Source organism: Phoenix dactylifera, chromosome 1 (genome assembly GCF_051530095.1).
Source record: "Phoenix dactylifera cultivar Ajwa chromosome 1, Ajwa_hap1_PhDact_Kaust_v1.1, whole genome shotgun sequence".
NCBI classification, from domain to species: Eukaryota; Viridiplantae; Streptophyta; class Magnoliopsida; order Arecales; family Arecaceae; genus Phoenix; species Phoenix dactylifera.
In genome coordinates this window covers 18,980,140-19,052,228 of record NC_143190.1, presented here as the reverse complement: position 1 = coordinate 19,052,228, position 72,089 = coordinate 18,980,140, and the positions used below count along the sequence as shown (strand labels likewise).

Genomic DNA, 72,089 nt, shown 5'->3' with positions numbered 1-72,089 from the left:
CATCCAGTCTCCAAGTGGAGATAGCTAGCATGAACTGAAATTTTGGAGTTCGATCGTCAAACCATGCATGAGGTTTCCATATATTTGATATTGGTGGCATTTCCTTACAAACTTACAACATTCCATTTCCATAGTGATCCTCTTAAACTCCAGAGGTTTCATGCATAGGACTACATTGTGTTCCGAGATTGATTTTCTCAATGTGCTCTATGCATGGCGCAGTCTTTTGATTACCCTTATTCTTCAATAAACTACTTAAATTTCAAGTCTTCATCATCACCTTCTTCCTCCATTTTTTCAAAATAAAATTCAATATAGCGAAATCTCTTTTTTCCAACTCCATTCAGGATTTAGGTATGAACAGATGAGGTAAAGATGCTGATGAAGAGGTAAAATCATTTTTGTGTTTTTGGAGATCAAGTTTGCGAACATCCCTTATTTGGAGATCAAGTTTATGAGTGTTCATATGGCCTCCAAAGATGGAAGATGCTAGCATCTCTATCAATGTGTTGTTTCTTCCTTTATTAGTGTCAATATGCATTCTTTGGACCCATCCTAGTAGCTACATGTTCAATGATATGCTTGTATATTGGGGGTAGTGGGTACAAAACCATTATCCTGTAAGTGGTCCTTCATTCTTCACAGCTTGTCTGACTTACTTGTATCTGGTCTTCTAGCATCCTCTGATCCTTGAAGATACGACAATAGGAATAATTATCCAATGCATCTAGTATATCTTTAATTGCATCACTTGTAATTACATGCTTAGAGGAATTGTATTGTTTATGGTACTTCTCGCACACCAAAATCTGATCAAGAGGAACCACTTTCTGTTTACCTTTTGGACCTGCTCTATGCTTATCACCCAATTCTTTTTCTGCTTTAGAGGATGACAACCTAGACTCCATTTGTCATGGTGTGCCTCTTGAATGATCAGTTCCATGTTGCTTTGTCCTTTTGTCCCGGGAACATATCCCTGTTTGTACTATCATTTCTAGCATAAACTTGCGATCATCTGCTCGAGATTAGCCTCTTCATGGTAAATGATGGGGTGTTCGTTATTGCTTCCATCCTCACAATTGATCTGTTTGTGGCAATCACCCTATTAGATCTGTTTGAAATTATTTGAAAATGTATGATTAGGTGTTAGCTTCCAAAGAGGAGAATCTGGACCACCTCTAGGTCTAATTAAGTTCGATAAGCAGTAGAGTTGCTCCAATTCAGCATGTTCTAAAGGTTAGAGGTTGCCTGAGAGGAAGCAAAAGACCAAAAAAGGAGTAGGAATAGATTCAACTGAACAACCACAAAAGGAGCAAGAACTGATATTGCACAGTTTTTTGGCTAGAACTTTGTGGGTAAAAGTTTGTTTTTACTTGCAAGTGATATTAAGATTTTAACTTTCTTTGGAACCTCTGCCTTTCCAAACCTAGGAGAATAGACAAGGTAATCCTCCCATCATATTGAGGAAAGAGAAAAAAAGGATTTAACTGAAAACTTATATCTAGTTGTTAGCTTCCAAAGAGAGGAATCAAGACTGCTTCTAGGTCTAATTAGGTTTGATATGTTACAGAGTTGCTCCCATTCTGCATATTCTAAGGACAGAGGTTGTCTAAGAGGAATATTCCATAAATTCCTTCGATTCTAGCAAGATGCCACCAAACTCACTTGATTTAGAGAAGCTTGGTAGAGTGAGGGGTATAAAGAATATAAAGGAGTAGTCTCCAACAGTGGGTCCTCCTAGAATTTAATAGTGATACCAGTCCTTGGAACAAAGGAAAACAGTGCCAGAAAGGTTGGAGAAATTTACAAATATCTTGCTCATAAGAAAGAGAAGGTATTCAAAACTAGGTGAGAGTGAACCCCAAACGTTTTCATTCTTTATCTACCATTCTCAACCAAAGGTCTTCAGTAGTATTAGCTTGGAAGTTCATGCCCCTTTTTGCAAGCATAGCATCATTGTGTTCTCCAATATTTTTCTCCGAGTTCACCTTTTTCTTTATCTTATACACATTCCGCTAATGAATAGACAAGAAAACAATTAATTTGTGATGTAATCTTCCATAAGAAGGCCCATCTAAGACTATGCATTTAGTGACCCAAGCAAGAAATTTTAAGACAGATATGAAGTAAATAGGTAGATTAGACAAAATAGAGTTGAAAAGTGGAAGCCTAACACTAGCCGACAACAATTTTCATCCAATGCTCCTTTCTGATTTTTCAACCAATAAGAGGAAGGCTTTTAGGTATTTAAAAGGCGGCCACCTTCGCATGCAATTCAATATTGATGCACACTTGTTTATCAGGATGAGTCTGAATACAGGAAGATTAAAGAGTTTTCATGAAATTTGACTTTCAAACTAGATACGAGTTCAAAGTTATAAAAAATGACATTGAGATTCAGATAGAGATGCCATTCACATACCCCTGAAGATTAATATTTCTAATCAAATATTCTATCATGCTCTGCTTCAAATTTTACTAAGAATATCAAAAGCCAGGATGAAGATGAAAGGTAAAAGAGGGTCACCTTGCTAAATTCCATAATTTCTAGGAATCTAAGTCTCTACTTGTCCATTCACAAGGACAAGTACTTCGCTAGAGGTGATAAGAGACTTGATCCATGTATCCAAGTGGCAAGATATCCTCCTTTTTCCATAGCAAGAAAGATAAAATTCAAGTCCCGCTTATCAAAAGCCTTCTCGAAAGTATTTTGCACGCACAAGTTTTTGTATATAGTTATATATGTTCGATATGCACACTTAAGTTTGTGCAAGAAATAAGCATTAAATGGTCATGAAATTTTAGGGGATAGGAATAAAATTCTTATTCCATAGGGGTTAAACATCAAATGGTAGTCAAAACAAGGGCCTGGGTGTCAGTGTGGTAATAGAGACATCATATGTGGCCAATTTGGGAGGCTATTAATCAGGTTGTTTGTTGGAACGATGATAATTAATGCCGTTATGAATTAATAAAACATATGATTTAGTCAAAGTGTTGACAGGGCATTAAGATGGTCATGATAGTAGCTTAGACTTGGCAACAACATGGATAGTAGGATGAATATCTATATGGAAATCTTGATTCTGAAATTATTATAACTGATTTTGAGAACATGTATAACATGTTCTATCATGGACAGCAAGATTGTACAATTTTTAATGGCAAAGAGTCGTTCCTTCAAAAACAAAACGTAAAGAAAGAATATTTTATCCTTTCCATTATCATCTTTTATAGCTCTCTCTCTCTCTCTCTCTCTCTCTCTCTCTCTCTCTGTGTGAACATAACATGAAATTAGGAGCACATATATTCAATTCCAATAGAAATAGGAAGGAATGGAGAAGACAACTTGGTACAATTTCTTTTTCTTTTTTTTGCCTTATTGAATTATTAGTGTTATAGTCCTGTCTACAGTTATATTCAAGACTCATTTATCTGTTTTTCTGTTGCAGACTTTTGTACAATTTGAGTTGCAGGGGATCCACTGGTTCGATTGTCAAAATTTTGTTCAGACAAGGGTTGTCGAGGATTCAGACTCTCACAAGTCCTTCCTATGGTGACCTCTCATTTACATCACCAACAAATAATTGGCTTATTTTGTTGGTTCCATTCCATGTTCTGGCTCTAATTTAGGTGTCTTTGTTTATTTATTCAAAAAAGATCTAAGACTCACTCATCAGTGCCAAACAAAATTAATAATGGCCTTGCATGGTTCTTTCTAGTTGTTTGCATGTGGCAACCTTATTGCATCCACACAGAAATTAACAACCCAACCATATTTTATAAGAAAAGCCACCATGTTAAGAAATATGAAACTTTTCTCATAATAATCAAGCCCATTAAGAAACACGAGTTAAAGAACAAATTAAATCACTTCTACATGATCATATAGTAATAAGAACTCTCCTGCTGGTACTCAAGTTAATTAAACTGCTTTCAAGAAGTATTCTACTAATATACTGTACTACTTCCATAATTGCATCCTAAACTGCGCTCAATAAAACCTGAACTCCCTAACAGAATCTCTTGGGTTCAGTTGAGATCTCCCCTTGGTCTGCCAAGCCAAGCTTCATTGAGATCGAGCATAGGATGGATTGAACCAGGAGTGGAAGGCGACGACGAGTTCCCGGTCAGGAGCTGCACCACCTTCATGAAATCCTGAGGTTTGGCATGAACAATTTTAGGCGAGTGCATGCAGATGATGATTGGAGATTGATGATCAGAAGCTGGAGATCGATGATGAGTGGCGACAGTAATTGGCTTCTTGACCTTGCATGGCTCCATAGCTATATTAAGAGGTGGAGGCCTAGGAGTTTTGTTCTGTACTTCTCTTCTGGAGGAAGGCATGGTTGCTGATTGCTATCTCTTGTGCTGCTTCTCTTGGTTTATGAGAAGGATAAAAAAGAGAGCTCTTGTAGCAGCTTGCTTGTATACAACATGGGGAACATATTTATAGGAGTCATAACAGGGAAAGGGACAAAGAGAATATAGTCAGTGAAATCTCCAAGAAGGAGGCAAGAAGGGTCATGCGTTTTGGACTAAACTTCTTGGATAATGATGGGGCCTGCAGTGGATTTGGACATTTTTTGTTGCAAGTAATTTGAGGTTAGTCTACCTGTCAGTAAGGATAAGCATGCATACACTGTCAGGCGGAAATAATAAAAAGGAGTCAAAGAAGGAGGATAATTTTAGAAATGAAGACACATCAGATGGTGGATTAAAAAAAAATACAGGAAGGTGATAGGATGGTGGAGTTGATAAGGCCATGGTGTTGTTTCCATCTCCCAGGGAGAGTGATCAAGTTGTAACCCAATAGGCAATGATTTCCTTTCTCTTTCTTTAATCTTTATTATAAAGGGAATGACAACAGTCTCAGATCTCAATGCATCAAACATTCAGCAGCAACAAGGTAAGCTTCTCTGTAGGTGCAGGTAGTTCGGAAATAGGATGAAGACAAAACTAGAGCAAATTGTGATCCAAAGCAAACTCATGACTGGCACAAAAATCAGTTCAATATAGACTAAGTTTAACTGATCTTTTGAACTTGAGATTTGTCTAGCTCGTTCATGCTCAGTTTGAATAAATTTGTAAATATATATTTTATCATGTAAAATATATTTGTTGATAGAGTATTCTAAGTATGTTTTATACAAAGAAGAAAATCTTCTACTTGCAAGGATGAAATCAAATATTTTGATATTGACTCAAAGTATGTATGGAAGTTTCAGGAAACCAGGAAATATCATTGGATTCCTTAAATATGAACTAGCTTGCGCTCCATTTTGTTGCTATAATCAATAACCATGAATAGATCAGGGTGCACCATGGGACCCTGCCACAGTTGCTCCCCCCCCCCCCCCCCCCCCCCCCCCCTCTCTCCATCTTTTGTGCTCTCTCTCCCTCTCTCTCCCTCTCTCTCTCTCTCTCCCTCTCTCTCTCTCTCACAGAATGCATCTATACAAGAAATGTATAATGTATCTATTCAAGGCCTGTTTTGGAAATCTAACAGGATTGGGCTAGATTTCTGTTAGATCATGGATTACACGGATTATTTAAATAAAGCTCATATCAATCAAATCCCTCTCTAGCCCAATCTGTAGTATGAAAGAAGATCTATGGAGATTTTTTTTTTAATCCTGCAGTTCAACAGGCCCATAAATAGAATTTAGATTAAGACTATGATGGGCCTTCAGAAAAAAAAAATGGCTGGGCAGCTAACCGGCCCGATTCCTATAGAAAATCAGTCCAATCCCACTGCATTTCCCAAATAGACAACAGTAATAACAAATAGATGAAAGATGTTCATACTTGATCTTTTGGTTAAAATAGTGCTCCTTCCACCTCAGCATAGACCTTTGCATACTGATTCATGGCACCACAGAAAGTGGATTTATTCCACCCTCAGCAACTTCCTAACATGACAGCAAAAGGTGTGAGGGTATCAAGATTTTGTTATTGTAGGGGAAGTTAAGGAAAATGGATCTGTGAAGGAATGCTATCAAATTCTTCATTACATGGTAAAAAGTCCTCCATGATCAAATTGAGGGCCTTCTGTTGGTATCATCCAACGAATTTCTGTTAATATACTAATGATATCCGCTTCCTTGCTAAATTTAAGAACATAAAAATCAATTTCCAAGTTAGAACCAAAATCAATGGATTACCCTATTATCACCAATGGGTGTAGTCTCCGAAGAAATTTCCCAAATAATGTCCATTTCCATCCTTCTCTCAAGCTCAATGAGATCTATAGTTCTTTTCCTTGATCCTTTCTAGTTTAACATGAGTAATAAGGGCATATGGTATATCATAGTGAGGGTGAGGTTTCCTCAACAATGCTTGTGAGGCCCAATAGTCCCACATCTGAAAGACTCGTTCTAGAGTCTGGGCATATGAGGCGGGTATCTTTTAATCCCACGTGGGCACTGGGTGCCTCACGTGCTTCGCGCAGGCAGGGGCGTGATATTTGGTATCAGAGCCGAGGACGGCTCTTATCCGATGGTGGAAAGGGTATGAGGCCCAATAGTCTCACATCGGAAAGACTCGTTCTAAAGCCTAGGCATATGAGGCGGGTGTCTCCTAATCCTGTAGACGCGTTTTGGGAGGAAAACAAAACCGGGGAGGGTGAAGGACGCTTGCGTGAAGTTCCGGAACCGGACAATATCTGGCAGGAGAGTCCCGCGGTCCTCCCTCATGTGGCCCTCACGTGGGCACTGGTGCCTCACGTGCTCCGTAGAAGCGGGGGCGTGACAATGCTTCCATGGCTTCTGGATCTTATGATAAATCTAACCTCTAAATATAGTGCAATAATAGCAGAACAGTAAATACTTCCTTATTTATGACTATAGTTAATATGAGATTTTAAACAAAAAAAAAAATCTATTACTTTGTCTTTGGCCCATAGACATAACTACATTAGGAAACAATTTGATTTTATATATTTCTACTTTGTAAGAAGGTTAGATACAACTACAAACATGACATATTTAGGAGCTAAAAGCATACTGTAAACCACTTTGAGCCAAACCTTTTTGAGCCAAGTAATTCAGGATATCCATTCTGAGAATCTTAAAATAAGGACAAATTTACCTGAATGTAGCAGATCCAAAGCGTGTGTGGGTAACGATAAAACCTATCCCGAACTCGATCAAGATATATATAACTCTTTAAAAATCCTCTCCCTAAGGTGAAAAAAAAGTTTTGTATGCAAAAAAAATTAATTTTTGTACCCACTCCGATCCATCCAATCCATCTGGAGACACTACTCACTCTGTCCTACCCTAAAGCAAGCACAAGGCAAAGTATGGGTAATGGCCCATTCGATGTGTTGCTATCCCTATCCTGAAGCCACTCGTTGTATTACCTTTAACTTCTCGTTGAAACCCATCCCCTCCTTTTTCTCCTTCCTTGAAGTACCCCTCCCAACTCCTGATCCTGTCCACTGGCTTTTACACTAAGCCAACATAGCTCCCTAATCTCCTCATTGTTATCATCCACTGATTGCCTTACCACTTAAAGAGTGGACTCTTAACTAAAGTTTCCTACTCCCAATTCTGCACTTCGAATCAAATGCTCTAAAGTATCACTACTTGGGTCTCACTTAGAGATCTTTCGAATCGAAAGACATGCCAATGTCAAGATTTTGTTATTTTGCTTTTAAAATACTAAACAACAATATTATTGTTGGATGTTAAAATCCCAACCATGAGATTTGGTGTGGAGAAAGCCCCACTGTCCCATTGTAGCCAATTATTGTTAGAATTATTGCTTCAAACATGGAGCACCTAATTTAAACAATCACTTGAGCAATTGTATTAGAGATTGTTTAAGGAATCAAAAAGATTTCCAATCTTTTGAAAAGCCATGGACTTTGCCTATATGCAAATTATAGTTACCAACCTATTTTAAATTTGCCCCAAGGCAAAATAATTGACTTGCCCCATGGTTAGGTGTAATTTGGTAATCTAACTATAGAAATCACTCTACATAGTGACTTATAAAAATAGTGACCTTACATGGTTATGTAGTGTGCACGAAATTGAGCTTGTGCAACCTGTTTCTCAAGTCAACTACCATGATACCCCTGGTACATCACTGTTACCCGCTTCCTTAGAGGTATTTAGAAATTGAATTACAAAGCAAGAGTCTTGGTTTGCTAAGAGAATCTTTTATGATGCACAACATTTTAAGATTGCTGCTTTAATGCATGAGCTCGTTGAATTTTCTTGTTGTTCAATAAGATTTCCTTTCGAGGAAAATTAGAAGGAAATCATTGATAGTCATTCTAGGACTTAAATTAATCTCAAGAGTGAGAACAAAAACGGTGAAGGGTTAAGATTAATTATTTAGGATCACTAAGATATTGATAGAGAACTTCCTTGGTCACCAAAAAATTCGATCTGAGAAGAACTTAGACATCCAACCCATAAATACAAAGGTGAGGAAGACTTTGGCATTGACCATTATCATTGTTAAGTGTTGAACAGTTGCCAGAATTTCCAATGAAGTTGGCTCATCTTAGCTTTCAGTTTTAATTGATCATAAGGTGATCATCTTTTAATTTGTGAGGTTTTAAATGCATGTACTCTCAATTAGTCATGATATGGTCACCCCTTAATTGGTGATCCTTAAACTATAGGATCCCTTAATCAATCATGTTGTATCATCAAAGAGTGTACTTTTTGTTTAATTAATATAACTATGCAGATTATGATTCCCAATTGGAATCCATATAAATTAATCCCTTGCAGATACTTTGCCAAACTATTGAACAGGGACAAAATAGATTCAAACTTAATAATATTTTAAGGTCTAGAAGATGAATAACTAATATGGACTATTGATCTCGGACATTTATCCAGTGACGACCCAACTTTGGTTTTCTTAATCTAGAATCAAATATGCTTTATCTCTAACTCGAAATGAACCTAAATAAGGGTTCAAGACATTAAAAAGACATGGAATGCTCATTATGACCAGTGCCATACAAGATAAGGGTTCCATACAAGGTAAGAATGCATACCATTGTTCCAAGGTTAAAGATGATAGGAAAATTGTAATTTTTTGCAACTTATTTATGTTAAGTTAGCCAACTCAATATAAATTGAGGTTTGATCTAGTTTAGTAGATGAGATGGGTTAGTCTCTTTATTATATCATAACCAAAGAGCAACCGACCAAGCTGAATAAAAATCAATTTTATGATGAACTTGGTTTCAAAACTGACCGTTTGTGATCCAGAAAATTTAAAATATGAAGAACCAAAGAGGCAAAACAATAATTTTGTTCCAAACTTCTCCTAAAGTTACAACAATAACCAATTGAAAGAAGAAAAAAAAAACTTTGTCGAACTTTCAAAATGTAAGAATGTTTTTGTAAATTAATGTCAAACATGTAAGGAAAACCTGTTAAAGTGAGGTGCAAAGCAATATTTAATTGAAGAGTTTAAGAGAATTACACCTTGGACCGCAATAAAATTGTTAAATCTAGAATGGAAATTTATCAACTAAATTAGAATTTGCAAGTGCTTAGCAAAGTGGTTGAGTTGAAATCATGTGAATTTGTCGAGTGACGAGAAAATCACAATGAAGATTGAAATTATAATTTACTTGTAAATTCTGGAAAGCTGTTATAGAAAATAACATGAAATCAATAAATGTACACAAGTTGTAGGGGCAATTTGGTTATTGAACTGCAAAGCTCTAAATAGAGGTTGAGACATTCTAACAAACTCATGTGACATTAAGTTCCTTTGGGAAAGAAATATTTGATAATTCAGTTATAAATGTTAGTGAAATTATAGTGATTGCGAAATGCAAAGTTTGTCAAGCCCTTCAAATTTGAAGGTATTCTTGCTACATACAAATTTTGATTTTGATTGATACCATCTTGTGTCATTATGATCCTAACATATGAAGCGCCTTTCTTAATTCAATTCAAAAATAATTCAATTCAAAAAGATGTTGTTGCCGATTAATAGCTGCTTTTGTGTAACATGAAGAGTATAACTGTAATACTTATTTATGTGTTCAATAATTTTTACAAATCCACATTTTTACCAAAGCATTAAACCTTTCATTGGTTAAATAATGGCTTGGATCATACAATGTCAGACATGAAAATTGCTATGGTCTCGAAATGAATCTAGCAATATGACAAACACACCAAACCACAGGCATATGACTTAAGCCTATTGCATAACTCATTTAAATATCGTATTTTAGAACAAGATGATCGTTAAGCTACTTGGTAAGCATGACTTTGCATGTGAGAATATAATAATTGATTTGTGGCTTTAAGACCACCTATATTTTAGTGGTCATGATTGAACATGCTGTATTTGCATAGAGAAAAATCAAATGAAATGTAGTTTTTTGCCAAGATTTCAAGTTGATAATTCATAAAATTATTTTGCTCCTATTTCCTAAAAGTCTAAGGCAAGCAATCCAAGGGGAATATGCAAAATTTGTTGACAAGAGGGTTTGAACTTACACCATTTTGAAAGGATGCTAGCCAAGCAACCAACACAACAATTGTCTAGCCTTACTTTAAAATAAAACCTTATTTATTATTTTGAAAATATCCAACAATCTCCCACCATTTTCATAATTAGCTAACTTTATTAGATCAACAATAATTCTCGAATCTGATGCATAAACGAAGATATCTTATGATTTTAATCTTTACTTAGTGAGGATAAGTTAAAGCTAGTCATAATGGTATAGTAGACTAGTCTTTAAATGAGTAATTTTGTTTTAACTAGCTGAACATATCATCACACATAATATTTTTGGATCGATGAATACTCATTATAGGCCAATACCTTTATGGCTTTATGTCGGTATCCTTTTTCATGAGTGCTTTAAGAGCCAAGCGCTTAGCTCTAAGAAGTAGCCTTACTTCACACTCAATAGATTTCTATTATAAAGCTATTAAGAGCATTTAGCTCTTCCTTCCCTTTATACATTATGGCACCAAGCACTTTCACCTTGGGATGGTATTAAAATTAGGTTATAGTGATTGCAATCATTCTTATAATGTATTTTGTCTTGTCGAACTCAAGACTTGATTAATCAAGCATTAAGTTGAGGTTCCATCATTGGTGATTTTAAAATACAGGGTTGAATCTCATGCCCTTTGATATTTTAAACACTAAACCCTAGCAAGTTCCTTTGTTAATGAATCTGCCAAAATTTGACTTGATCTTATGAAGGCAATAATGATCACTCTATTTATAATTAATTGTCTTACATAGCTGTATCTTAGTCCAACATGTTTAGACTTTTCAATATATACTTCATTATATGCTCTTGATAGTGTGGCTTTACTATCACAATATATTGTTATAGGTGATAATAATTTAGGCCATATGAAATCCTATATAAGAGATGGCCATTTTACTTCTTTGCTTGCTGAAGCTAGAGCAATAAACTCTGTTGTGATATTAGAGTCTTCTATACATGTTTGTATAATGGATTCCCAAGAAATTGCACCCCCCATCAAATGGAAAAATCTATTCAGATTGACATGCTCCAATTGTTAGGACATTCAGATTGACTCTTACAATAGACATATCTTGGGTATGTAGTAAGGATCCATACGAATGTATATTTACTCACACATCGACTGTGCATTAGATAGATCTTGGATATTTATACAGGATCACGGAATCTAAATAACATTTTCTGGATAGCTTTTTTGGAATGAGATCTTGGATTGTGATTAAAATGGTATTAGAGTGGATCCAACTGATGAACATGTGGACTAGGAAATATTGCAGCACGGGTCCATGGAGGCTGACCACAGGCTAATTATAGTGCTTGTGATTATATTTGAATAGATTTGGATCCTTAGTCTAGTAAAAATATCAGGACTTTAACGGGAGGAGTATGCGAGGATCCATGAAGGCATGTACTTAGTCCCAAATCAGTTATGTACTGAGTAAATTTTGATGAATAAATATGAGAGGGAGGACATTATATTTGATGATGATGTATAGCCTTAAGAAGGCAGCACATTGCGAGTCTAAGTAAATGTCTCACAAATTCAAACATGCGAGATGAATTAAGTTTGAGATGACAGAAAATAGTATATGGCAAAGAGAGAATAGGGCAAACTAGATGTTATTTGATATTTCAAATGGATTGATATTCATATTTGTAAGGATATACATACTAATACAATAATGTTATATTTTTAAAACATTTTTGATTGTCATGGAGTTCTAAATTTGGACTTGGTAAGCATAATGTCTATTAGTCATTGTAGGTCTTATGGTAGATGTTTCATACTCGCTTCGAATTTTACTTTTGCTTCATGAAGCAGATTTGTTTCTATTATTAGAAAAAAAATAGTGACCATCAAATATGTTTCTATGGTCAGAAATCCGAAAAATAGTGGAAACAGATTTTCTGTTTTTAGTTTTTTGTAAAAAAAATGATGGCGATGCCAAACACAACCTTAGCAAAAGGTATCTATATCTTAAGATGCCAAACATAAGATTAGCCTCTATATTTTTTTAAGTACCTAAGACAATATTAGCCTCCTCCAAGTCCCTGTCTAGTTATTTAATATGCACAATTTGATGCAAACATTAAGACTAGTTATAAGAGATTCTAAGATTGTAATTGGTTATGGAATCAATTGGGAAGGGTTTAAGGGCTCCATATTTGGATAAGTTGACACTTATTGAGATAAATGTTAAATTATCTTATGGGAAGAGATTTTGTACCTTTGGCTAGAGAGAATGGTTCATGGGATAAGTTCTGGGAGATAAATAGATTTTGAATATTAAATGGAAAAAATTACACTTATAGATTTTGTGTTTAGGAGAGAAAATAGGGGCAAAAATATAATTGAATTTAATAATTCTCATTCTATACCATGAGATAAACCTATTCGAGAATAATTTTATTCCTCTTAATATAGTGCAATTTGGATGTCTGGAAGGATATCCTTCCAAGTATAGCCAAAAGTTATACATGGTAGACACTTGAATTTTTTGGATAAGAAAATAGCTTTGGATGATAGAGGAATTTTATGTAGAGATTACGCAAGTGGTTGCTGCTTCTGAATTTAACGACTATTATCATATAAAAAATGCAATGGCAACATTATTTGAAATATTGAAGAAATAATTCTCCAAATTATTCTCCAAAAAATAATCAATCTAGCAATATTTAATTATTCTTGAATTGTATAAAAATTTCATAAATTATTTATAAACTATCCACGACTAAATTAAGAAATATTTGTGTTACAAATACGTCAATAGTGTCTTTTTTTTGTTTTTTTTGCTATCATTTACAATTCTTGCATCTCCTCTATCATATTTTTATTTTTTAATATTTAAATTTTTTGCTTATCAAATTCTTTTTAAAGCTTTTACCAATGTTTTAGATTTTTAAATTTCAAATTGTTGTCCCTAAGCAAATTATTTCTGAACGACCAATTTGTGACAAGTATAAAAAGGACAAGGTTTTGGGAGCGGGCCTTCCTATTGTTAGATGTATGCCCTACAAGCCAATCTGGCTGACACATTATTAATTCTGGGACATAATTTTTGTACTTGACTTTATTATTATTGAATAATAAATAGGTATTTTTTTCATTCATATTGTGTATATGTCTATGAATCGTTCAAGAAATTAATAAGATGATGATGCATATTCTTAAGAGTTGAGAATTTGAGCCATGTGTCATTGGTGATTAGTTTCTAAATGCTCCTAATCGATGGATCATCACGAGGACAGTGATCGATCCGATGAGATCAGTGCACAGATCGCTATCCTTATGGATGGACGAGTCTTGAGTCCACAGTGTAGGGACAATGAAGTGATAGTGCATGTGTTTGTTAGAGAATAAAGGTACTGAACGTGACCAAGACAAGAAGTTACTTGGATGTCTATTCACTCGTCAGTGACTTACTTGATGTTGCAGTAGTGTGACTGGTCCTTTGACCTGCGGTGCTTCGGCTATTCATAGTGAAATTGCTGTAATTTGACTGCACGTATACATGGTCCTTAGCCATATGGGTCCTTATGGTGTAGATTGGCTGCAGTAGGTTCACTGTAGGAGTAGGGTATGCACATATAAGGAATCTATCGACCTTGGTAGATAAGGAGTGATCCTATGTGATTAGATTGAGTTCGTAAGACCTCGGCCGGGGCAGTATGTACAGTGGAGGAGTTTTCCACTCTCGAACTTAAGTTGAATAAATTTAGACATATGACAGACGATGGGGTTTGACGAGTTATCTATGACCTCCGTCCTGTAAGGATCAATGATAGAAGGACTGTATCATACGATAACTGCACCTAGAGGTTCATCATTTCATTCTGCTGGGTTGCCACTACATGCTGCTAGGTGTCACTGGTGGATGGTGAGACTCACAGGGACTATCTTGATGATCGATGATCCATGGTGAGTTGAGTTGGAATTGTTCCAACCCATTGAAAGAAGTTTTCAATGATATTGGGATATAAATCGCAATATATATCTCACTACCAGATAAAATATAACCTATGGGGTCACACACATTAGAGGTATTGACTGATCTGATGGTTGAATTGTGATTTGGAATCACAAATAATTTACAATTATCAATTTGATTGATAATTGGTGTAACCCACTAAAAGTTAGTGAGTTGAAGAAGGAATAATTGCAATTGAATTGTAATTTAATTGAATCAATTGGATTTAATTAATTGGACTTAATCAAATTAAACATGAGTCCTACTTGAAGTAGGATTCCTAAAGTCTTAATTAGTTTAGGACTTCAAATTAAATTAAAGTTCTACTTGGGGTAGGATTTCTAAAATCCTAATTAGATTAGGACTAAAATTAAATAAATCATAATTGGATTAGGATTTCTTAAGTCCTAATTAATTTTAATCTAATAAATAAAGATGACTTCTAATTGGATTAGGATTGAAGAGTTCAATTGAGTCATGATTTAATTGGGTCCTAATTGGATTAGGACTTTTATAAATCCAAATTGGTTCATAATTTGGTAGAAATCTAATCAGATTAGATCTCTAATTTGAGGGACCACCTAATCCTCATTAGATGAGGATTAGATGCACACAAGAGGAGGGGCGTATGCCCCCTCCTCTCATGTTTCTTTGGTGCGGCATACGCCATTTAAAAGGGGATAAGGGGGTAACTATACATCAGATTTGCGGTGACCATCAGATTTTTAGGAGCTTCAAGCGAACCTTCTAACAAATCCACGATCATTAGATTTGCGGTGATCATCTACCCGCACAAGGTGAAGATTTGATCTTCCTAATCATGTAAAAAATATTTAATTCTAATTTATCTACTAACGACAGTTTTTAAAATATATTTATGCGATGAATAGGATCTTGCGCATGCCCTTTCTGCTGCGATCTAATTTTTCTACGGCGTGCATGAGATTCCAACACCAGTCACCAACATACATTCCTAATTACGCAAATCGGTAATAGTGATAATGACACGGCACGTGCAGATATGCCATTGCCCATGTCGATGTTGATGCCAACCAGCTGATCCGGTCCCGCCGCGCCCTTATCTTCTCTCTGGTTCCTCCGATTTCTCTCTTTTTGCTGCTTTAAACGACCCACACCTCGCCTTGCCTCCCCCCTCCCGGCGGTTCCACCGTCGTAATAATATAAATCTCGACGTACGCATTCCCCGTGCCCGCCCGCCTTCGGTTCCCTTCGCCGGATCCCAGGGAACGCGACACCCCCCCCCCCTCCCCCCGCCCCCCCCGTACCCCGCGACCCCGAGTCCCCTCGCCCCCTGGCTCCCTAGGTTTCCGGCGGGCCCCCAATGCGTCGGAGCTGAGTCCGAGATCCGGATCGTCGCCGAGATCGAGATCATCGGAAGCGGATGGGGAACACCTGCGTCGGCCCGAGCAGTGCCGGGCGGCACGGATTCTTCCAATCCGTCTCCGCCGCTCTCTGGCGCGCCCGCCCGCCGGAGGGCCCCGAGGCCCTCCCAGCTCCCGCCTCCGACGGCACCGCCACCGCGGCCGCCGATCCGGCCCCGGACAAGCCGCCGGAGCCCGTCAAGATCCCCGACGAGGACCTTAAGAAGCCGCCGCCGCCGGCTCCAGCGCCGTCCCGCACCTCGGAAGAGCTTCCTCCCCAATCCTCGCCCCCCAAGAAGCCCACCCACATCAGGCAGGTCTCCAGCGTCGGCCTCCAGATCGACTCCGTCCTCCAGCGCCGGACCGAGAAGCTCAAGGACCTCTACAGCCTCGGTCGGAAGCTTGGCCAGGGGCAGTTCGGCACCACCTACCTCTGCGTTGAGAAGGCCACCGGAAAGGAGTACGCTTGCAAGTCCATCGCCAAGAGGAAGCTCGTGACCGAGGAGGATGTCGACGACGTGAGGAGGGAGATTCAGATCATGCACCACCTCACCGGCCACCCCAATGTGATCTCGATTGTGGGGGCCTATGAGGACGCTGTGGCCGTGCACCTCGTGATGGAGCTTTGTGCTGGAGGAGAGCTCTTTGATCGGATCATTCAGAGGGGGCACTATTCGGAGAAGGCGGCTGCTGAACTCGCGAGGGTGATCGTTGGTGTCGTGGAGGCATGCCATTCATTAGGGGTCATGCACCGGGATCTCAAGCCCGAGAACTTTCTTTTCGCCAATCAGAAAGAGGAGTCTCCACTTAAGACGATCGACTTTGGGCTGTCCATTTTCTTTAAGCCAGGTATTTTTTTTAGATTAGTCTCACCTTGAAGGACTATATAAATCCTTTGCCGTTTTCTTTCTGCTATAATGGTTTTAATTGAAGTAAAACATCGATTTTGATGTAAAACCTGTGTGTTCATTTTATTGATGTACAATGTCATCTCTACCATTTATCTAAGAACAGTACATGGTTCTGTTGGAATCACAAATCAGCAGAAAACATCAATACATGGTTTAGCTGCTGATTTATATTGTTATTCTGGATGAGTTAAATCTAATGTATTCCATAATGTAGATAGAACATCTGCAGTTATGTCAATGAAAGTCAATGAAATTTAAGATGCATTTCTACAATATTTTATTGGTGTTTTAACTTTTTATGTGGGACTGAAGGAAACATTCATAAGTGAATACAGAACCTCTTTGCTAAATGGATATTAGCTTTAGACTGTAAAATTTTTATGTGCATGTGCAACTTGTCTAACCCACTTAAGAATGCTATGAAAATGTGCTTTGTAGCTAGAGATGACAAGTTGTTAAAGGAGATAAGAAGTCATGCAAATTATATTTATAAGCATCTAATTGAACATGGTATGTCCTCTCTCAAAAAAATGAAAAAGGTATGTCCGGATATTGAGAGGGGCTTCAGAAATAAGAAAAGGTCAGGGGGGCTTTTGTTTCTTTCTTTTTAGATCTCATAGATTTAAACAGAAAATGAAAGTATGGTAGAATATAAATATAACAGAGGATTTAACCCTGAAAACAATACTAAAGAAAAAATTATATCAGGAAATGGCTTTCATATAATTATAGGTGCAGCATGCTACTCTTTTTTTGTGTTTTGGGTGAGTGGGTGGTGAGGTGGTGGGGTCCATTTGCAAGAAGGCATTTAACATTGGTTTGGAGTCAAGAGAGCTCTATTCAAACTTTAGGTTCATTTCTGTATTTTTTTGGTCCAAATAAGCCCAAAATTACTCAGATTCAAGTGCTTATTCTTGTTTTCATTGTTGCCAACGAAAGAAATGTTGCTTTGATCTAGTCCATGCTCATGCTAACTTCAGACTTTGTTTTGAACTTTGAGATCTTTTTAGTGTGTGAAACATTTATTTCCCCTTCTATTTGATCCAAAACCTGTTTAATGCCTGTTATTTGACGTCAATTTTGACTTCTTGGTTTCCTTTTTTACCATATTGTTACCACATCAGTGAGTTGGCATTCCTTTAGACCTCTGATCATTTTTTGCATATTGTTGGGTCTAATCTTCTGTCTAAAAATTTTTATATTGCTTGGTGCCTTATGTTCGTTAATTCTTGAACTGTCGATAAGGATTTTTTTCCCTAAAAAAAAGAAATCTCAAGAAAGAATAAATTTATTGAATAATTGATTTATTGTTTATGCATGATGTGAGATCTTCAAGCATTGCTTTGGCAACAGCTACATGACATCACAACACAAAAGAATTCGGTAGATTTAAACTTATGATGAATGAATGCAGTTCCCTACATGATTCACTTGTTCAAGTTTTCGCTTGATAGCTTTCAATGAAATAAAGTTTTGGCTCGATAGCTTTTACAACTATGTTTGAGCTTGTTTCTTTCAATCTCTCTTTTTGGTTAAAAATTTGTGTTTGTGCTTTATAGAATACTGTCTCCTATATCAAGCCTTATTTTCTTCGTCTTCATTTAAACTCTTCTCAAATTTAGGAAGCCATAAAGGTTTGCTTCCTGAGTATGATCCTAAAAAGTGGAACCAAGAAATGAGTTTCTCTACCTGCTAGTAAGCATCCTAGGGTTTCAGGACAGGTCTTATTTGTCACCATATGCCTTGACCAAGGATATATAATCTAGCGGGTTGATCAAGATTAGAGGTGAGTGCAGAAGACTTAATTTTTGATGGATGATGACTTAACTCTTAAAGGTTAGAATGTGCAAAATGATGGATATTTCATAAACAAGTTATTGATTCTATTATAGAAATAATCACAATGCCCTTTAATACTAGACTAGTGTTCCTGTTGCCCTTTTGATATAATTCCTTTTGTTTGCCTTGTTTCGACTCCTGATTTTAGACCTTTCCATTTTCCTTAGAGTTTGATAGCAAATCTTATATTTTATTTGTTTATGGTTTCAATGGCTGCATGTGTCACAACTCTTGGGTGTCTTCATGATAAATGGAGATTGTTACCAACCTTAGAACTTTGGTCCGCTGTCATTATTCTAACCTTAATTTTGAATATCTTTCTTAAGGCACTTTAATTCAATTTTTATATTCATTTATACATTTAAAAGATGGTTTTTTTTTTAACATTTTGAGATGTCAGCCATCCTGGTAAATGGATGATTTTTAAATGAAGTGAGATATTGATTTGCATTGGTTGAGATGGAACATTGAGAGAAAAAGAGGAAGTACGTAGATATTCTGAGACAACATGGGGTCTTGGATCTTGTTATAGAAACTGAGATGTACTCGGGCCTAAATTAATTATTGTTAATCGTCACAATATTCAATTAAAATTGTAAGAGAAAGATTGGGAAACCTTAGCCATTATGGGGATCTCTTATTAGTCAATATCTCAGGATGCATCGGTTTATAATTTGCTGAGATAATACGTTGGGATTTTTCAACTATCACTAACACTTATTCTCATAACTTTTTGTACCTTCCCATGCCAACCAAAGGACCAAGGTTGTAAATATCACTGGCGCAAGTTAGTACCACTAGGCACTAGTAACGTACCATTTTGGCCAGAAAATGGGACTAAGATGCCCCTAGGTCATGGACACTATATAAAATAGGGTGTCTTAATCGGGTTGGGTTTGTAACAGCCAATATTGATTGGTACAGGCCCCGAGTCAACCGATACAATGCGTGTTTCATGCATCTTGGCTGAAATGGGTTAGTATCAACTGGTGGGACCCTGGTTCAAGTGGTTCTAAGGTGTGCTAATCAGGTTGAGGTAGCAGATGACATACCAATCTAGGAGATGAGACGAGGCATTGGAGCCATCAAGGCTTGCCTAGAACATCTCGTGGTAATAGTGAATGATGATAATGACAATTCGAGTGATGGGTGTGGAGGCCAATGTGGATAGGGTTGCAATATGGAAATGGTGGTTATTCTCAAGAGCCGTCCAGTCATGGGTGAGGCAGAGTTCATGCATACCACATGGGATAGGGACCATGGAGAGGGTGCGTAAGTGGTGTAACTAGGGGCATACAAGATCATGGTTATGGGAATCGGTGTGTAGAGAGATTGAAGGCTCAATTGTAAGAAGTTATGTTCAGGCATGGAGGATTATATGCATACATGATATATTAGAAGCTGAGTTGGTAGAACAAATTAGATGGAAAACAAAAGGAGATAAGGAGTCGTACTAGAAGACTTGGGACTTGTTATGTACATTAGAGGGAGTTGATATTAGTGACAGATCTGGAAGTGCAACATATAGCTAGTGGACAGGAGATGTCATCATAGAGGTGGAGCTCCTAGTGTATCAGATAGTTGGAGTGGACATTAAGTTCCATCCATGAATGATCCATAAGGTTTCTTCCACTCATCATGTCTTGGGATCCGGCTTTGCATATTAGCCCTCCTATGGATATGGGTATAGCCATGGCTCAGAATATGGCATTGCTTCCTATTACCTGAGCAAGGATGACTGAGCTTCTACGAATACTAGATGTAAACGCATCTACAACATTAGGAGCTACAACCCAACATTTGATGACTAGTAGGAATGGAGATAATATCCATGCCGGTATAATATCCAAGGTCCGGACTATGAGCAAGATTTGGATGTATACCAGAGGCATCAACACTCTACACAGGATTAAAGTTGTAAAGAACACTTCAATATCAACACTTCAATATTACATACCCATTGAAAAAAATGATTTAAACATAACAAATACAGAACACCTTATCATGTATAGAAAGAAAAAAAATAAAAATAAAATCATTTTTGGCAGCCCATTATGGACTGTTATGAAGTCTTATGCCATGTGTCAGTATGGGACGGACTATTACCATACCATTTCGGCCAAAAACTAGTGCCAGGTTCATTACCGGCATTTAAAATCTTGCATAGATGAAAGAAATTTGAGAAAAAAATCTTCCTTAGTAGTTGTTGATAGATTAGGAGCTACTGCTCTTTAATGTACTTGGACATATAACTTTTCCCTCTTCATTTAGAACGAGATTTTTACATCATGCAAGTGGGTCTATGGAAACATGACCTGCTTTGACCAAGTGGTACACTTTTCATTTAGTATCTATTGGCTATACCTAGGCCATATTATTAATTGCAAGGTGATCTAGCTTATGCTGCCAAAATTAACCATCATTTGGTTGTTAGTTATTGTGGCCTGCCGTAGGTTAGGGTTATTTTTTTTAGCTCAATTTAAAGGGTTACTTTTTTCATATTATCTACTTGAGGTGTATGTTTCCTGTGATCCTCCTTAACCTTTTCAGCAGTTTGTTGCTTTCGAGGTAGTCAATGTGCATGTTTGACCAGTTAAAGTAGACAAGGACGTAGTTCATTATTTTCAAAGGTTTCAGATTTAAAGCCATCAAAAGAATGTTAAAACATAGCTTCTTATACATCCTTGACAATTCAAACTTATATCTTTTACAGAGGACGCCCTAGTTTGAGAGAGATCAAATATACTTTCTGTATGGTTTCTTTCAAGCTATTCCCACATGAGGACAACCCTTTGCTTGTTTTGACTGTGGCCTGGTCTTTGCAATTGACAGTCGAAACTTAATTTCTAATTAGAAGAGGCTTCAGAAACCTAGAACTTAATTGGACTTACTATTTCATCAGTTGGTTCTAATCAATATTGCTATTTCAGTTTCACCTATTGGCTTATAATTTTGCGCCTTGAAGATTGGCATGATTTTCTATACCCAAACCTTGTTGTTTTGCTCCTTCATCTAGACTCTTTCTAATTAAGGAGAAAGCTTACCAGTTGAGGTTTCATTAAGGATCGCCGAACCGGTACCGGTAGGCGTACAGGTTGGCGCCGGTAGCAGTTTGGACCGGTACCACTGGTTCGGCTTGATTTACGCATCCAAAAGTCCTAAAAAAATTTGGAATAGGTACGGGCCGATATGGTTGGCTGGTTCGGGCCGGTATGGGCCGATACCGGTTTTTAACGCCGAATCGGACTGGTCAAAGTTGGTATCGGTTCAGTACGGGCTGAATCGGCCGGTACGGGCCGATTCAACATTCCTTGGGTTTCATAGCAAGGCTGTCTCATGCTTTAGCTGCTTTGGGAAGTTAAGGCAGCGATTTGTGGTCTGTTCTTTAAATTTAAAAATCACCTCGCTCATTAAGTCACTTAACTGTGGTCTATATTTGATGTAAGGGAACATAATGATGATTATGTGTAGGGATGAAAGTGGACCAGGTAATATCTGCTTGATGTGATTTTATATCCGAACCTATTTGGATATAAATACAAATTTGAGCATTTGAGTAATATTCCTATAACTACCCATATCCATCAAAGAAAAACTGATATGGATATTGATAGATAATTATATGATTAGTAATTCGAATATCCGGTTCTATTTGCAATCCTATTTGGTTTTGTATAAATGTTATGAACTTTAAAGGGCAGTAAGAGACTTTTACTTGTATTTAACTTAATTTACTTTCCATGAAGTGTTATCTTCGATTTGGTTGGTCATAAAGTTTAACTATCCAATCCATATCTATATTAATATCCATATTGTCTATATTTTATTTGTATTTGCATTAATTTAAAACAAATATGGATATGAATTTTAGCATCTGATTACTATTTATATTCATATTTGTATTTGTCAATTAAAAATGGATATGGATGTGGATGTGGATATAGTGATACCCATCCATTTTTAGTCCTAATTAGATCCGAATTATAAAACTAAAACTAAATTACAATTTTTTTTTTCAAAGACTAAATTATGAATTTTTCTGAACCTAACTTATGTATGATCAACCTTCTATGTGCAACTGATTTTGCAGTTTCAACTTTTTGAAATGTTCTTAAATTAACATATGTCAATCAGACATTCCCAAAGTTCAACTAAGAATAATATGATTAATAGTACCTAAAATAATTTTTGCTTGATCTATGCTCCATATGATGAATAGATTACGATAACCAATTGACGGCCTGAATTCATTCTATAGCAATTCTTTTTAGGTTCAGCTTTGATGATTCATTCCTTTCCATTTTTCAAAGAACCGCTTACTTTTTGTAGTCTGATTGACTTTATTCAATCATTAGTTGAGCATGTTTGACCCATTTCTCAGGTGATTATGATCAGATTAAAATGTGTTTTACAAATTATCATGTCTAGAACATGATGAGCTTAATATATAATAAAAGGGACATGAAGGCAGGGTAGTTTCCCAAGAAAAAGATTTGATAATACCTTAATTGACATTTATATAGTGTGGAGCTTTTCTTTGTGAAATACTAAGCTGTTATTTTTGGAGCAAATTTTCTATTCTGATTTTGATCTTCTTCATATATATTTGTTCCATTCATGTTACTGAAATTTTAATAATGTTGTCTTTTTGGTCTGATGGTATCAGTTCTTTCAATACATCTTCTATACTAAGTGTCTCTCTTTTTCCAGGGGATACATTTACAGATGTTGTTGGAAGTCCATACTATGTTGCTCCAGAAGTTCTGCTGAAACATTATGGTCCTGAGGCAGATGTTTGGAGTGCAGGAGTAATTATATATATCTTATTGAGTGGGGTTCCTCCATTTTGGGATGGTGAGGATATTGGTGGTTGTTTCTCTTCAATTGCAATGTCTAATAGTTGGTCTTTAAAATCCAAAATTTACTGACTACTCTATTTGCCAAAACAGAATCAGAGCAAGGGATATTTGAACAAGTTTTAAAAGGTGATCTTGACTTTTCCTCAGACCCTTGGCCCAGCATCTCAGAGAGTGCAAAAGATTTGGTTAGGAGAATGCTTGTGAGAGATCCCAAAAAGCGATTGACTGCTCATGAAGTTTTATGTAGGTTTCTTGCTGTCTGTTTTTCCCCTCCTGTATGGTAGAATGTTATTCGTTAACAGCTTGATATTTTCTCAGTGTATTGAAGTGCTGTATCATTTATAAATTACCTGCTGGTGATATTGGGTGGATTCATCATCATATATCGTGATCATCATTATATATGTTGTTTTCTCATTGTCAATAACCTAGTAAGTGTCCGAACTCTGAAGGTTATGTCTTCTAAGCAGTTCTGCATTTTTGTCGGAAAACACACTGAAGCCTTTAAGGTTTTAGTTTTTTCAATATATTATATTCGATATGACATTGCTAAGTCATATAATACCGTCTAGGAACTGAGGCAGAAACATGTTAGTTTTCTGTCACAAAATTTAGATAGCTGTGTTGTACTTAAATTCTTTATTTGGTTCTAATGCTTCGAATGGTTGTTTGCTGGATAAGTATTCTTTCTATTCTTGCAGGCCACCCTTGGGTCCAGGTTGATGGTGTAGCTCCTGATAGGCCTCTTGATTCTGCGGTCCTAACTCGATTGAAGCAATTTTCTGCAATGAACAAGCTAAAGAAAATGGCCCTTAGGGTGAGTAACTTGATAATTTAGACAGCTTCAAGCTTGTTTCAGTGTTTGAAATTGGTACTGTAACTTGCATAGTGCCATATGTGATAAATCTTACAACTTTTATTTGCAGTCTGCATTTTTAACTTTATCTGTCACATTCATAAATCTTCCAAGGATTGAAGTTTCTGTGCAGTTTTGTCTGGGTCTGCTTGAATCCATTTTGACTCTGGTTTCTGTCCAGACAGCCACCTAATCTTATCCATTACTTTAAATATAGTTGGAACAACCTATCAACTTTCCTACCTATGTTTTATCTGTATTGTCTTTCTTATATCGGGTACATATTTAACTTGTTGTCATTATTTGTTACACTAATCTTCTGCAGATTTAATTTCTTTATTGTAATCAAAAAATAATCTGCATGTACTTGCTTGGCTAGTTGTTTTCATTAGCATATTTGCAAACTGCAATTAACTGGCAGCTTCTCCATGTTTTCCTCTGTGTTCTAATACTCTTTGCTTTTCACAATGTTCTTGGTTAGTGTCATTATACTGGATATGATTTCGAGGATTCCTTTTTGGGAGCAGGAGGGGGTACTCAGTGTCATTATTTTAGACTGAGCCCCCCTTTTAGCTTTTCTTTAGTACTCGGTATAATTTGACCAATCTAATTCTTTCGAGGTCTCTACTAGTGCTCTTGATTCTAGATCTCAACAAATACGACATCATTTGTGGACATCATGTACTGATTGCTAGTTGCCAACGTTAGTTCGTGGGACCAGAGAATTTGATGTGGTCTCTTGTACTATGGAGGTGCTTTTTAATTTTGTGCACTTCCCCTTTTGTTGGTGGTTGTCAAATTGCCTCAGAAGTGAAGTATATTTTTATAGTTTGTGTACTCTAAATTCTCAACCTAATAAAATAGAATTAAATTGATGAGTTTGAGACACTAAGTAAGAGAATAAAAATCCACAGAAAAAGCAGATTGTTAATGTATTCTGAGTACAAAACTGATATTTCTCAATGGCATGCAGTGTTTTCATGGGAGATAATGCTAATTTAAAATTCCAAAGAACAAAAGTATTCTTGTTAGATTATGGGATTTGATTTTTATGTCCAACCAAACTATATCTTTGTGGAAGTTTTGAGTGCATGAACAGCATCATGCTCTCATATAACTGCCTCATTTTAGCTTACGGTGTGTTTGGCTGGGGTGAAGTAGCTGAAAGTGACTTTCCCAAAAGGGACTTTTGTCCTTGTTAACTTAAGGTGTGTTTGGTTGGGGTGAAGGGGATGAAAGTCACTTTTCTAACTGTGACTTTAGTCCACTTTGGGGCATTTGCCTATGATAATGAAAGATGAAAGTCACTTTAGCCCCTATAGTGACTTTCATCCAAAATAATTAAAAAAGGAGCTAAATAGGGGTGCAGATGAGCGGAGCTGAGATGAGTACCGGTCTTTTTAGGCTCAATTCTTAAATAAATAAGCTACTCGAGATCGACTAAAACTCGAGCCTATTTCAAGAAATCTATTCAAGCTCGGTTTAGCTAAGCTCTGAGCCAAGCTTTCCACTATGTGAATCAAGATACGCCGAACCATACTGAATGGGATAGTACGGGATGTATCGTATCGGTTTGGAACTGGTATATGGTATGGGGACTGTACTGATACTCGGTGTGCTGAATCAGCTTCGTACCGTAGCCACATAGTGCTAGAGTGGCATTGGTATGGAGTCCGGTATCGAGACGACATATCTTGATGTGAATGGCTTAGGTTTTCATTCTTGGCTGTTTATGAGTAGAGTTTTAAAATTGGTTCGAGCTTGGCTTACTTTTTGATTGAGCTAAGACCGAACCGAGACGATTTTGAGTCGATATGGGCTTATGAGCAGCTCAGATTGTTTGCAGCTTTGGACGTAAAGTGATATTATGCCATCTAGGTTTTAAAGTCACTTAAAAGTGAAAAGATTGAAAAAAAAGGTCTCTCACATTGCCCCCACTTTTTCCTTGATCTCGACTATGGTCGTATTTTTAGTATTACCATTAATAGAAAATAATACTAAATAGTTAATGGCAATACTATTTAACTGTTAAAAAATAATATTAATGTAATAGTATTATTTTATTCAATCATTATTGATAAATGATAATATTGATAACTTAATACTATTTATTATTTTTTTTGCAGGATTATTAATCACTATTTAAATATTAAAAATAATAATGAATAGTACATGGATTATAATATTTGCAATAATATCATAATAAATGACACTCGAGTATCATATAAATAGCTACCCATAATTGTATCATAATAATTAATACTTAATAAATTAAATACATGGTTATATTATAATAAAGTAATACAATATTATTATGTCATAATAAAATAATATTAAAATAGTAGCTAATAATTAATAAATAAAATAATATGTGGTTATATTCATATTTAAAAATAGATGATAAATAATATCATTTAAATATTGAATAAACAATTAATAAGAAAATAATATTATTTTATTCAGTTTATACATGCTCTATAAGGGATATAATGTAGATATCAAGTTATATTCACATTTTCAATGATAAACAACGAATAATATTTTAATAATGAATAAATAATTAATAATAGAACAATATGATTTTTATTCAATCAATACATGCTCCATAAGTAGTGATGGAGTTTGGATTACATTCTTGGGTGAGAGAAGTTTTAAAAACGAGGCAATGGACAAAACAATATGATTATATAAATATCCTTATTTGATTATAATGCCCATCAAGCATGCATAGTCATCTCTATTTACAAAAATGTCCAAGAATAGATATGTGTGCTGTATGAGCTACAATAAATAACTTTTATGATGAAAATAAAAAAATTAAGGTGTTGTTTGGCATCACTCTCATTTTCTTATTTTCAGAAATACAAAATAGAAATTTTGTTTCTGTTTAATTTGCAAAATTTAAAAATATATATGTTTGGTATATTCAATTATTTTTTGAAAACATAAACATGATGGTGGTTGGGGTGATTGTGGCGGAGATAGTGAAGGTTGTAGTGGTGTGGCGACAACGTTGGTGGTTGTGGGGGAATCGATGATGTGGCGGTGGCGGTGATAGTAGTGGGGTGGTGTGGCAAAGACTGTGGCGGCAATACCATTTGTGGTGGAGGTGGCAGTGGTGGCAATAGCATTTGTGATAGTAATGGGGCGGCGGCGGCGGTATTAGCTATGGTGGAGATGTTAGTGGCGACGGCGATAGTGATGGCGATGGTGGAGAACAGTGGTGGCAAGTGAAGGTGGTGTTGGTAGTAGTAGTAAAAGACATGAGGTTTTTGTTTTTTAAAATAATATAAGAATTCCTTATTTCATTTTTCTAGAAATAACAAATATAATTTTTGAAAAATAGAAAATAAAAATTATAGCATCAAACATATTTTTAGCCTTTGTTTTTGTGATTATGTTTCAAAAATAATAAGAAAGAATAAAAGCGATGCCAAATAGGCCTTAAACTATTTGTGTACAAATATAGAGACCCAACAAGGTTCCCTATCTATGATACTATAATTCAGCAACCATGGCAAGGATATAAGAAGGGAACAAAAGAGGCACCGGAAGCACATGTAGCTTATAAACTTTTTTTAAAAAATTGCTAAGATATGATTGGAGACTCGCCCCTGATGTGAGAGAAGAAGAGGTCCATGGGAGGATGGGAAAACTAGAGTCCTCGAGAGAAAGGAAAAAGGAACATCATCTTATCTTAATAGTTCTCCTTACATTTGATTTTGTATTGTTTCTTTAGATTCCGAATTTAGCACAGATTCTAACTTCTGTATGAGATTTAGATTGTAATAGATAACAAAAGTAAAAATAAAAAAACCAATGATCCATCATTGATTCTCTTAGCATGAGGAAAATCTCAAGGAGTGCTTAACAACATGCGGGTTAGGGAGGGAAAGGGTAGTGCCTAAGTTTTAACAGATGTTGGGGAGGGGCAGCTGCATCAAACTTACTCAAGACTAGAAAGGGAGCCATGCCTTGGAGCAAATAAGGCTAGCAGCAGGATTTTAGCAAATCTTGCGGAGTTGACCTTTCTAGGTCCTTGGGTTCATCCATGGTACGGGTCCGAACTGGATGATACAGAGCATACCATACCGTACCGGTACTCAGGGTGGTGTACCGACACTTGGTACAGAACAAAAGCTCTATACTGTACCGTATCGATACTGTGCTAGTATGGCACCGGTATGGGGTTCGGTATCGAGACGGCAAACCTTGAGTCCATCCTTATCTATAGGGAAGATAGTGTTCATATCGAGGTTATTTTCACATTTTTAATAATAAATAATTACTAATATTGTTTAGATCGAGGTACATTGTCTTGGTACCATGTTCCATACTGTTGCCACCCTATTACTTTGTCTGTATGCATAGTACGGAGGCTGGTTCTGTGTACCGAGTGTCAGTACGTCCCTTGTACCGTGTACTGGTATCGAACCTAGCATGGATACGGGTGCTTGGATGTTGAAACTTGCTGTGCTGGTATGTACTAGCCGTATTGGTCTATACTACCAGTGCGTGCAGGTGTGCCATATCAACCATACCAGTTGGTATTAATGGTTTTTCAAATTTTTTTAAGCTATCAGTTTTGATACGTACAGTTGGTACAAGTACCATGTTGGTGGCATATTGTTTTGATGCAAAAATGGTATGGGGTTTAGTACCATCATTTAAAACCTTGCTTCCTGAATTGTGAATATGCAAAGATAAAGAGCAATCATAGGATAAACAAGCTTGAATTCCATGAAGGATTCAATGCTGTTGCAAGATCTGCATAGAAGTTCTTTGAGACCATGTTTCAGAATACACATTTCAAGCCCTCTTTTGGAGCTTAGATACTAAGTGATGATAAAATTGAATCTATATGCCACAAATAGCTTGAGTATTACTGAAATCAACCCTATGATTTGATAAATATGGTTTTGTTGGCTTTGTTTGCTTTCTAACATTCATCTCCTGTTTAAAGAACGATGTCTAGTCTTCATCATGCAAAACTTGACTGTATCGATCTTAAGTGAGCCCAACCTGCTTATTGAAAAAGTGGGCCTATGCCTACCTAACCTAGTGGCCTTAATTTGATGTGGCTTAAGTGGGTCTTACATGGCCATAGATCAATTTTGCCAATGCCAGCTAACATAAATCTTGCGTCAGTAGGATAAAACTAACCCAATCTTGTACTCTTGGTAATGTTAAAATTATCTTGGAGGCAAAGGCAACTAATTTGTTACTTTATAATGTGACAAAATCTCTAAAACTATCTTATGCCTCTGGAACTTTGACATTCCATTTTTTTGCGCTTCATTATATTGTGCTCTTTTATCTATATTGTTATTTAGTTCTCTTTTCCATGAACCATGCTTGACAACTTTCTGTGGCTTCTTTCAATAAATCTTTTTAATGGGCAAACATTGTTCACTCAGATTTTGTAATGTTGTAATATGTGTCTTCAAATTGGCTTGATGTGTCTGAGTTTCTTTCATGAAATTGCTACAAATTTGTAGGTCATTGCTGAGAGCATGTCTGAAGACGAAATTGCAGGCCTCAAAGAAATGTTCAAGATGATAGACACAGATAATAGTGGTCAAATCACATATGAGGAACTCAAGGCTGGTTTGCAAAGAGTTGGTGCGAATCTCAAGGAGTCTGAAATTTTAGCTCTGATGGAAGCGGTAAGCACTACCTAGATTTTCTATGTGAGATTGTTGCTTCTAATAACATGACTTATTTTGTCCCATGTCTTTTAGAGGGATCAGTGTCTGAAATCAGAAACATAAGAATGACATCTATTAGCTCAGTTGGTTGGCACCTTTTCCCTAAGTTCTTGTCCTTGGAGGAGGTCTAGGATTCAAATCCAGGTATTGCTAAAAAGGAAAGGGATTTAAGCAACCTTATTCAATGGGATTCAAGATCATTATTGTGGTCTTCAGTTCTCTCTCCCAAATTAAAAAGAATTCTCCTGTGTGAAGACTCTCTCTCTCTTAAGAAAGGCTATACTTGTACTATAGGCTAACGCACAACCCAAGCACTTACTCTTGAGTCTTGTCAAATATTTTATCTCTGCTTGTAAGGATTTGATGCCAAAGGTTGCTCATACAATCATTCTCTTCCTCTTTTAACTTGATGTCATGATATATTTGGTCATTTATCATTTTTATATAATGTCAGCTACGCTTTTGAGCAAAAGTTGAGAATTTTGATGGTTTAATATATTAGTTAGTTGAACATATTTAGATCTACATGAAATACTACAAATAATATAAGGAGGATGTTGTTATTGAGTAATAGCATATTGCTTGATGTGTTGATGATCACAATTAGTTTGGCAAAGTTACTCAGGGATCTATCTTTTTGAACTAGTGATTCCCTTTCTACTTTGCCATCCTTTCTCTAGATACTCATATTAATAGAGATGTAATATTTTATTTTATATATTTCTCTTTTTTGTGAATAATGTATTTCTCAATTTTAATATATATAACTTTACTCCCCCCCCCCCCCCCCAACCCCCCAAAACAAAAAATCCTTGTTCTGCCGTTAAGGGAGAGATCCATTAATCAAATTATGCAGTCTTTTATATCTATTGGTCAATTCTGGTCATCATTCAAATGAACAAATCATACTTTGTTATTCTATGCTTCTTAATTGTAGTTAAATATGGATCTTTAAAATACATGCTAATGCTATGCTAGGGACAATTTCTTTTTCTTTTTTTTTTTTTTTTTTTGCTGAAAACGGGTATTCATACAGTACGTGTGTGAATACATCCAATAAAGTCAAAAAAGACTAACTCACGGAGAGCCAGTGGCAGCTCCCCCTCCCCCACCCAAAAAGTATACCCTGAGTGATGAGCCGCGAAGGCAGCCACCCAGTTGGCTGCCCCATTGGCTTCTCTGAATACATGCTTGGCCTGGATGGCCATCCCAACCCCACACATCGTCCCTATATCCCGAACCAAGGGGTGGTCTGGGCCCTCACCCCTCAGCTCCTCCTGGATCCAGCTGATAACTGTGGCTGAGTCGCCCTCCAAGACAATCGCATCGGCCTGCAGTACCTGCCTCGCATAGCGAAGACCCGCCCAGGCAGCTCGTAGCTCTGCCCCGGGGACCGACGTGCCGAAAACCTGACAGCCTCCTGCTGCCACCACTCTGAAGTGCGGATCCCGTATCACAAAACCCGCACCTCCTCGCGCACCTGCATCCATGACCGATCCGTCGAAGTTGACCTTGAGGAAACTCGGGGGTGGGGGTTCCCAGGTGAAAAACACCTGCTGAGGAGCTGCCGGAGCAGAGAGGGAACCCCAGGTGTCCCGAGCTATCAGAGGTCCATCTGAAGAAGGTCTGATCTCCAATGCCTGGGCTCGCGCGAACTCTGCAACAAACCTCGGTGACACCCTGCGCTCACCGAAGGTGCGGGCGTTCCTCGCCAGCCAGATCTGATGTGCTGTGCAGGTCGCTCGGATAGCCTCTTGACCTGTCCGAGGCCGGGCCAGCCACTGCTGCATCATCTGCACAAACTGAGGCCTTCCACACCAAACCTCCTGCGGGAATCCTGCCCACAGCCATGCCGACCTCGCCCACGTACACTGGAAAAGCACGTGGTCGATCGACTCCTCAACACCACATGTCCCGCACTCCGCAGGGATCCCCCAAGCTCGCCTGCTCAGCACTGCTCTCATCGGGAGGCGGTCCCATGCCACCTTCCATAAGAAAAGTGCCGCCCTCGGGTGAAGCCCCGACCTCCAGATCCAAGTGTAGTCCAGTCCCGGCTCGTGCTCCTGCAGAATAACCTCGGCGAGATCTCTCAGACTGACCCTGGATCGGCAAGAGGTGCCCCAAACCCTGACATCAGGCCCCCCCCAACCTGGCACCGGGAGGGACCGGATCCTCTCAGCTAGGTATCCTCCGAACAGCTGACATAGCCTAGCGTCATCCCATGCTGACTCCCCTGGGGAAAGAAGATCGAAGACCCGCAACCCCTCCGCAGCCTCGGCATCAAACATGGTCGGCCAGCACCTCAATGGAACAGTATCCACCCATGGGTCCGCAGTCACATCAATGCTCCGCCCATCACCAATTAGCCACCTGGTATTTGCTGACACCGTCGGCAAATACCTCCCAATCTCACGCCACATGAAGGAGACTCGTCGCGCCCTCCGTGCCGCCTCTGAGCCCCCACGGCCATATCTGGCCGCCATCACCTGACTCCACAGCCCGTGTGGCTCTAACAAAAACCGAGCTGCATGCCGAGCAATGAAAAGCTCGCGCCGCTCCAAAAGGGACTGTATCCCGAGGCCGCCCTCACTGGTAGGTCGGCATACATGCTCCCAGGCCACCAAGTGCACCCCGTGGCCTCCGCCATATGACCCCCACAGGAAACATCGCAGCAGTCGCTCGATCCTCAGCAGGGTCGTCTTCGGAACCACGGTGTTGGCCATGAGGTATACTGGCATGGACCCCAACACTGATCTGATCAAGGCCAGTCTCCCCATCATAGACAGGGAGGCCGCTCTCCATCCCTCCAACCTGCTCTCCACACGCTGCACCAGATAGGAGCACTCTGCCATCCGCAGTCTGCGACCTGTGATAGGAACCCCCAGGTAGGTCAATGTCTCCTCCTGCTGAGGTATCTGTAGAATCTCACGGATCTCCTGTCTGACCCTGCTCTCCGTACTCGGGCTGAAGTGGACTGCTGACTTGTGGAAGTTAACTCTCTGACCTGACGCCGCACAATAATCCGCGACTACTCTCCGAAGGACCCGCGCATCAGAAACCCGCGCCCTGGCCAAAAGGAGGCAATCATCAGCGAAAAGTAAGTGGGAAAGAGGACTAGCCCCCGGGGCGGGAACATAGGCCTCGAGCTCTCTGCGGGCACACACCCTCTGCAAATCACGAGACAAAATGTCAGCACAAAGAATAAACAAATAAGGTGATAGAGGACATCCCTGACGCAGCCCCATGGTGGACTCGAAGAAAGGGGAAGGCGTGCCGTTGACCAAGATAGAAAACCTTGGACCCCTGACACACCCCATGATCCAACTGATCCACTGTCTGTGGAAGCCGTACGCCTCGAGTACCTGCTGAAGAAATCTCCATCTGATCCTGTCGTAAGCTCTCTCCATATCCAGCTTAATGGCCATCAAGCTACGCCGCTTCGATGCTCGCTGCAGATCCCACATCATTTTCTGGGCCAACAGAACATTATGGGAGATGTTTCTGCCGGCTATAAAAGTCCCCTGCTCCGGACTGATAATGCCAGACAGTAAGGGCTTCATCCTACGGACCATAATTCTGGCCACAACCTTATACAAGGTTGTGCACAAACTAATGGGTCTGAAGTGGCCGGGCTCCGCCGTCCCCTGACGCTTCGGAATGAGTGTGATGAAGGTAGCCTTCCAGTCATCCGGCATCCTCTCCTGAGAGAAGAAGCACTGAATAGCCTCTACCACTGCTGTCCGAATGATACCCCAATACTGTCGGAAGAAGAATGGGGGGAACCCGTCCGGAGCCGGAGCCTTGTCTGGAGCCAAAGCCCAGACTGCCTCCTGAACCTCCTGTGCGGACACTGGTCGGACCAGGGCTGCGTTCTCAATATCCTCGATCCTCGCATCCAACCTCAAGGGATGGTCGCTGTCGCCGGACTCCTCATCCGCCGTCCATCTGTCGCGGAAGAAGTCCAACAAAACCTGGCGAATGGCAGGCTCGCCTTCCACCCGATATCCAGACCCGTCCCGCAGCGAGTGGATAGTGCTTCGCTGCCTACGGATAATCGTAGACCGGTGGAAGAAACTAGTATTGCGGTCACCCTCATGTACCCACTGAACCCGAGATTTTTGTCGCCAGAAGATCTCGTGCTGCCGTAGTAGTGAGTGGTGGGTCGCTAGAAGCCCCCGGAGATCACCCATCTCATCCACCGAGAGCTCACCTTCTAGATCTTCCTTCCGCTGCAACTCAGAGATCGCGGTCTCTACCCCCTCTACTCTCCGAAAGATGTCACCCACAGTCTCACGGTTCCACCGCCGAAGGCGCCTCTTAGCCAATTCTAGTTTGCGCGACACCCGGTGCATGGTATCTCCACGCACCGGGATGCGCCAAGCCTCACGGACAATGTCCCAGGACTGGGGGTATGATAGCCAAACCTTCTCAAAACGGAAGGGGCTATGATGACTGGGTCCCGATGATGTGGAGATCAGCAGGGGGCAATGGTCTGAGGCAATCCGAGGTAGGTGACTAACCCTGCATGTGGGAAAACGAAGGATCCAGTCCGGGGACGCAAAGGCCCTATCTAGACGCTCCCAAACCCTAGCACTGCCGAGCTGATTATTGCACCAGGTAAAGTGAGGTCCAGAGAAACCTAAGTCCACCAGGCCAGTACGCGACACAAAATCGCGAAACTCCCTCCTGTCCGCTCTATCCATAAAGGCTGCCCCGCCCCTCTTGTCGCTCGAGCTCAATATGCAATTAAAGTCACCAACTACAACTGTCGGGACACCCTGGGCGGTAAGGCTGGCGATCTCCTGCCAGAGGACTCTCCTGACCCTATAATCCGTGCTCGCGTACACCCCACACAAAACCCATGGGGCAACATCCGGCGCCGAAGCGACCATAACTACCTGCTGGGGGCAGTTGTGGAAGACATCAAAGGTCGCCACCCCTCGCCTCCACAGTAGCAGGATACCTCCCGACAGCCCTCGGGAATCGACTGCGTATGACTCCCAGTCCCTCCCCAAGCGCCGTCTCAAACGTACAAGCCCCTCACCAGATAGCCGGGTCTCGCTAATGAAGCAGATCTCCGGACAATGAACTTGCACTAACCGTTTGAAGGATGACATGAAGGATGGCTTGGCCGCCCCCCTACAATTCCAGGCTAGGATCCTCCGGACAATGAACTTGCACTAACCCTGACAATTTCTTTTCCCTCTATAAATTTGACTATTTAGGTGTTTTTGTAATATCGAGTGACATATTTTAAACATTGAATTGACTTAACCAAACAAACTAATCCAAATCATCCAGAACAAGCTTTTTGTATGTGGATGAACATCAATGGTCATGAATTTAATATTAATATTAGTAATTCTGCAAACTACTAGTAGTAATAATATTGTTAACCACCACAATAGTTGGAATGTAACTCATGGTTAAAACTTAAAAGCAAAGAAGTGAAAAAAAGTATTTATGTTTCTGGCAGCCAAAGCTTTTACTAAAATTAATAGATATTTTAATAATTATCAAAAATCTTCAATTTCTAACCTAATAACTTCCTATGTTCAGAAAAAAGAAAAAAAAAAGTCAAATTGTACTTCTTTCATCCAACTCCATTTTTCATAATTATATAGATACACCTTGCTGAACAAATACATTCCTCTTCATTTATTTCTCTTAGATAAACAAGAGAGGTACACCAATCAAAAATTAGAGTGCATTTATCAAATTATATTAACATCAGAAAAAAAGACAATAATCATTGCTCTCCATATTGTTTTTCACATGCATTGCACATGCTCAATAACAGAACTAGGCCATATCTATTCCAATATCTATTCTTTTAAGTTTAAACCCAAACTCATGAGTGCCTTTTTGTTAGACATCTTGCCTCTTCCGCATGTCCATGGACTCGAGACCTAGTTTAACCCAAGCCGCTGTAACCATCTTGGTTATGACTGCAGAGAGAGACTGGGTCTCGAGATGGTTGTGGGGCCCTAGGTCTCTCCAGACTAGTTTGGTCCATCCCTAGGTTGGGACCAATCAAGACTGCTTTGTCTTGATGCTTATTATGACTGCCTAGCATTTTGGTAATTCACTAGGATGCCAATGTTTTGATCTTCTTTCTTTTTAATAGTTGTTTCGAGGTTTTTTTTGTTATTTATTTAACTTTATCACTTTCTTGCTCATGATTCCATTCATGAGTACTGTTTCATTTAATTTATTGTTATTTTCCAATTTCTTTGAAACCACATGTATTCATATTGTATTGACACCATAAGCCCAAACATTTGCTCGAAAAGCCTATTTAATTGCTTGAAAACATCTAAAAATTCAGTAAAGCAACCAAATAATGAGAATAAGTAAATAAAAATATGAAAATGTATCTTGAATGGTTGCAATGAGATGTTTCTATATTGTACCAATCGACACCAGACTAGGATGGGTCCCACTTTGTGGATTTAAACCCTTGTGACTCCGTGTCTATTCGCAAGGCATTCCATTTTCCATTTCCTTATTGCACAAGCTTTCTAGTTAAAGATGCACCAATAAAGGCAACCCTTACAAACTGAGGTTACTTATCAAGTGTGTTTTCCATTATTTAGTTAATGCCAAAAGTCAGATAGGTAAGAAGAATATCTTTTTCAACCATGGCTACATGAGAAATGACATGGCAACCCTTAGAGCAACACCTATTATGTTTCATTAGGATTGTTTTTTGTTTTTGTTGTAAGGTCCCATGTTGATAAGGTACCAAGCGAACCGGAACGACCATTAACAATAATAAAGAGAAAGAATAAATTAGAAAATCAGTGTCGCATGATGCCAAACCATCCCAAGCAAGGTTTACACTTTTAGTACTGGGTTTCGTATAGGTGCCGGTACAGTATGATATTGAACCGTATTGTGTTAGCATTGGTACAATATTTTTTTGCTTTTTTGTATGGTCAATTTTTTTGTTTTTGAAGATCATTTTATTGTTTTGTGGATGCTTAAATTAGGTTGTTTGCACTTATCTTAGAATAAAACAACATCGAATGAAAAATTGATTGTTATTCAATTTTTTACCTTCAAGATTAAAGCTATGGAGGATATTTTTGGTCATTTTCCTTGATGCATCAAATGCAGTCAAAAAGTCAAGGCCTCGTATTTTGTGCATATATGAATGAAAATCTTGGCTACCCTGTTTCTTAGTATTAAGATTATTTGCCAATTTTCCAGTTGTAAGCATCAAATCATTTAAATCATCTTACAAGTATGTGCTGAATGTTGATATATGCATGTTTATGTTAGCACATATCTTTTTTCCTGGTTGTGTTTTGTTAGCTTACGGTTCATTATTCAAACTATATAATTTATTTCATATTTCCCATTAATGATTTAAAGTTCTTGCCATATCTTTGTTTAGTATTATCTGATATAGTAAATGACATAATTTAGTTGGAAAGAGGAATGTTAGATATTACTTAAGACATAATATATATTAGTTACTCTAAGAACTATCTAGAGCAAGGTCGGCGGAACTGTCCCGAATCGCCCGATTCGGGGCGCCCCGACCTGTACCGACCATGGACCGGGACGATTCCGGCGACGAAAACGAGACCGGGGCTGGAGGGAGAGAAGACGAAGGAAGAAGAGGAAAAGAGAGAGAGAGCAGGGGAGGAAGAAAGAGGGAGAGGAAGGAAGGGAGAGGAAGGTCGAGGCTGGCTGGCGGAGGTTGGGGAGCCGCTGCATGAAGGAGGGAGTCGCGGAAGAGAGGCTCGCTCTGGTCCCTTGTTTTGTTCGAAACAGGGGCCGGAGGGGCTTTTTTATTTTTGGAGTTTTTAAGTGAAAGTTGACAAACCTATTGCCGACTTTACTTATTTTTTTTAAATAAAAAAAATTAAGTAAAGTCGGCAATTGGTTTGCCGATTTTCACCTAAAAATCTCAAAAATAAAAGGGCCCCCTCTGACCCCTATTTAATTCGAAACAGGGGACCAGAGTGGAGCCCTTCTTCCGCGGCTGCCCGGTCTCCACTTCCTCCGCGCGGCGGTTCTTCTGCCTCTGCTGGCCACCCTCGGCTTCCCCCTTCTCTCTTTCTTTTTCTCTCTCGTTCTCTCTCTTTTCTACTTCTTCTACTGTGTTGGTACATGCCCAACACGGCATGACGCGGGCCCGTACTGACTCGTGCCGCCGGGCAACTGGTATAGTGCCCGGTATCAGTTTTGCCGACCTTGATCTAGATGAACCGATGCATTTGGTTGCAGAAATATATAGACATTGACTTGCTATAGGACCTTTTTGTTTCACTGATATTAATTTTATCTTGAAGATTTGTTGTGCTTATTTGTATACTTTGCAGCATGAGTGGACATGACACCCAAGGGTCTAGTTATTGTCTTGCTCCTAGGCTTTTGGTTACGCCTCTTAGTATCTATCTTTAATTGACCAATCAATATTTACTAGAGAGGTACTGGTCTAGCAAATTCGCGGGTGAAGACTTTGACAAGCAAATACTTGATTTTATTTCCATCTTGTGAGCGAGGGTACAAGTGAATGGGATTTAGAGGTGTTCGCCATATCTTTCTATAAATTTTCCATCGAGATAGTGTTAAATTTTAGCCCAGTTTCTATATTTGTAGTTGAATAATTGTAGCACGTTTCTTACTATCGTGTCTTATTTCTATTATGATTTTGTATTGAGTTTAATGCTCAAATTAGGGGTTACGTCCTATATAAGCACTTAAAGTTACAAAAGTACCGAAAAATTAATTTTGATTCAGATTAATGTAGAATCCTACTAGGGTTACCAGTTTTGGGCCAAATATAGGCATAAAAATGAACCAATAAAGGAGAAGAATGAAGAGAAAGGAGGGGATTATACTTGATTTGACTTCTATTCAGGCTCAAAATTGGCAAAAGAACCCTCTTCTCTGAATTTTCATAGCAAAACCCACTCCCTATTTCAAGAAAAGAGAGGAGAAGGCTACAGATGCTTTCTCTGTTATTAAGATCAGTGAGGGGACGAACCGGTCTGAGCGAAACTGAACCGGGTTGGTATCCTTGATCCCAAGTGTTAAGACAGATATGTTCACGTCCATTCCAACCAGGACAGGTCAGGATGGACCTGGAAAGATCTGCTCAAGAGAGACTCAAGGTCCTGGATGCACTCAGGATCCATTCTCTCTTTGACACGTTCTGGTTGTTGGGATGGACCAAGACAGACCTAGGACAAACCAGGTTCTTAAACCTTGATTTATTCAACATTTATACTGTTTTAAGTGTGTAAACTAGGGAGCATATCTGCATATTCATTGTAAAGGATTTTTATAGATTAAAATGTAATATTTTTGATATGTAATTTATCATTTTATTGTCACACCAACCCATTATTTTTTTTATCTTTTTTTTTTTAATTTTTTGTATTATTTCTTTTGATCTTATACTCTGTTATTTTTGTTATCAACTATTCCTTGTCCAATTTGCTTGTGGAATAATTGAGTAAAAGGTGTTCTTGTCAATTTGAATGTCATAAACTAATCTTACACTTAATTTTAGGATATTCCGTTCATATAAAAAGAATAATTCTTCATACTAGATGAAGTTGAGTTTCAACAACTAAGTATTCACACTATATTCCTACTTCGATTTTGGCCCTTCGATTTTGTTTCTGACCATTATCTTAAATCTTAATTAACTAGCTTTATAACATTTGTGTAACAATGACTTTATGGATTGGAGGATTCTTTTAACTTATCAAAATTTGAGATGGCTACAACGATCTCTATTTGATGGTTACCATAGGAGAGTTTGGTTTTTTCTTGGGCCTTAGAAAATCATGCTATTTTAGGATAGATAATACTCTGAAAGTAAATTGGCCTTTCTACAGACTGGTTAAGTTGTGTCTTTTTTGTGCTGGATAGGTCACCTGTTGATTTATATAGATAAATAATAAAAGTGAAAAGAAAAGTAAAGGAAAATATAAGTGTAGAAGAAAAACCACTTAATGGAATAGGGACTGATCCTTGATTATTTTGAAATGAAACTTCTGCACTAAGTTGCCAGTCTATCCTTTTATGAGTTATAGGGGCTCGACTCATGAAGGCTGCAAATTGAAGTCCTTTTCAAAGTCATTATGGATAAAGGGAAGAAGAAATTTAGGAACACCCTATATCTCCTCATCTTGAATCACACAATTTTAAGATACATCGTACAGTGAAAAAACCCCCTCATCTGCTTGGTTGATAGCTCTGTCGTAATCTCATCTATGGTCAAAGCCTCTATGTCCTAAGAGAGCTTTCTTGCTCGAAGCATTTAACAAAATTACAGAAGATGCTCTTTTCAACATATTCAGGCTCTATTAATATTCCAAATCTGGCTTCAGTCTGAAATACTACTCCTTCCCATCATTACCTTCTCCAGAAAATAAGATGCTAAATAGAGTTTCATTATATAAAAAATTTTAAACTCGTATAGTAACTAAATGCTTTTACTTGGTTATATCCCTATCCAGTAATGCAATGCTTCTTTGGACATTTTGAAATATTATTTTCGTGCAGTGGTGAATGTGTGGTCCTTCACTCTGTTAGCCAATGGAATTCTGTCCAAATTGAACAGCCTCTTCCAGGTCATCTTCCCCATGATTTCAGTGGGCTAAAACTATAGCTATTTTAAAAAAAGTTTTTGTCTGAAGTCAAATTCCTTCCATGTTGGTGCTATTTATTAACAGCGTTTACTCTTTTCATGGAATGAAGCAAAAAATCATGTTACCCATCAATGGGTCAATTCATGTGTACTACGCTAATATCTATCAGCATCCATATTTGCATTCCCTCCATCTTTCTTTTAGTATTTGTTATCTTTTCATGTGCTATCGCTTTCAAGTTTTGTCCCCATCTACTTTTTAGTGCACTGCAAGCTTTCTTTTAGTTTATACATGAAACTATCCTGTTTCACTATTCTGATACTTTTTTTAGTAAATAAAATTTGCAGGCAGATATTGACAACAGTGGAACTATTGATTATGGGGAATTTATAGCTGCAACCCTGCATCTAAACAAGATCGAGAGAGAGGATAAACTTTTTGCAGCTTTCTCATATTTTGACAAAGATGGGAGTGGTTACATTACTCAAGATGAACTCCAAAAAGCCTGCGAGGAGTTCGGCATAGGAGATGTCCGTCTTGAAGATGTTATTCGAGAAATAGATCAGGATAATGTGAGTGTTATCAAATTGTGCACGTGAAGATTTGAATTTGTATTATATTTGAATTTTTTTCTGTTTTTTTTTTTGATATTTTGTCACAGGATGGACGGATTGACTATAATGAGTTTGTGGAAATGATGCACAAAGGAAATGCTGGTTTTGGAAAGAAGGGTGTGCAAAATAATTTAAGCTTTGGTCTTAGGGAGGCACTGAAGCTTGGCTAAAAGTGATTAGGTATACTTTCAATTTTCTTTTCTTTTCCCCTTTATCTTTAATTCTATAGGTTTACAATGGCTCATAGATTGGTAGTCCTTCATATAAAAGACATGACCTTTTCTATATGTATTTACTTATAAATAGGTCATGCATCCATGCCTTTCTCGTACAAAAAGATCCTTCTTGTTGATTGATATGTTCATCCTCATTGTATTGATAATCACCGGAGCAAACCTCATAGTAGAAGGAAAGACAGAAAAAAAAAGAAATATTTTGTTCCTTAGCATTAAGAATTCTCCTGAATGTATTGAATGATTGCTAAAAAGACATTAAATGGTGGTTAATGGATCTGAATTTGGTGCTGTAGGGAGCAGTGATGAGCTCCAAAACTATTTGTTTTTAACGAAAATTTCTTTCACACTTTATTATATGCCAGTGGTAGATATTTATAGGAATAAGGACAAATGCTCTTTTTTCAACTAAATTAAATTTGACACTGACAAGTAAAATATAATGGTGCATATTTATAGCATCAGTATGAATTTCTCTCTCTCACTGGCAATTTTCATGTTGCATCTTTAAAGCTAGGAATTGCCCTAGTGAGGACATGCCAGTCGACTTATATTTCATTATGTGAGTCATATTTTTCTTTTACTTGTCACTGATATCAGATAACAGAATGCAATGCTCTTTATTCCAAATAATAGCAACTTAGATGTAGGTCAATCAAATAATAGCACATTTTGTATTGTGATTATTCCGGGCATACTCACAGCCGTATGTAGTGAGGCGCTGGTACAACAAAAAATTTTTTTTATTGGTTTCTTGAGTTTCTATGGTATGCCAGCTAACTTAAGAACATCTTCTGCAATTCTGCATCATTCTCATATTGGAATTATTTGCAATCTGTTCATAGATATTATAGGTTGGCTGCCCGCGTTCCGGTATGGTGTGGATATGGATCTAATGGAGGGAACAGTTAGGCAAGGATCAAGAATAGTTTTAACAGTGATCATTGCTTCTGAGAACTGTTTTCAATATTAGTGAAGTAGCCATTGTTAATTGTTCCTTGGAGTAGTGCAGCACCCTGAACCTTCTAGAAAACCATTGCTCAACGCGGCCACCTCTTCAATGTTGTAGATAATTCTGTTGATCCAAACCTCAGTAACAGGAATCTTCCATTATGGTGGCACGTGCTCTTTAGAGTCTGCTCGGAAACTCATTCCCATACCCACTTCCTAAGTATTTCTTATTAACTTTTTTATGAGCTTCTTCCTGTTTCAGTTTTTGGGAAGCCCCTCTTTTTTTTCAATTAGCTTAGGAAAGGTCCGGGAGGAATGACTTTCGAGAAAAACGACACCTGTAGCTAACTTGCTAGATGTTAACTTTAGAGTACCTCTTACGATGTTGATAGAAGTAGAAAATATGAGGGTAATTCCTTTTTTTCCTTTCTTGAGGTACCCATGGTGAGTGGAAGTCTCTTTTGCCCTAACATGCTTATGTTCCTTTGTCAAATCAAAGGAGAATTCCTTGGATTTGGAATGTTTGAAACCATAACAAGGCTCAACGTGCAAATGCATATTGATTATGGAGAAAGGGTAGAAGGTAGTCATCTTAGTTGGACAGCAATTGTGGCGACATATAGGGAAGAAATTAGCAAATCATTCCAAAGATATCTAGAATTGTCTTCATCATGGAAGGTAGTACCATCTCGAACTGTTCGATTTGGGGTGTACCAAACTGTACTGGCTGCAGATCGGTACAGTTCTGCCCTTTGGTTTAAGAAATCCGGAGAGGGAAGGGGAGAAGGAGATGGAGACAGAGGAAAAGAGAGGGAGGGAGGGAGAGGGAGAGGCGGAGGGAGGTGGAGGAAGGCCGGAAGCCCTCTGATCCCTTGTTTTGAACAAAACAGGGGCTTGGGTTGGCCTTTTTTAATTTTTCTATTTCGAAATAAAGTTATTTCAAAACTAAAAAAAATAGGCCAACTTAGGCTCCTGTTTTGTTCGAAACAAGGGATCGGAGGGCTTTTAGCCTCCCTCCCGACCTCCCTTCCTCTCCCTCTCTCTCTTCCTCCGTCCCTCTCCCTCTCCTTCTCCCTCCCTCTCTCTCTTCCTCTTTTGTCCTTCTCCCTCTCCCCTTCCCTCTCCGGCTCCCCCTTTGTTGGTATACCGTGAGCAGCATGGCATAGTACCATACCGTACTGTACCGCCGGGCAATTGGTATGGGTCTTGGTATCGGTACTGCCAACCTTGGTCTTCAGCTTGCTTTCATGTGGGCATATTACAAGATTAGAAGGCTCTTTTGAGATGGGAGTATATTCCTTGTTGGAGGACAGTTCTACTTTGAGTTCACATTTGGCTGCAAAACTTTAAACTTAGCAAAATTTTTTTCCGATCTCTCAAGGGTGTTCTCTGAAGGAAAGTTGCTTGTTATACAATTTTAAGAAAGTTGGTACAAGTATGTTCGTTGGACAGTTTTAAGAAAGTCGAGACAAGTATGCTTGCAATACAGATTTATTCTGAAACATAATAGCAATGGAAGAGAAAGGACATATTGATATCTTTGACATGCAACTTTCAGCAATGTTTTGGTTCCTTGTGTTTGATGTGAATAATATCTTTGGTCTTGATTCTTTCAGTCCTATTTTTGAACATGAAATTATTTTGCAGATTTCATTTGACATTTGTAGATAAGTTGAATTCATAATGTTGTTTTCATGTATGCATCAAAAGAATTTTAATATGTGGTTGCAGTATAAATTTAACTTGATGAAATTCATTAGCCTTACATGATGTCTTGGAATGACATGTAATGAACAACAACCTTGTTATATATTTGACAGAAAGTTGTGACGATCTTGTTCTCTAAAGAGATATCATGTAGTAGCTGTCTTGACATTTGGATAAGTCACTTTTTGGTGACTTACATCATAATAAAAGTCCTTAATGGTGGGATGGAGAGGTATCATCATGATGGCATTTGACCTGCCATTGACTGGATAAAGGATCTGCATCTACATTGAATCCCAAGTGCTCTATGAATTTACTGCTGGAACCTCAACCTCAGGAATTCAATCTTGTATTTACTAGCCTATGCATGTGTATTGCGCATGGTCATGTAAAATGACATTTTTGCTACTTAGATATTGTCCTAGAATTAAAACAGATAATGTTTGTTTATGTTGACATATTGGCTCAATTATATCAAGTGAAAACTATATGGAAATGAAAAAGATGTGAGATTCTTCATTAGTTTGATATAATATGACATTTTAAACAACCACAAGCTTGAGAAAGACTAATGCTAGACTTTGACCCAATTATTGTAGCCTTCCTTTTTAGTGAAGGGTACATAACATGCCACTGTATATAAAATCATCTAAGTGTCAAAAGCGATTACTTATTAAGTCTTGTAATGATGTATTTGTTTATAAATTGTTTGATGTTTATTTGTGATTATTATCTGTTGCAACTTAGGTGTCGTTTGGTATGGGATGATGACCCCAAGATCAACGGTGATGTGGGTGGAGGTGATCGCATCACTATGTTTGGTTGCAGTGATTCTACATGGCAATGATTCCAAATCACCCCCACTCTTACAATCACCACTTAACCCAATGATGTTAAACCCATCCTTAAGGATAGGTTTCCAAGATCATCTTAGGGCAGTGATGTTGGGCTGAAATATGGGAACAAAAATGCCCCTCAGTTCAGTAGAAAAAATTGGGCCAACGCCCCTCTAATCTCTAGAAAAAGTTCTTCTAGATGGGAAGGCTTTGATAATCCCATAAAAAAATTTCTTCTACTTGGGAAGGATTGATAATCCCTTGAAGTTACTTTGATAGTTCTTTTTTAATTTTCGATCTTGTTGAATTGGTTTGGAATGAGGGGTTTTGATAATTTGTTCTTTGTTCATATATGTTTTCCTATGATTTATTTGAGAATTCTATTTAATAGTTGAAAAATATATGGAATATATCGGGGGTAGCTTTGGTAATACATGGTCAGTGATCTTGGATTCTCATGGCATCCCAAATAAGTTAATTATGGATATGTGGGGATCGTTAATTACTAGAACATAGCAAACCAAATGCGGCGATCTTAGATCATCAAGGATCATCAACAGTGGTCTAAGATCATCATAGTGACCCCACTTAGGTCACCAAATGCCACCTTAATTTATGAATCCTAATTATTGGCAATCGCATAGTCATGACAATGAGCTAGAGACTCATATCGTAAGAATTTGTTACATTATTAAGCAAAAATAGCAGAATGCATAAAATATAAGTTTTGTCAATTCTATTACTAAGAAGGAAAGGCTATTATTTAACACAGTGCTTAGAAGTTTTGAGAATGCCCATAAATTAAACCAGACTCAATATGTTTTTCATTTTATTTTGTGATATGGTAATATCAGAAAGAGAAGAAATCAAAGTAAACAAATCAGAAGGCAAGAACATTGTAATTAGGTAGACCAAACACTCTTAATAATCAAAGTCAATTGAACTTGATTTAGTGGTAGTAGTAATGTAAATTCAATTTAATGAGTTCTGGAGATATTTCAGAATCATAAGTGTATGACCTAGAAGTTCATGTATTGGCATGTTTCATCGAGGTTTAATCGCGAGCTCTTAGATTGCACGAGCTGCTTAATTTTTTGAAGACAAACAGCACATGGAATCTTTGAGCTGATTCAGAAGTGTAGCTCAGATAAGTTGATACATATTGAGCTTTCGAAACTAAAGCTAGCTTCTCAATCATAAACCAGATATGAGGTTAAATAATTTAGAACTAGTATCATTGCTGATAAATAAATGTAGAAATTACTTGAGGGAAATACACATGAATAAAATTTCTCACCACATTTTGAAGGCAATCAAGTGACTTTTGAAGGATTATCTGAATTTAGTGTAGTTGCATGGGAGTTCACGGAGCATCCAAAAAGATAACAATAAATCTTGGCAAGATTCACCTTTCTGTTGTGTACAGTCCCATACTGGGCGTTCCATATTGTACCGGTATCAAACTCAATACACTGAGTTGACCCGATATCGACACTGTACAAGCAAGGTACGTGTATAGGATCCGGTATTGAGATGGCGAACCTTGATCTTGAGATTTTATATATATGATATAGGTTCCAAGGCTTGGAATGAGGTAAGAACAATATAACTCATAATTGAGTGATGCTAAAGGTCCCAATTCCACATCAACGAATTATTGATTCCCTGTATGAAACGAAAGTGCTGCAGATCAGCCAGTCCGTGCATCGTATTTTCTAGTCGAGCAGATGATTACCAAGTAAACTAGCATCTCAAGTGGTCATCTGGTCAATAGCTTGAAGAACAAAGTAGTATGACCTGTTGTTTGAAAGAGGACGGCCATGGTTGTTGAACAAAACACAACTGCAAGCATGCCTATTTGAGTTGAAATGCCAGTTACAAGAAAATAAGTTCCAAACCATATAGTAGTTTTGGCCATAACTGTAACAATGATTTGTTAGGCAAATTGGAAAATAGGAATTAGTGGAGGAAAATCCCAAATTGCATTGACAAAAGAGGGATGGGTGAAAATAAGTTGTACCACCTATGTTTGTTTCTAAACAACTAGCAATATATCTACTTGACTGTTACATAAGGCATTAAAGCAACCATCTTTACGTTTGTGATGAATAAGTGTGCTTCTGTTTTCCTGGATGAACTTTTTGTATCTCTCTTATTTGTTTAGACACCAATGGTCATAAATGTAAATATACAGAAAGTCTATTTATGAAAAATCAAAAGACCAATCTTAACCCATTTGTATGGTTGTCCTTCAATATTGTGTGCTTTTGCTTGTGCCAGTTCAGCTTGACCGTCAAAGCTAATATTGAAATTATATAGAGAGCATCTCTATTAACAGCTTTTCTATACTCTCTTTTGCATATGCTTGACAGAGTTAAAAAAGAGGTCAGTTCAATGAAAAAGAAAGCACCATGAGTCATATCCTAAGCATCTGTTGAGGGAAAACCATAGTTTAGGTAAACTTAGTAGAAAGTGGGTGTTTACAAACATGGTCGCCATTAGAAAGATGTACTATGAATTATAATCCTAATTTTAAGCTGTATAAAAGCATGTTAGAATTTATAATAACACTTGCATCCTGATATGCATAACACTAGTACTCTGCAAAACAATCCCATCTGTGCAGTGATGGATATCTCTTTCATAAGTGACTTGTGTATGTTTTTCTATTATGGCATGCAATTGCCTTGGGTTCTTGTGAGGAGCTGAAGCAATCAATGGAGGGAAAGCACATCATATGTGGTCCTTACGCCTTTCCCATCATTTATACAATGCATTTTAATGTCTTTTTCTTCTATATAAGCTTAAATACAAGTGAAGGTGGGAAATATAATATACATCACAATAACACCTTCCATGGAGGAGGTGCCAACTTATCAAGTTGATGAAGTCTTTTGGTGGTTATACTAGAAATCCAACCCGCCTTCACTAGGGTTTGTATTTAGGCATACTGCGCCCATTTCTGGAGCCCATTACCAACAATCCTCTTCTTCCAAAAATTAACACTTTTTATGGGGACACATTGGAACCAACCTCTAGTTTACCTAGTCACAAGAACATACTACTATAACTAAAGCATGTGATTAGTGGGAAAGATGCCATACATGATCAACTAAGGTTCAAACAGCATCTGAAATAATGTTATAGCAGCTTTTGGTTTCATGCCCCTCCCATTACATTATGTATGGATACACATGTTTATATAATATATATGTCTTTGTGTATATCGGGGATCTACATAATGCTATTACTGCATTTATAGAACAGTTAGTATCATGGTCTACTATGCTGGTACCGGGCACCGTACCGGTTTTCTGGCGGCACGAGTCAGTACGGGCTCACGTCGTGCTGTGCCGGTCCTGTAACGACACAGGTGATTGTGGGAGAGAGGAAAAGAGAGAACGAGCGGAGGAGGGAGGGAGAGGGAGAGGAAGGGAGGCCGGCGGAGGCCAGCTACTGCCGGTGCTGGTGCAAGTGGCGGAGGTCGCGGTCGGGCCTCTATTTTGTTTGAAATAAGGGTCCAACTGTTAAATAATTTTGCGATTTTTTTAATTTTGCGATTTTTAAGTAAAGTCAGCAAGCGATTTGCCGGCTTTACTTAAAAATCGCAAGATTTTTAGTTGTTTCGAACGAAACAGAAGTCCGACCACGACCTCCGCTACCTGTACCAGCGTCGACAGTAGCCGGCCTCTGCCAACCCTATGCCGGCCTCCCTCCCTCTCCCTCCCCCACTCGTTCTCTCTTTTCTTCTCTTTCATTCTCCTCTCCCTCCAACGACCATGTCTCGGTTGCTTAGCCGAAACCGTCTCGGTCCGCCACCGGTACGGCTCGGGATGCCGCGAACCGGATGGCTCAGAATGCCCCAATCGAACCGGTTCCGCCGACCTTGGTTAGTATCTTCTTCTACTCTATCAACCATGTCCAAAGCAAATAATCATTCTATATTCCCATCATTTTCAATATTTTCCATTACTATGACTAACAATAGCTGCTATAATAACCAGCATTTTTCCTAGTAAATCTGGTTGATAGTTGACCAGGTAAAAATTGATCCTCATTTGGGGATATTACTGTTATTAAAACATTGCAATTAACTTTCCCAGTAATATGATCTAAAAAAACATGTGATATGCAAAACTTAGTTAGAGAAAAGCTTAAAGAGAAATGACATCATTCACATTTCACAACCTTCACTTTTGTGTTGTTGATCAGAAACTCATAAATGCCATCTCCCATGGGAACATTTTAAGTTTGTGGAGAGAAACATTTAACCGGCAGCCCTTTAATGAATCAGTAATAAATTGTGGAAAGTGAGGCAATTATGATTTTGTGGGCGAGGGAGATGGGCCTTTGGGAACCTAGCTTAAATCTTTCATAAATCAATGATGTCAGTACGAGTAAAAGCCTATTTAATGGCAAGGATTCAAGTAACGATATTGTGCCTGTGCCAATCAGGTGTTAGCATGATACTTTTATCATGTTATACTGTGGTGATATTTGGCAAAAGTCAGCACGGAGATATTGTAAGTGTCTGAAGAGAGATACAACTGCATGCTAAGATATATTAGATCATCATTTTTTAAACATAAACTAATTTTAATTGCTTATTATTATCTATATTGTGTTGAGGATATAAACTAGAATCATATATCATCTTAAATAATATAAATTATATAGTTTCTAGGAATTTGTCATGTGGACTAACATGACTCAATTATGCTTGTATAAAAATCACACAAAAAGTCCGGAGAACTCGTGATAAAGCTATGACAACAATGCAAGTATATTTAAAAATAACAAGTACATTGTACATGTTTTGTACGTATTGCTACTCTTCTGATGTTTTAATCTTATTGTTAATACTGTTGGAAGCTTATATATCGCTATTATTTTATCAAGTTTATATAATCTTTGTTTTCTGATGTAGTATTTTGGTAAGAGCTGGAAAAAAACACTGTTATTGTCACTGAGGGTCCGAGCTTGCACCACTATATATTGGTTTGTACTAGGATATATTGGTTTGGTGCCATATCCATGCATGCCAATATGCCGCTACATTGATTATTATAAATGGTAAACAGGTAGACACCCCTATATCATGTCAATTAACTGCTGATGGGTACCATAGATATCATACGGCAGGAATGGACACCTAAATCTTTGTTTTATTATCATACATGTTTTAAGTGTTCCAATGGTATGACAGACTATTGCTAGGAATGGTTGTCAGACAAGCTCTTTCCTCTGAATGTTGCCCTTGCCCTCAGTCACTTTTCATGGCTTGGTCCAGATATCTTTTGTGATTTGATCATTTTTCTGATGTATTATTTGAAGTTCTACTCAAATTTATCTGGGAGATTGATGCTATTGTTATGGTTGTTTCACAATCTTTTATTAAGAGTGCTTTTATCTTCATTCTGCATGGACAATTTATTGAATAGGTTTCTCTTCTTGTAAAGATGCGCAGAAAAATTGAAACCTCAGACAGAAAACAGTTGGATTGTACTAATGGTGACTGCAGATTGAATAGGTTTGACTGATATGAATCAAATTGAAGTTTCTTAATGTGTCATTTTCTTTCCTTGAGGAAAAATTTTGATTAGAGGATGGTCTGTAAAAAGCTCGAACATTCATGTGTATCATGAAATTTTGGAGACGGTGTATGAATTTATAATTTTGATATTTGAGAAACATTGGATCTGTGAACCGGATGAATAGCTAGTTTAATATACTTATGGGTTTTTGGTACAGTATCTGAGTTACAGTTTATCTCGGAAATACATTTCTGTAGAGTTTACAATTATTATACATATAAAAGTGATATGTGATACTTTTAAAAAAAACTGAGGTTTTAGGGTCAGTGGTCTTATTGATCTGTCCTTTTTCTCTTCCTATCCAACTGGAAGATTCATGTCAAATTTCCTATCTGCATGTGGGTATCATATGGATTCAGTTGCTTGGCATCCAAACACTCCTTTGTGGTCTTGCTAGTATGGTGGTTTTTTCATCTTCTCTGTTTTCTTGCTTTTTCTAATTGTGCTTAAATCAAGTACTCTAGCTGAAGGTTTCCTAAAATTACAACTGCTTTCAAATTTGTTTTCTTCTTTATTTTTCCCTTATCAAAGTTGAATAAAAAGGTCCTTTTTAATCTTTTTTTAGGGAAAAAATGATAAATGTCCTGTGTTCCTGATTCTATCCTCAAAAAACATCTATAGATGGCTTAGGAATTTTCCTGTGGTACTTTGGAACCTCAATTCTGTTTTCTACTAGTTTCCTAACCTCCAAAAGTTTTTGGTTGATGGCTATGCTCTCCATGTCCCAACTGTCACGACACCCTGCTTAAAGTAATGGAACTCACTGTTAGATTTCCAATACTCAGATGTCTATAGAATGAGGTCAAAAGAGATCTTATGTGCATGTGATTTGACTGATAAAAACACGGATTTAAAAATCTGTCAAGGATGAAGGTCCATAAGGATGTAGCTTTCTCAAAATATTCTGTTGCATCCTGTTTGGCCTCGAGTTTCAGTCCTGACTCTCAGTCTTTAACTAATGGCCGAGAGGTGCTATTCTAGCTAGAGAAAATTTGTGTTAGTAATAGAACTGGCTGCATCGTCCATTCATATGTCATCAGATTTACTATGATATTTTAAGTCCCAATTAACTATGAAATGCAGTATCTCATTTTCTCATTTTTCTGGGTGCTTGTGCAGGTGTAAATATTTAATTGTTGGAGAAGAGTGGTTTTCACATAACATGAGCAGATTTGCCAGCAAGTGAAGAACACATCTCATGTTGTTCTTTTTCAGCAAATATGCACCTAATAGATATTTATTTTTCAACCAGGGCTCATGTGCGGTATGATGTTGTCAACATTTTGAGATTTCAATCAGGGACCTTGTGTGGTGGGATGCTAACACAAATTGAAGGGGGAACCCACTTGAAATTGGTATGCATCACTCTCATTAGATGAATGTGCTGATAGCTATTCAATGCATAAAAAGCAATCTGCTGCCGGTGTTCCATGTAAATAAATATTATCAAGCTTGCACCTGATCCTCTATATCTTTTATTACAGGAATGCCAAGGCCTAGCCATCCACCATGATTTACAAGTGACCTTAGCATGCAGAATGTAAAGATTAGACGGATATGTTATTATTTTGACTGCTGTAAATCCTGGATCCACTCACAAGAGCCCCCAATCACAATGGGACTGAACATACCTCCATTCATTTTTTGTTCAAGATAGAATTACTTTGATATGCCTATCCTGAAATCCCATCATTGCACAATCTTACCTCCAATGCCCACCATCCTGGTAGTGCATTCTCCTTTTGTTTCCAGATTCCCTCCAGGATGGATCCATTACTGAGCTCCCCACTTTCACTAGCAAATGACTTCTTTCTAGGCTTTGCTTTCAAATTTTCATGTACACGTACGTAAACATTGTATTCTGGAGTTGTTGTTTTGAGAAGTGCTTTTGTGCTGATGAGTCGCAGCGGACATTGTAATTTATGCAATGATTAAGAGTATATATACAACTTTCAGAGAGGTTCAAAACTTTCAGGGAAGCACTGAACTATGTTATTTTCATGATAATATTCTTGTTACTGCATTAATGATTTTGTAAGTTTATGATTCCAGTCTAATTCAGATTGATACATCCAAGACACTACTGTATATTTGACATGCATGATCCCACAATGAAACAGCAACTGATAGAGGTACTTGGAGGGCATGCTATTTGCTCTCCTATAGTTCAACAGCTCCAGTGAAAGTATTCATGTACTCTTCTGATTAACATAATGGTCCCTATGGAGCCCTGGCTGTAGCTGCCTGCCTTACACCAACAGGAAGCACATCTATGGTTCAAGTTAACTTGCTTTATGCTCATCTAATAATTTCTAATTAGGGGGAGAACTTAATTGATGGGGTCTTAAATTTCTGAGTGTTGCATGTAGCTGGCTCGTCCTTGCTGAGAGTCATCATGACTGGTTTTGGTGCAGCTTACTTGGGCTAGGTTGATCCTGGTTTTGAAAGTCAACTTGCAAACTTTATTCCTCAAATCTCCTCAACCTTCTTGTCCAATTGATAGGCTTCCTTCAGGCTTTAGGTTTGGGTCTTGACTTTCTTGGTGGAGTCTTGCAAAACCAACCTGCTGGTTTGGGTTCTCATTGAAACGAGATCGAAGTATGAGCTCATTTAAGCCTTCGTAGTACTCCTCTCCTGATCCGATTCCTCGCGTGAGTCGAGTATCTGAATGCCGACGTTCTAGGAGTAGTCTGAGAATGTTGGATCCGCCAACTTCTGCCTCTTCTAAGACCGTATTGCATTGAGCCTGTTGCCATAGCAAGCCTAGATGTCTTCTAAGCTAGCTGACTATGTTTTCTATGAAGGACTCATAATTTGATTAAGACTACTCTAAATGAGTTATGGCTCAACTTGGGTTGCTACTGGTTCGATCGGAATTACTAGGAAAGAGTCCTCGTTTGACTGAGACTACTGCAGGGAAGTCTTGATTCTGCTGGGATTGCCAGGAGTCCTGATTCGATTAGGCCTACCGGGAAAGAATCTTGGTTTGACTAGGACTCGGTGACGAGGAGTCTGTCATCAGATGGGGGCATATAACAATAGGACCGTGCTATTGTTAGATTTATGCCCTAGAAGCCAATCTGGCTGACACATTATTAATTCTGGGACATAAATTTGTGCTTGACTTTATAACAAATGGGCATCTTTTCATTCATATTATTTATGTGTCTATGAATCGTCCAAGAAATTAATAAGATGATGATACATATTTTCAAGAGTTGAGAATTTGAGCCATGTATCATTGGTGATTAATTTCTAAATGCTCCTGATCAATGGATCATCACGAGGATGGTGATCGATCCGATCAGTGCACAGATTGCTTTCCTTATGGATGGACGAGACTCGAGTCCACAGTGTAGAGACACTGAAGTGAGAGTGCAAGTGCTTGTTAGAGAACAAGGGTACTGAGCGTGACCAAGACAAGAAGTCACTTGGATGTCTATCCACTTGTCAGTGACTTGCTTGATGTTGCAGTAGTATGACTAGTCCTTTGACCTGCGGTGCTTCGGCTACTCACAGTGAGGTTATTGTAGTTTGACTGCACATACACATGGTCTCTAGCCATATGGGTCCTTGTAGTGTAGATTGGCTGCAGTAAGTTCACTATAGGAGTAGGGTATGCACCTATATGGAATCTATCGACCTTGATAGATGAGGAGAGATCCTATGTGATTTATTAGACTGAGTTCTAAGACCTTAGCCAGGGCAATAATATAAAGTGGAGAAAGAGTTTTTTACTATCGAACTCAAGTCGAATAAATCTAGACATATGACAGACGATGGGGTTTGACGAGTTATCCATGACCTCCGGTCTGTAGGGATCCACGATAAAAGGACTATATCATACGATAACTGCACTTAGAGGTTCATCATTCTATTCTGCTGGGTGGCCACTACATACTGCTAGGTGTCACTGGTGGATGGTGAGACTCACAGGGATCATCTTGATGGTCGATGAACCCTGATGAGTTGAGTTGAAATTGTTTCAACCCATTGAAAGGAGTTTTCAATGATATTGTGATAGAGATCGCAATATATCTCACTACCAGTCAGAATAGAACCTATGGGGTCACATACATTAGAGGTAATGACCGATCCGATGGTTGAATGTGATTAGGAATCACAAATAATCAATTAGATTGATAAATGAAAACCCGCTAAGAGTTAGTGATTAGAAGAAGGATTAATTGCAATCAGATGGCAATTTAATTTAATTAATTGGACTTGATCATGAGTCCTACTTGGAGTGGGATTCATGAAGTCCTAATTGGATTAGGATTTCAAATTAAATTAGAATCCTATTTGGAATAGGATTTCTAAAGTCCTAATTATCTTAGGGCTGAAAATTGAACAAGTCCTGATTAGATTAGGATTTTCTTAAGTCCTAATTAATTTTAAATTTAATCTAATTAATTTCATGACTCCTAATTGGATTAGGATTGAAGAGTTCAATAGAGTCATGGTTCAATTAAATCCTAATTAGATTAGGATAAGGAGGAAATTGAAATGGGTTCATACAAGTCCTATTTTGACTAGGATTGGACTCATGCACTAGACCCAAATTAAATCACCCATTAATTTGATTAAGTGGCAGATTTAAATGGATAAGAGGGAGGGGAATATGCCCCTCTCTTTGAGCCATGCGTGGGAGAAAAAGGAAGGGAGCACGCCCCTCCTAGGTGGCATGAAATAGAGATAAGGATGAGCTCCTAAAAAATAGGAGCTCATCTTTATCCCTTTGCATTTCAAAAGGGAGAGGTGATTTCGGCCAGAATTTTTGATGCTTTTCTTGGGCATTTCGTGGGAACCTCTCCTCCCCTCATTCCTCCTTCCAGCCACAAGAGAAAAGGGAGAAAAAGAAAGGGTGGGGTGGCCTTCTTCATCCTCTTCCTTGGGTCCAGCGTAGGAGAAAAAGAAAAGGCTGCGAAGAGCCTTTGTTTCTTCTTCCTTGGCATTTCCTTCTTCCTCCTCCTCTCAAGCCAATCAAAGGTTGATTCAAAGGAGAGGATCTTAGCCATCTAAAGCCATCTCTGCAAGGGAGCTAGCACCCCGGTGAGATCCAAAGGCTTCGATCGAGTCAGTACTTAATGTGGATACCTGTAGAGGCCGGACGCGTGTGCGGCTTCCATTGAACCTTCTACAAATCCACGTAAATCATATTTGCGGAGATCATCTACCCGCACAAGGTGAAGATCTGATCTTCTTAATAATTTTAAAATGGTTTAAAATAATTTAATTCTAATCTATCTACAAACGAATGGTTTTAAAATACGTTCATGCGATGAACGGATCCCGCATAGTTTTTCCGCTGCAATCTGAAAATTATTTCGAATTTTCATGGCATATGTGGGATGTTAACAGTGGTATCAGAGCCATGGTTATGTAGATTAAGATTAGAATTAAATTTTTCAAGGTATTTTAGATCTGAAATTTAAGGGATTATGCTTGCTGAAATTTATGTATGCAGAATTTTCAGCTTGCTGATTTTTCTGCATACTAATTTTTAGATGCTTAGATTAATGATTCTAAAGCTTTGATAATGTGATTACAAATATTTAGAGTCAAATCTAGCATGATCAGCAAGTCATGAGATGAAATAATCAGTTAAATATCAGATCTGAAAAATAATTTTTATGCATGTGATGCGTATGGTGATGATCATGGATGGACCCTTTGAATGTGCTGAAATGTTCTGCGATGTTCTGTGATGCATGTAATTTTTATTTTCAGATGCCTGCGTGCATCTTAAATTCATGTATTAGAGACCTGCGTGTCTCATGAAAAGGATTGTAATTTTATTTTTATTTTTATTTAATTTTTAAAGCAATCTGGGATGTAATCTGTGATGTGTGTTGCACATCGATGGTTGATCGATATGTACATCAACAAGCTTAACATGCGCGGATCGAGATCAAGGGTTGATTGAAGATGGATCAAGGAGTTGATCACAATTGGACCTAGAGGATCAAGATCGAGTCAAGAGTTGAAGACGATCAAACCAATTAACGTGCATGTGCTTGTAAAATAACCCCATCCTGGATCCATGATCATCACCATTTAATTTTATTTTTGATAAATGCCTGGATGTTTAATGCTTATGTCTATGCGGGTAGATTTATATTTGCATGAGATGTGAATACGCGATCGAGTGAGACCTAAATCGAAACCTTCCTAATCAGTCGAGGGTGAACCAACATGAGTTAGTCATATTAGATTAATTGATCTAATTGGTGTCTAGGCAAGCCTAAAAGGTGGTTACTTAATTAGGACCTTACTCTCTGAGTAAGGGGAGCCTCCCACCTGCTTACCTGGCCAATTGATCGATTACCTCTTATGAAGAACTCAAGTTGCAAACACTAAGATTTGATTATGCAATATTAAGTCCATAGGTCTTCCACCGTAGTAGAGCTGCTAAGGTCTTTTCGGTGTTGATTTGTCTCGGCTGGACACAGTGGGCAAGTTGCATCGGGGGACTGGACCTCTCTATTAGACATGAGATGTTGCGGGGTAAAGGTGGGGTTGGGCACCAATAACTATTAGGTGAGGACCCAATGACGACTTTATTTCTGCGGTTATACGGTAGGTCTGACTTAACTAAGTAATAGGGCCAATAACTGTTAGGTGAGGTCTTCATCACTTAGAGACCAAGTACCACTGCAATTTGCTTGAGAAGCATTGTACAAGAGTTGTACACTCATCTATTTATATGTCACCAATAACTGTTAGGTGAGGCGGCATGTAAATCGGTGAGACCGTAGTACCCACTAAAAATTCTAGTCGCGTAGGGTTTTCGTTTCTCCATCAAGGGAGTATGAGGGATTCGAAAAAATAGTGGGAGCATATTTGTTTTAAAAGTCCCTAGAACAAATAGAGTTCAAGTACAAAGTCTAACTAGAATCTTTACTCTCTACAGATCACAATGTCAGCTTCAAACCCTTTGACCCGTATCCTTGAGACCAACAGACTGACCGGAACCAACTATAAAGACTGGCTTAGAAACCTGAAAATTGTTCTGAATTGTGAGAAAATAGGGTATGTGCTCGAGAATGATATCCCTAGGCTACCAGCACGTCCTACTGATGATCAGCGTGAGACGCATCAAAAGTGGATAGATGACGATATTAGGGTCAAGTGCTATATCATGGCATCCATGACTAACGAACTTCAATGCCAGCATGAGAACATGAAGACTGCTAGGAAAATACTGGCTCACCTGCAAGAGTTGTATGGTGAGCAGAGCCGCACTGCACGCTTTGAAGTGTCCAAGAGGCTCTTCAAGGCAAAGATGCGCGAGGGGCAGTCTGTCCATGATCATTGTCTGACTATGATCAAGGACCTCGAGGAGCTTGAGAAGCTTAGTATGTCCATGCATAAGGAACTGCAGATAGATCTGATCCTACAATCCCTTCCTGATTCATTTGGTCAGTTTATAGTAAACTACCATATGAATAAAATTGAATGCACGAAGACCGACTTGTTGAACATGTTGGTAACTGCTGAAGGAGCCTTGAAAAGTTCAAGGGGCTCTGTTCTGGTTGCTGAGCTGACTTCTGGTTCCAAGAGAAAGTCTACTTGGAAGAAAAAGAAGCCTGCAAAGAAGCAGAAGAAAGACAAGAAGCCTAAGAAGGAAGTTCACAAGAAAAAGGCTAATGACAAAGGAAATTGTTTCCACTGCAATGTCGACGGCCACTGCAAAAGGAACTGCCCTTCATACCTCGAGAGCCTGAAGAACAAAAAGGACACACCTTCTGAAGGTATGTTAGACTTGCTCGTAATTGAAACTAACCTTACGGTTTCTTCTACTTCTAGTTGGGTTATAGATTCTGGTTCTAGTGCTCATTTGTGCACCACTATGCAGGGTCTAAAGGAAAGTAGGAGGCTGGCGGAAGGTGCAGTGATCCTTCGGGTTGGCAACGGGGCAAAAGTTGCTGCTATAGCTGTGGGCACCTATCCTTTGCGATTACCGTCTGGATTTAGTTTATTACTTAGAGACTGTTATTATGTCCCTGCTGCTAGCAGAAATTTGATTTCTGTTTCATGTTTAGCACAGGATGGTCATGTTATGACATTTGATAAAGACTGTTGTTCTATTTATTTCAGAAATAAATTAGTTGCACGTGGTTTCATGATTGACAGTCTCTATCACTTGCATATTGATGTGTCTGTGAATGTGTCTGAGCAAGTGGTGAATGCCATAGGATCTAAAAGATCCAGAGATGAGATAAACCAGAAGTATTTGTGGCACCTCAGGCTTGGCCATATTGGAGAGGACAGAATGAGCAAAATGGAGAAAGATGGGCTTCTCGGCCCATTGACTTCTGAGTCATATCCATTTTGTGAATCCTGTCTTCAAGAAAAAATGGCTAGATTACCTTTTGTAGGACATGGGGAGAGGACCACTGAAATACTTACCCTAGTACACACTGATGTGTGTGGCCCATTTGATGTGTCAGCCAGGGATCGTTATTCATACTTCATTACCTTTACCGATGACTATTCACGATATGGGTATGTGTATCTTATGAGATACAAATCTGAGTCTTTTGAAAAGTTCAAAGAGTTCAGAAATGAAGTAGAAAAACAGACTGGAAAATTTCTTAAGGTTCTTCGATCAGATCGAGGAGGAGAATATCTTAGTGGAGAATTCCGAGACTATCTCAAGAAAAATGGCATAGTCTCACAATGGACGCCTCCGGGTATACCTCAACTCAACGGGGTGTTAGAGAGGAGGAATCGGACTCTATTGGATATGGTTCGATCCATGATGAGCTTCACTGATCTACCTATGTTTCTTTGGGGAGATGCCTTATTATCCGCGATTTATTTATTGAATAGAATTTCCTCTAAATCCGTTCCTACCACACCGTATGAGATATGGCATGGTAAGAAGCCGAGTCTTGGTCATCTCAAGATTTGGGGATGTCCGGCCCATGTCAAGTGACAACAGGCGGACAAGTTAGAGCCTAGGACCATAAGTGCTCATTTCATAGGATATCCTAAAGAGTCATTAGGATACAATTTTTATATCTGAGAGGATCACAATGTGTTTGTGAGCCGACATGCCGTCTTCTTGGAAAAACAGTTTATCCTTGATAGAGGCAGTGGGAGGAAAATTGAGCTTGAAGAGAGAGTCTCTGAAAAGCAACGAGTTATGGATCCTATAGAACTTATTCATATAGAGCCAGTACACGTAGTACCTCCTCCACCTCGTAGATCTAGTGGGGTCTCCCATCCTTCCGATAGATATTTAGGTATACTAGTAGAGGACACCGAGGAAATGTTCCTGATGGGAGATAGGGAACATGTACAAGATTCCAATACCTACAATGAGGCGATATCAGATATCGATACCGAGAAATGGCTGGAAGCCATGAAGTCAGAGATAGACTCCATGTATTCCAACCAAGTCTGGACCTTAGTAGATCCACCAGAAGATATAGTACCTATTGGATGCAAATGGATCTATAAAAGGAAGATAGGTTCGGATGGAAAGATAGAGACCTATAAGGCAAGGCTAGTGGCGAAAGGGTATAGTCAGCGCGAAGGCATTGACTATCAGGAGACCTTTTCACCTGTAACTATGCTAAAATCCATTCGAACATTGCTTGCCATTGCAGCGTTTCATGATTATGAAATATGGCAGATGGATGTGAAAACTGCTTTCCTGAATGGATATCTTGATGAAGATATCTATATGGAGCAGCCTTTGGGTTTCACTTCCAGTGATGGAGATCACAAGATCTGCAAGCTGCAAAGGTCCATCTATGGACTAAAGCAAGCATCTCGGAGCTGGAATACTCGTTTCAATGATGCAATCAAATCGTTTGATTTCATCAAGAACGAAGAGAAACCGTGTGTTTACAAGAAGGTTAGTGGGAGTGCTTGTAATAACCCCAAAATTTTTTTTTTTAATATAAAAAGGGATAGAATAGTCCTTTAAAATTAATATAAGGGGTAAAATTGGGAGGAATCAAAAGATAATGGCATAGTTGTAGATAAGTTGAAGTGGTAAGGGTAAAATTGGAAGGAATCAAAAGTTAATGGCATAACAGTAGATATGTTGAAGTGTTAAGGGCAAAATGGGAATTTAATAATATTAAAAAAAGGGTGAATAGTATCTTGATGTGATTTAATTGGAGGGTTTGAGCTGGCTCACGGGAGTGAAATAGAGAGGAGAGGGGGAGGATTCTCAGACGACACAGAGAGAAAGAAAAAGAGAAGAAGAAGAAGAAAAAGAAGAAGGAAGAGGGATTCGAGGTGGAAGGGAGTCCCGGTTGCACTTCCAGCTGAAGGGAAAAATGTAGATCTCCTTCCCCTCTACGCAAGGACCTCGATTTCCAAAAAGAAAAAGGTAAATATCCATCCCTATCTAGTCTTTTGATGACATTAGGCTATACAAAGGGTGGATATAGTCTAGAGGGGTCGGATAAGGGTTGTAGAGGCGGTTAAAAGAGGAAGAATCAGATTTTGACAAATTTTTCCGATACTACGGAAAAACTGTGTCGAAGTCCCAACTTCGGTGAATTATTTAGGGGGTCAAACGGCCTCCGATGATGATGCATGTTATCTCTTTGGAATCCTCTATGAGTGTAGAATGTTAGGTAAAAATTTCATCAAATTTGGAGTCTGAAAAGTGGATCAAACCCGGGATGAAGTAACCGGCTGTCGGTCCGGGTTACTGTTCATCCGGGTGGAAAATAGGGGATTTCATGCTATAATAGGATATTAAGCCTAGATCAAGCTAAAAGGGACCTTGTACTCATGCAAGGGAGTCCCTAATACACATAAATGGTGAGTTAATTAATTAAAAAGAAAAAGAAGAAAGAAAAGAAAAGATTCAGGGAACAGGGGAGTTGAATCAATTAAAGTTCCCTATGTTATAATTGGCACGTAGATTATAGCCCTTGATACAAGACTAAATGTATTGTAAATGCATGTCACAGTTGGGCAAGAAGCTAGGGAACAAGAGGAAGAAGTTCCCCACTGCCTGCTGTAGATTTTTGGAGGCGTATCAGGGCTGTGCCGGATTGACAGGTGAGTGGGAGTCATGTACTTTGCACCATGAGCTTCCTTAATTCATTTTCATGAATGTCGCCAAGTGTGAATTGATTCCACTTGAGCATATTGATTGATATTGTAGTAGATTCCTCTATAATCTTGATTCTCCATGCTTGATTATTCTGTACATGCATTTGAGGAAACATTGAGAAGAGCCTTTTTAGTGGTATATTGAGTTGTATTGCACTTCCTTGACCCTCACTCCTAACCCTAATGTTAGTTTATGATTGGGTCATGATCGAGTGAGTGGTAATCTTGATTATACTCCTTTTTAGTAGAGTATTGGGAGGGTGCATTATGGCATTTATGCATGGCTTGACAGTATCTGCAGGACACCTATAGTCGATGGGGTTGAACATCGGCCTTTGTGCACATAGTAGCCTTCTGGGTGGGCGGAGCCCAGTCCCTTCCTAGGGGGGACACGGCCCTAGGCGTAGGATCGGCCGGTCCTACGACTTATATTCTGCTTGCCGCCGGGCATAGTAAGACCCCGCGAGGTGCAGTATGGCTTTCCGCGGATGTAGAATTCCCGCGAGGTGCCGTTTAGTATGTAGATGTGAGATGGTTCTGGATACTGGCCGGCATTTACATGATTAGTGTGGTGTCTTATCCTGCATATGCATGTGACAGTAGGGAGTTGTTGCTGGTTCGCCTGGGGCGTAAAACCTACCTCCCGACAGCTGTCTATCATTTACATTATCAGTATGGTGTCTTATCCTGCATATGCATGTGACAGGGGGGAGTTGTTGCTGGTTCGCCTGGGGCGTAAAACCCACCTCCCGACAGCTGTCTAGTGATGATTTACATATTGGTGTGGTGTCATATTCGATGTATGCATACGGCAGTAGGGAGTTGTTGCTGGTTCGCCTGGGGCGTAAAACCCACCTCCCGATAGCTGTCTTGTTGATGATTCAGCCTATTGACACCTGATTTATATGATTCAGTACTATGACCTGTTGAGCATATTCATGAGTAGCATATATGTTGACTTGATTATTCCATATATGCTTCAGATGAGTTGATATTGATTGTGGTGATATTGATGACTTACTCCATATTCTCTATGTTGAGATCATGTTCATCTTGTTATTGATCTTGAGATTTCATCTCGAGCCATGATTATATTCTGTCTCATGTGCATAGTACTCTCTACTCCACTCACTGAGTATTTATATACTCACTCCCCAGTTTGGTGTTTTTGATTGCAGGGCAGGTATTGTATAGAGAAGAGCAGGGTTAGTGGTTACCTGCTAGCTGTGCCGCTCCATAGTATAGTATAATATAATGTAGATAGAGGTTTATACCTTTTGGTGTATTATAAACCTTCTATTGTATATAGTGCATAGTTACAGTCATAGATCCTGTTGTGGATATGGGTTTGACCATGGATGGATTAGGAAGCAGGTATATATATATATATGTGTGCAGATGAGTTATATGCCTGAGATGATGTATTGATATATATGTCCAGGTTCATTATGTGACAGATTATGTGATTGCTGCTCTGACAGGTAGTGTTGTTGTATGTATTGAGATAATCCTGACAGGTCACTATAGAAAAAGTGATCATTTTGTGCATGTATCATGCCAAATTTTTCAAGATTTATTGATGATTGATAGGTAGTAGGGTTCTACGTGGTGGCTGGTGGCCTTATGCCTACCCGCACCCTAGGACCGTCGCGGCGGCCCGCCGGGAACGGAGCGGGGGTCGTGACAAAGCTTGGTATCAGAGCAAAGGTTAAGAAAAGTCCTGTCAGAGCAATAGGGTGAGTCAGGATTAAGTATAGGATTATACTATGGAGCATAAAGTTTTTCTGTATGTTAATTTATGAGTCATTTACAATTCAGTAAAATATATTATGACTCAGTGTGTAACGACTGTCCTCTCTTTTTAACTCTTTTAGAGACATATAAAGAATACCTCCAAGGAGAGGACATGCTCGTCCTGGAAAGAGGATGGAGCCAGATATAGCATTGGATGCGGGTTCCGCCCATGTCGAGCCCCAAAGAGAAAAATCTCCTCCTGCAGACAGGCAGAGAGTTGATGATCAAGGAGAGGTAGGAAGTAGAGATGCATTGATGGAACAGTTACTGGCGGAGAATCAGGCTCTGAGGGAGCAGATTGCTCGGGGAAAATCTCCTGCCCCATCAGTAGTATCCATCTCACCTCCTGTACCTGTGCCAAGAAGTTTGGCCAGGCGGGCTCTAGATGATGAGGGGATTACTGTACAGGAATTTCTTAGGCTCAGAACCCCGGAGTTTAAGGGGAAAGAAGGTGAAGATCCCCAGAGATTCTTGGAGGAGACTTAAAAGATGATACGGAGACTGCCCTGTTCTGATGCAAGAGCTATAGAACTTGTAGGGCTTACAATGAAGGAAGATGCCTGGGACTGGTACCAGAGGCATATGGAGGACAGATTGTACAGTAGGAATCCTCCAACCTGGGAAGAGTTCAGGCAAGCAGTGATGGATGAGTTTTTGTCTCCGGCTGAGAGGCAAAATCGGGCTCTTCAGTTTGAGAGGCTGAAGCAGATGCCCGGAATGAGCGTATCTGAGTACGCTCGTGAGTTCACTAGATTTGGGGAAGTATGCTCCTTACATCATCCCCATTGAAGCTGCCAGGATAGAAAGATTCAGGCGGGGCTTGATTTTCCCGCTTTATAATGCAGTACTGGCAGTAGAGGTCCCCACCTTGTCTAGGCTGATAGATAAAGCAAAACAGTGGGAGACCAGAAACAAAGAAGAAAGAGCTGAAAGAGAATAGAGGAAAATAAGTATGGGGAAAGGGCAAAGCAGCAGAGGTAGATCTGAGGAAGTAGATCTCTCGGAGGGCCCGACGGAGCAGTCTGTACGCTCAGCTCCACCTGCCCCACGTAAGAGGAAATGGAGGGAAAGAGGTCAATCACAAGATACTTTTCTACCATCAGTACCTCGTCCTCCAGTCACTATGGCCAGAACTGAATCTAGGTTCCAATCATGGCCAGTATGTGGCATATGTGGGAAGCAGCACCCTGGTAGATGCAGAATGGGTCAGGGAGTGTGCTACAGATGTGGACAGCCGGGTCATTTTGTTAGAGAATGCTCGCAGGGTGCCACCCAGCAGTTTGTGCCTTTGGCATCCTACCCTTCTATGCAGATGGACAGGCCTAGTAGTAGGGAGCCTGTAGGCAGAGGCAGAGGTCAAGCACAAACATCACAGCAGAGTGCTGGACCATCTCAGTCATCAGCTCCAGTAGGCAGAGGGCAAGGAAGGGTGTTCACGGTAAATCCACAAGAGGCACAGGCATTAAATGTAGCTGTGACAGGTATGCTCCTTATTGATAAGATTAAAACTAGAGTGTTGTTTGATTGTGGAGCTACCCATTCATTTGTGTTCCCTTATTTTGCTAAAAAGTTAGCTAAGGATAAGATATTAATGTATATCCCCTTAGCTATTAGTACACCTGTAGGGGATAGTATAGAAGCGAAGTATGTATATCCTACCTATGTGGTAGAGATAGAAGGTAAAACACTCCTAATTTATTTGATTCCCAATACCACACTGAGCAGAATATGAAGAGCAGATACACTCACCCCTTTGAGTAATCAGGTAATTTACTCTTTTAAATTCGAGGACGAATTTTATATAAGGGGGGGAGGATGTAATAACCCCAAAATTTTTTTTTTTATATAAAAAGAGATAGAATAGTCCTTTAAAATTAATATAAGGGGTAAAATTGGGAGGAATCAAAAGATAATGGCATAGTTGTAGATAAGTTGAAGTGGTAAGGGTAAAATTGGAAAGGAATCAAAAGTTAATGGCATAACAGTAGATATGTTGAAGTGTTAGGGGCAAAATGGGAATTTAATAATATTAAAAAAAGGGTGAATAGTATCTTGATGTGATTTAATTGGAGGGTTTGAGCTGGCTCACGGGAGTGAAACAGAGAGGAGAGGGGGAGGATTCTCAGACGACACAGAGAGAAAGAAAAAGAGAAGAAGAAGAAGAAAAAGAAGAAGGAAGAGGGATTCGAGGTGGAAGGGAGTCCCGGTTGCACTTCCAGCTGAAGGGAAAAACGTAGATCTCCTTCCCCTCTACGCAAGGACCTCGATTTCCAAAAAGAAAAAGGTAAATATCCGTCCCTATCTAGTCTTTTGATGACATTAGGCTATACAAAGGGTGGATATAGTCTAGAGGGGTCGGATAAGGGTTGTAGAGGCGGTTAAAAGAGGAAGAATCAGATTTTGACAAATTTTTCCGATACTACGGAAAAACTGTGTCGAAGTCCCAACTTCGGTGAATTATTTAGGGGGTCAAACGGCCTCCGATGATGATGCATGTTATCTCTTTGGAATCCTCTATGAGTGTAGAATGTTAGGTAAAAATTTCATCAAATTTGGAGTCTGAAAAGTGGATCAAACCCGGGATGAAGTAACCGGCTGTCGGTCCGGGTTACTGTTCATCCGGGTGGAAAATAGGGGATTTCATGCTATAATAGGGTATTAAGCCTAGATCAAGCTAAAAGGGACCTTGTACTCATGCAAGGGAGTCCCTAATACACATAAATGGTGAGTTAATTAATTAAAAAGAAAAAGAAGAAAGAAAAGAAAAGATTCAGGGAACAGAGGAGTTGAATCAATTAAAGTTCCCTATGTTATAATTGGCACGTAGATTATAGCCCTTGATACAAGACTAAATGTATTGTAAATGCATGTCACAGTTGGGCAAGAAGCTAGAAAATAAGAGGAAGAAGTTCCCCACTGCCTGCTGTAGATTTTTGGAGGCGTATCAGGGCTGTGCCGGATTGACAGGTGAGTGGGAGTCATGTACTTTGCACCATGAGCTTCCTTAATTCATTTTCATGAATGTCGCCAAGTGTGAATTGATTCCACTTGAGCATATTGATTGATATTGTAGTAGATTCCTCTATAATCTTGATTCTCCATGCTTGATTATTCTGTACATGCATTTGAGGAAACATTGAGAAGAGCCTTTTTAGTGGTATATTGAGTTGTATTGCACTTCCTTGACCCTCACTCCTAACCCTAATGTTAGTTTATGATTGGGTCATGATCGAGTGAGTGGTAATCTTGATTATACTCCTTTTTAGTAGAGTATTGGGAGGGTGCATTATGGCATTTATGCATGGCTTGGCAGTATCTGCAGGACACCTATAGTCGATGGGGTTGAACATCGGCCTTTGTGCACATAGTAGCCTTCTGGGTGGGCGGAGCCCAATCCCTTCCTAGGGGGGACACGGCCCTAGGCGTAGGATCGGCCGGTCCTACGACTTATATTCTGCTTGCCGCCGGGCATAGTAAGACCCCGCGAGGTGCAGTATGGCTTTCCGCGGATGTAGAATTCCCGCGAGGTGCCGTTTAGTATGTAGATGTGAGATGGATTTCTGTTCTGGATACTGGCCGGCATTTACATGATTAGTGTGGTGTCTTATCCTGCATATGCATGTGACAGTAGGGAGTTGTTGCTGGTTCGCCTGGGGCGTAAAACCTACCTCCCGACAGCTGTCTATCATTTACATTATCAGTATGGTGTCTTATCCTGCATATGCATGTGACAGGGGGGAGTTGTTGCTGGTTCGCCTGGGGCGTAAAACCCACCTCCCGACAGCTGTCTAGTGATGATTTACATATTGGTGTGGTGTCATATTCGATGTATGCATACGGCAGTAGGGAGTTGTTGCTGGTTCGCCTGGGGCGTAAAACCCACCTCCCGATAGCTGTCTTGTTGATGATTCAGCCTATTGACACCTGATTTATATGATTCAGTACTATGACCTGTTGAGCATATTCATGAGTAGCATATATGTTGACTTGATTATTCCATATATGCTTCAGATGAGTTGATATTGATTGTGGTGATATTGATGACTTACTCCATATTCTCTATGTTGAGATCATGTTCATCTTGTTATTGATCTTGAGATTTCATCTCGAGCCATGATTATATTCTGTCTCATGTGCATAGTACTCTCTACTCCACTCACTGAGTATTTATATACTCACTCCCCAGTTTGGTGTTTTTGATTGCAGGGCAGGTATTGTATAGAGAAGAGCAGGGTTAGTGGTTACCTGCTAGCTGTGCCGCTCCATAGTATAGTATAATATAATGTAGATAGAGGTTTATACCTTTTGGTGTATTATAAACCTTCTATTGTATATAGTGCATAGTTACAGTCATAGATCCTGTTGTGGATATGGGTTTGACCATGGATGGATTAGGAAGCAGGTATATATATATATATATATGTGTGCAGATGAGTTATATGCCTGAGATGATGTATTGATATATATGTCCAGGTTCATTATGTGACAGATTATGTGATTGCTGCTCTGACAGGTAGTGTTGTTGTATGTATTGAGATAATCCTGACAGGTCACTATAGAAAAAGTGATCATTTTGTGCATGTATCATGCCAAATTTTTCAAGATTTATTGATGATTGATAGGTAGTAGGGTTCTACGTGGTGGCTGGTGGCCTTATGCCTACCCGCACCCTAGGACCGTCGCGGCGGCCCGCCGGAAACGGAGCGGGGGTCGTGACAGTGCTGTCGTGTTCCTCGTACTATACGTGGATGACATCCTCTTGATTTGGAATGATGTTTCCATGCTAACCTCAGTCAAGGTCTGGTTGTCAAAAGAGTTCTCCATGAAAGACCTTGGGGAAGCATCCTACATTTTGGGGATTAAGGTCTATAGAGATAGATCTAAGAGGTTGCTTGGCCTATCACAGAAGATGTACATAAAGGAGGTACTGAAGAGGTTCAGTATGGAAAACTCCAAGAGGGGTCTCTTACCCCTTAGGCATGGGATTCATCTCTCCAAGAAGATGTGCCCCAACACATCTGAAGAGATTCAACGCATGAGCAGAATTTCTTATGCTTCTGCAATAGGAAGCCTCATGTATGCCATACTATGTACACGACCTGATATAGCCTTTGCTGTGAGTGTCACTAGCAGATATCAGTCGAATCCAGGCAAAGAGCACTGGACAGCTGTGAAGAACATTCTTAAGTACTTAAGAAGAACTAAAGATTTGTTCTTGGTCTTTGGAGGAGCATCGGAGTTAAAGGTAGAAGGATACACAGATTCAGACTTTATGACTGATATTGATGATAGAAAATCTACATCTGGATATGTGTTCTTGTGCAATGTTGGTACGGTAAATTGGAAGAGTTCCAAACAACCGATTATTGCTGATTCTACCATGGAAGCTGAGTATGTCGCCGCCTCTGAAGCTGCAAAGGAAGCCTTCTGGTTCAAGAAATTCATTGCAGAACTAGATGTAATGCCATCAGATGCCATCACACTCTACTGCGATAATAATGGCGCCATAGCTCTTGCTAAGGAGCCAAGGTCTCATCAGAAGTCCAAGCACATAGAGCGGCGCTTTCACCTTATACGCGACTACCTCGAGAAGAAATATGTCGAGGTGCAGAGAGTAGACTCCACGGACAACGTGGCAGACCCGCTCACTAAGCAGCTAAGTCAGCAGAAGACTGAAGCCCACCTTGAGAAGATGGGACTTAGATATATGACTGACTGGCTTTAGTGCAAGTGGGAGATTGTTAGATGTATGCCCTAGAAGCCAATCTGGCTGACACATTATTAATTCTGGGACATAAATTTGTACTTGACTTTATAACAAATGGGCATCTTTTCATTCATATTATTTATGTGTCTATGAATCGTCCAAGAAATTAATAAGATGATGATACATATTCTCAAGAGTTGAGAATTTGAGCCATGTATCATTGGTGATTAATTTCTAAATGCTCCTGATCAATGGATCATCACGAGGATGGTGATCGATCCGATCAGTGCACAGATTGCTTTCCTTATGGATGGACGAGACTCGAGTCCACAGTATAGAGACACTGAAGTGAGAGTGCAAGTGCTTGTTAGAGAACAAGGGTACTAAGCGTGACCAAGACAAGAAGTCACTTGGATATCTATCCACTCGTTAGTGACTTGCTTGATGTTGCAGTAGTATGACTGGTCTTTTGACCTGCGGTGCTTCGGCTACTCACAGTGAGGTTATTGTAGTTTGACTGCACATACACATGGTCTCTAGCCATATGGGTCCTTGTAGTGTAGATTGGCTGCAGTAAGTTCACTGTAGGAGTAGGGTATGCACCTACATGAAATCTATCGACCTTGATAGATGAGGAGAGATCTTATGTGATTTATTAGACTGAGTTCTAAGACCTTGGCCAGGGCAATAATATAAAGTGGAGAAAGAGTTTTCTACTATCGAACTCAAGTCGAATAAATCTAGACATACGACAGACGATGGGGTTTGACGAGTTATCCATGACCTCCGGTCTGTAGGGATCCACGATAGAAGGACTGTATCATATGATAACTGCACCTAGAGGTTCATCATTCTATTCTGCTGGGTGGCCACTACATACTGCTAGGTGTCACTGGTGGATGGTGAGACTCACAGGGATCATCTTGATGGTCGATGAACCCTGATGAGTTGAGTTGAAATTGTTTCAACCCATTGAAAGGAGTTTTCAATGATATTGTGATAGAGAGAGCAATATATCTCACTACCAGTCAGAATAGAACCTATGGGGTCACATACATTAGAGGTAATGACCGATCCGATGGTTGAATGTGATTAGGAATCACAAATAATCAATTAGATTGATAAATGAAAACCCGCTAAGAGTTAGTGGTTAGAAGAAGGATTAATTGCAATCAGATGGCAATTTAATTTAATTAATTGGACTTGATCATGAGTCCTACTTGGAGTGGGATTCATGAAGTCCTAATTGGATTAGGATTTCAAATTAAATTAGAATCCTATTTGGAATAGGATTTCTAAAGTCCTAATTATCTTAGGGCTGAAAATTGAACAAGTCCTGATTAGATTAGGATTTTCTTAAGTCCTAATTAATTTTAAATTTAATCTAATTAATTTCATGACTCCTAATTGGATTAGGATTGAAGAGTTCAATAGAGTCATGGTTCAATTAAATCCTAATGAGATTAGGATAAGGAGGAAATTGAAATGGGTTCATACAAGTTCTATTTTGACTAGGATTGGACTCATGCACTAGACCCAAATTAAATCACCCATTAATTTGATTAAGTGGCAGATTTAAATGGATAAGAGGGAGGGGAATATGCCCCTCTCTTTGAGCCATGCATGGGAGAAAAAGGAAGGGAGCACGCCTCTCCTAGGTGGCATGAAATAGAGATAAGGATGAGCTCCTAAAAAATAGGAGCTCATCTTTATCCCTTTGCATTTCAAAAGGGAGAGGTGATTTCGGCCAGAATTTTTGATGCTTTTCTTGGGCATTTCGTGGGAACCTCTCCTCCCCTCATTCCTCCTTCCAGCCACAAGAGAAAAGGGAGAAAAAGAAAGGGTGGGGTGGCCTTCTTCTTCCTCTTCCTTGGGTCCATCGTAGGAGAAGAAGAAAAGGCTGCGAAGAGCCTTTGTTTCTTCTTCCTTGGCATTTCCTTCTTCCTCCTCCTCTCAAGCCAATCAAAGGTTGATTCAAAGGAGAGAATCTCAGCCATCTAAAGCCATCTCTGCAAGGGAGCTAGCACCACGGTGAGATCCAAAGGCTTCGATCGAGGCAGTACTTCGTGTGGATACCTGTAGAGGCCGGACGCGTGTGCGGCTTCCATTGAACCTTCTACAAATCCACGTAAATTATATTTGCGGAGATCATCTACCCGCACAAGGTGAAGATCTGATCTTCTTAATGATTTTAAAATGGTTTAAAATAATTTAATTCTATCTACAAACGAATGGTTTTAAAATACGTTCATGCGATGAACGGATCCCGCATAGTTTTTCCGCTGCAATCTGAAAATTATTTCGAATTTTCATGGCATATGTGGGATGCTAACAGCTATTATATCTGATTCTGATGGTATGATGCTATCATCAATTGGATGCTGCCTTGGGATTGGGGCATGGCTTCGGTCATGCATATACCAACTGCAATTGGGATTGCCATAGAAGCAGGTTTTCACTAGGATGGGGTTGCAAGTATGGAATGCTGGATGCTTGCAGGTGGAAGAGAAGAGGCAAACTGCTAAGATAAACCTGAAAGGACCCAAAAAAGCCCTCTAGGTGGATCTCTAAAACACTTATAGCTCACTTAAGCATGACAAATGTTACAGCACAACTAGGAACTATGAAGCAACGGGGAATTCAAAAGCAGATAAGATTTCAAAAGCAAATAAAATTTGAAAGAAATTTTCTCTCGAATTTCGTTGCATGTTAATATGAAGAATGTTAGCTAATTATTTGTTTGCATCAAGAATTGCCTTCTAATGTGTGACCTACCAGTATTCATCAAAAAGATCTAATTTCGTTATATATTTGAAAGGAAAGTGAAAAATATAGCAGGACTTTCATTTTGCAACCAAAATACATGAGCTCCTTTAATCATGCTCGCTTTAATTTTCTTTTTACCTTTTTCTTGATAGGTCAACC

General features: G+C 39.0%; 1 protein-coding gene across 2 annotated transcripts; it reads left to right on the top strand.

Annotated features, from left to right (window-relative positions):
* The first annotated feature begins 15,532 nt into the window (after nucleotides 1-15,532).
* On the top strand, nucleotides 15,533-52,602 carry LOC103695544 (calcium-dependent protein kinase 17-like). Of its 2 annotated transcripts, XM_039119027.3 has the most exons (9): nucleotides 15,533-16,700; nucleotides 23,312-23,455; nucleotides 23,551-23,703; nucleotides 24,162-24,277; nucleotides 29,815-29,982; nucleotides 40,988-41,212; nucleotides 41,302-41,434; nucleotides 51,695-51,930; nucleotides 52,060-52,602. In XM_039119027.3, the coding sequence occupies exons 1-7, from the start codon at nucleotides 15,872-15,874 to the stop codon at nucleotides 41,422-41,424; spliced, it is 1,758 nt and encodes a 585-aa protein (XP_038974955.3). In that variant the 5' UTR covers nucleotides 15,533-15,871; the 3' UTR covers nucleotides 41,425-41,434; nucleotides 51,695-51,930; nucleotides 52,060-52,602. The 2 variants fall into 2 exon arrangements, with proteins under 2 accessions (XP_038974955.3, XP_088577190.1); XM_088721064.2 differs by lacking the exons at nucleotides 41,302-41,434; nucleotides 51,695-51,930; nucleotides 52,060-52,602 and having other exon boundaries at nucleotides 15,737-16,700; nucleotides 40,972-41,098.
* The last annotated feature ends 19,487 nt before the right edge of the window (nucleotides 52,603-72,089 follow it).

Bases quoted from the DNA above. Each gene is read 5' to 3' on its own strand.
- LOC103695544 (XM_039119027.3), top strand. From the start codon at position 15,872: ATGGGGAACACCTGCGTCGGCCCGAGCAGTGCCGGGCGGCACGGATTC. The intron at 16,701-23,311 runs GTATTTTTTTTA...CTCTTTTTCCAG, and splicing joins GTCCATTTTCTTTAAGCCAG to GGGATACATTTACAGATGTT. The intron at 24,278-29,814 runs GTGAGTAACTTG...ACAAATTTGTAG, and splicing joins TAAAGAAAATGGCCCTTAGG to GTCATTGCTGAGAGCATGTC.